Below are 72,089 nucleotides of genomic sequence, written 5' to 3'. Positions count from 1 at the left end.
GTGAAACCCTTGTTGCATGTTTGCTTCACTTAAAGTTCATAAGCCTCAGTAACGTCGGCCATACCTTGAGTGTACGCCTTTTCATCAACTTCTTTGATTTCGACGTCTTTGGTGGCCAGGGCCTCCTGAAGCTCCTTTTCGGCCTGGGCCATTTTCTCCTCGGCCTCTTTTCTCTAGGACTCAGCAACCTTCCTTATGGCCTCGGCAGAATCGGCCTTCTCTTCGGCCTCAATCTGGGCTTTGATAGCAGCCTCAGCCTGATCCTCCAACTTCTTCATTTTTGATTGAAGGTTTTTATTGGCCTTTTGAAGGGCAGAAAACTCCCTCTTCATGTCGACCAATTTCTCCCGATTTTCAAAGGCTTGCATGGAGAGAGAATGGGCATGTTGAATGGCCTGAAAAAACACAAGGCAAAAGTTATTTGAAAAATTTTACAAGTATGAAAAGGAGAAAGAAAGACAAGTTACCAAGTGAAGACACTTACTTGAACAGAACGTTCAAGCATGAAAGCATAGTTCTCATACTCGCTCATCTTGGCGTTCTTGTCAAGGTCACCTGGAAAAAGTAGAGCAGTACTGACGGCGACGCCGACATTGATGTCATCGGCGCTATCACTAGCCATAACAGGCTTATCTTCTAGAGTAATTTCAGGCGCCTAGGGGACATCTGGTATTTTGGACCCTGAGGTCGTTGCAGAGGATAACCTCAGCTTCTTTGATTTTTGAGATTCTGATGGCTGGGTTTCAGAGCGCCTCTTCCCAGTAGAGGGTTGAGATTTGTCACTCTCAGCCAGCTTGGAAATAGGTAAAGTATCCTCAGATTCAACCTGAGTTACTTTAGCCTTTGGCTGAGCCTTTTTAACTCTTTTCGGCTTCGGTGGGGGCATGGTTTGTGTTGGCTGAGTTTCAACATCAGAAGGGAGGCTGGCTAAGAGGTCTTTTGCAACTGGTTTTGGGCGGCCCATCTCGGCAGTAAGGACAAGTTGTCGCCGACGTTTTCGTTCTGATATTGGGACCAGGTATGGAGCCAAAGTTGATGGCTGATCAGCTGGATCAGATGTTGATCCTTGATTTGTTCGTGATGTGGATGCAGTCAATGGAGTTGTAGCAGAGGGTGGAGAAAGGCTTTTCTTCTTCCTTTTGGGAACGTCAGGCAAAGTTGACTTATATGTTGGAATAAAATTGAGAAATTCCCTTTTATGGACTAGCAAGTCCAGAAGTTTCTTCAAATCCTTGCTGGGAACAAAGGATTGGCGAAAATTTTTCGGTGGCTTACGAACAGCTGCAAGAAGAACAGACGTCAAAAACAGACAAAGTATTTAAGACTTTGAAAGAAAACAGGCAAAGCTGAATACTGGGCTCTTACCATTGCCCTCTAAAACTGATCGAGGAAGAGGGTAAAGAGGGATGTCCTCGTCTGGAGCAAACTCTCAATTTTCCGAGGTAGTGAAATAGTCATCTCCAGCCCCCTTGTTGGAGTTTGGGAGGTCAGCTACGATTTTGAATTTTGTAGACCTCGGCTTAAGGTAATAAATTTAGCCTTTTTCTTTCAAATTAAGGGCACACATGGTATAGCAGTACTGGATATCGACTAGGGTGATCCTAGCATTTTTCTATTTAGCTAAGGCTATGATGCCATTAATCACTCGGTAGGAATTGATTGCCAGTTGCATGGGGTTCAACTTATAATAATGAAGAATCTCACGAAAAAGGATGTTGAGTGGGAGCCGGAGTCCGCACTCAGTGAAAGCTACAATGGGAAAGGGCATCGAATCATCTGTGGGCATGATGGAGTCGTTATCTCCAGCCAGCCTCAGATGGACATCGGCATGGATAGAGAACTCTTGCCTAAAGTACTCAAGTTTGGTCGGGGTATCTACCCTATTTCTCTACATACCCATGATATCGGCTTGAATTAGAGGGGTTGGATTTCAGAGAAAAAATGTTTTGAGAGGGTTAATAAAACCTCGGCAAAAATCTAGGTAAAGTACTAGTTTCAGTTTTTTCCTAAATTATGGGTTCTACACAACAAATCCCAAACCTAGATCTATGAAAGCAAGGGTTGAAGGAACGGATCTGGAAGACAGAAAGGCAAAGACGTGCTTTAGAATCAAGAACAGGGATGGGCTATCAAGAGCATAAAGAATACGAGAAATAAAGGGTCAAGAACAGTAACAAGAGTGCAAGAAAGCGGTGAACAGTATGTATTCAAGATATGGGCAAGATCAAAACCATTTGATTAAATATGTTCAGATATGTGATTCGTAAGATTTGAAACAATAATGGCAACAAGTAATGAAGAATATCAACAGAATTGAAAACGAAAGGAACAGTGGCTTACCAGAAAAAAGTGAAGCCGGTATGAAGATTGCCGAAGTTAGACGACAGTTACAGATGTAACAAAAACGACGAAAGCTTCACAGGAAGGGAGAAATGAAGGTAGTTGCAGAGCTTGAGGATTGGAACAATGGCGTAGTCAGGAGCTAGAGAGAGAAAAAACGAAGAGAAATTGAATGCAAAAGTAAAAAATGAAGAAATGGGGAAAGGTTTTGTCAAAAATTTGAAACAGCGGCAAAACAGAGCATTGAATGCGCCTGGAACAACGCATACGTCAGATGGCGCACACAGACGCAAGATGGCTTGCAAGCGCGTCATAGGCACGGTCCAATGAGGTAAAGACGCGTGAATGAAACGGTTGAGTAAATGATGCGTGACAGCTCACACACGTGAAAGAGTTCACTAGAATTCTTGTTCTCTGAAGAGAACATATCGGCCTGAAATGAATGATCTCGACTGAGGAATTTTTGAGCTAATGTACAGGAAGAAATACCGATATAGGTTCCATCACCTCAGGATACCGAGGTAATAGAACCTAGGGGGCAGTTGTGGGGATATATTTTCTGAGCACCAACATGTGGCAAGGTGACGCCGATGTGTCAGCCGAGGTACCACGTGTCCTGGTCGTTATGCCGAGGTAATCTTGGTTAGACTGAGGTTTCCTCCGAAGATATCAGAATCCGAGATAAGCGGATAGGGGACAAGAGTCCAAGAATGAAGAGGAGACTTAGTCAAGATGAGGATAAAGCTCTTAGGGAGTTTATCTTTATCTCTTGAAGAGTCCAAGGTAAGTTCAGAATTGGAGTCCTTAGAAGTTAGGCTTCTAGTGGGACTAGGATTGAGTTAACTATAAAAAGAGAGGCACCCCCGTGGGTCTAAGGTACGCAATTGATGCTTTGAGCAGTGAGTTTAGCACTTGATTATCTTTGAGAGATATACTGACTTGATCGTCGGAGTGCCCCCGGGTGGTAGAACCACCGCCGGAGCCTTCTCTTTCTGTTACAGGTTAGCTGAAGCCATCTATTCTATCGGTGCTCTCTAGCTGATTACTAAACGGGCAGTGTGATCAGAAAATCACTCACACACCTAACATGTATTCTTATCCATTGGAATGAAATTCAATCCAACGACTCTCCTTATTTTGAAGCTATTCTTCTAAAAGGATATCATCATACTTAACTATTCTTCACGCGCCTAGATCTGTATCCAACTGTCTTTTTTGGGCTTAAGGAGTCAATTTGGGCCTTTCATTTCTTTGGGCTAATGTAAGTGGACTTGGATCTGGACTCATATATTTTTTTCCTCCACAATGTCCCATACCCCAACACAAAATTGTAGGTCTTATCCTCTCTATCAATCACAGCTCTTCTGGACACCACATGACTATGCCCCAAAAGCACTAGATAACTTCTCCTAACTTTTTACTTTTATTTTGTTGTTTTGAAAATAAAAAAAAAAATGTCATAACTTTTATTATAGACATTTATTTTTAATAAAATTTGTATTTCTAATGCCTACGCAATGAGATCTATCAAATAAGATTAATATTGAATATAAAATGTTATAAAAATAAAATATTATTTTTTTAGCTATACGAAATTTGACAATTTTTCAATTTGTGAAACTATCCAGTAAAACTGTGAAAATTTTCAATTATTTATTTATTTATTTATTTAAAGTTTTAAAACTGAGAACATTATTAATTTTTTTAGTTTTAAAGCTGTGTTTTTTTTTTCAGTTTTGCAACAAATAATTTTAGTTTTTTCAAAAATTTCAATTTTTTTTTAGTATTAAAATTTTGAAAATCAAAATAAATGTCACGTCATCATATTCCTTTATAGACAACTACAAGTGAAGAATAATCATTATTTGAAGGGTAATTTTGATTATTTAAAAATTTAATGAGAGTTGAAGGTTCAAAAAATCTTAGTTAGAATGTCAACTTTTTTTTTTATGTTACCGTTCATGATTTGTTAAATCTACTTGAAATTTGATTTCTATAAATAGATAAATAATATAAATTTTATGTATTTAGAAAAAAAAATTTTGAAAAGTGTTTAGAATTTGTGTGTATGATGTCAATTAAACTAAGGCTTATTTTAAAAAATAAAAAAATTACTAGAAAAAAATTAACCCTTTTTAATATTTTTTGCACATCTTTTCATAAAATATTAATTCTCAAAACAACCTTAGTGTGAGTTACACCCCAAATGAATTTGATTTATATATTTTATATTTTGGATACTTTTGTCTTTTTTTTTCCCCCTAGGTATATGCATTGTTGTAAAAATGCAATTGGCCTAAAAGATTAGTTTAAGCAAATTGCCTCTTGAAAGATGTTAAAAAATATATTAGCCTCGACAAGATCATTAGAACAAATTGTCATTGAATTTAATTAAATTGTAAACTCTAAACTAATTGATATGTTTGGAGATAAATTGTACTTTTGAATAATTTTCAAATAGTCAATTGTATTTTTAAATATCTTTCCAATAATATTTTGGTAAAAAAAAAAAAAATTAGAGGCCAATTGCACTTCTTCTTTTTTTTTTTCCTCTTAGAATTAATTTTCTCAAATTAAACTTTTAAAGGATTAAGGCTCTGTTTGGAAAAAGTTAAAAAAAAAAACCATATTTTTTCTCCAAACTATTTTATCTATGGTAAAATACAATTTAAATTTATGTCAAAAGTTTTTTTTTCTTTTTTCTTTTTTCTTTAGGTCCTAGTCTAGAAGGATCTAAAAATTATTTTTTTTTAAATTAAAAAAAAGGTATTATAAAAAAAATATGGTCCTTAGTGGACTATTTTTAATTTTAATTTTTTTTGAAAATTTTTAATCTAGTAGAACCTAAAACTTGTTTTTTTAGAAATTTTTTAAAAAGAATCTATCAAACGAGCCCTAACAATATTTTTTTTAATCATTTTTAAGGTAAATTCTCAAAATTCGTGACTAATTATAAAAAATAAATAAATAAATAAATTATTGACTAATCCTTCATTGAGAGAAATAAAAATACGTGTCCGTTACGAGTATTATCATATGCATGTGTGGTAGATCTACTTTAAAGGTTGTGATTAATTTATATTTTTTTACTTTTTTATTTACAAGTAAATACAAATTTACCTAACTGTCATTTAATTTTAGTATTTCTTTTTTCTTTCCCTAAATTTATTTGTAACTGCTATGCAATAAATATATACAAAACAAAAATAAGGTAGATGGAGATTACGTTTATTACAAAAGTTTGCAGAGCATTTAATATTATTATTATTATTATTATTATTATTATTATTATTATTATTATTCTGTGTACACTACAAAATTTTTAGTTTACATAAATTTTTCCGTTTCAATATTAATAATTGAACTAAAATCAATTGTTCAAATATCAACTAGTGAAGAAAACTCAATTCAATAGTTGATATCTAAACAAATTAATTTTAGTTTAATTGTTGATATTTAAATAATTGATTATTATTCGGTAGTTGATCTCCGAACACATAAAATGGTGTGAACTTAAAAACATGGTGGCGCCCAAACAGCAGCTCCCTAAATTTGACTAGGAATACTTGGGTCGTTTTAAAAAGCGGTTGCAGTTGCGGTTGCTGTCACGGTCACGGTCACGGTCACGGTCGTCGTAATGGTTGCGGTGACGTGGTTGCGTGTGCAAGGTGTGAAGGTCATAGCGTAACGGTTATGATAATCGAAACCGTGATTTTTTGTTAAATTTTTCGCACAATTTTAAAAACGCTTATCGATACACATTTTTTTTTTCAGAATCACATTTATTGAGATTTAAAATATATTTTAATCAATTTTTGTTAGTTTTTAAGTATGATCCAATATATGTCATATTTTTAAATCACTGTAAAATGAGATTTTTACATTTTATTTAATAGTTAATGACTTTAAAAATAATTGATTTTAAATGTCTACAAATTATTTTTGATCAATACTTGAACTAACTGAATAAAAATATTCACAATTATTAAATGAAATGATTATAAAAATTAAAATTAAAATTGTACCATAAACAAAATTTTATTTTTGAGGTATTTTTTTAGACAACACTTTACATGTAACGCCCGCAAATAACAACAACAAATAATCCCATAAAGTACGCTAGTTATGCTAAAACTAATAAGATTTCATTCCTTCATTAATTCACTTGATAGCATGACAAAAGGTTCCACATGCATTATGCATTCATAAACCTTAAATCCTCAATGTATAACATGTGACACAAAGTAATATATAGAAATACAAAGGAAATTCAGATAAGTTCATGCCTCAATATCTACATATTTTTAAGACGATACTTGGTTACAACAAAAGTAGGTCAAGGTCAAAACATGTAATGCCCCGAAATCATAACGAGAAACCATCTCATGATATTCAATAGAAATCATAGATATGCAAAATATTAACCTTTCGTTTATATTCATTTACCGTACAAAAGATGATATATGCGAGTTTACATTCGTAAATCATAGATTCTGAATTTATAGCAAATGTCGCATATGAGTGAACTAAAATGAAAGATAATACAGATAAGTTTATACCATAATGGCTACATTTTTCCAAGACATTTCTAGGTTACAACAAGATGGATCAAGTCCAAAATAATTAAAAGCCCGAGACTTATACAAAAGATAATTACAACAAAAGAAACAAAAATGAGCCTTCAACTCCACGATCTTCCCAAGTTAAGTCCTTGGTGGAGGCATATCATCAATACCTGAAAGTTATTTTTCACATAGGGTGATTTAAAGCTCAATAGAAATACTTTAACACTAAGTATGCAACTTAACAAAATTATAAGATGAATGTATATGCATGTCATTTACCATACATTATACTTTTCCATCTTAAAACAATGCAATGCCATCACTATTATATTTCAATTCATGAAAATACTCTTTTATATCAGAAAATAGGGCAATGGATACAAAACATTGAGAATCTCTAGGTACGTGTCTACCGGTAAGTTATACAAGCACTACCAAAACCATTTTACCGGTACTAATCGAAATGATCGGTACCTAACGACGCAGGTTTCTGAACTTTCACCGAGGACACATAAGCCAACAATATAAACCAGAACCACACCTGCTAACCAAATTCACCAAGGTATACACCCTTTTTTTCCTTCTCAAAATCAATATGTTTTTAATGTTCAATATGAAACGATACTCGATACAAGATGTATGAGAAATTAGTTTCAATTTAACCTAATCCTCATGCAATTTATACAACAATCAAAGCTATTATCCTACGATAGCCAAAAATAGATATTTCTAATTGCCAGATAATTTTCCAACTACATATAAAATCTCATAAATTTCAAATCGGAGCGATAATAAATATTTGACTCCGCTTTCATCATCAACAGATACATTCTCCATATCTTTTCAAAACCCAACATCTTTTCTTTTACTTCCATAAACCAAATATCAATGATTTTCAAACAAAATCTTCTTTGTTCTTTAAAATCTCATTTAAGGAAGAAGTTTCCAAAATTTCAACACAACCCACCAATATATACACTCCCGCAACCTTTCTCAAGAATTTATTTGAAAAACTCTTCTTTTATTTTTCAAAATCAAATTCTAAGTTTAACTAAAAACCTCCAAATCACTAAACCTTTTTCAAAAAACAAATAACTAAGCTAAGAATTATACTAAAGGTTGAAGAGATTCCTACCTCAAGAGAAAGAGAGTAAGAGTAAAACTTTGGTGGAGCCGAAAATGAAATCCTCTCTGATTAAAATGAAGCTTTCGACGAGCTTTACCTTTTTCTCCAATGAGTTATGGTGGAGAAATCAATGAATCAGGGAGTATTTGAGACTTTAAGGAAAGAACTAGAGAGAGAAAGTGAAGAAACTAAGGTTAGAGGTGTTTTAGGGAGAGAAAGAGAGAGAGAGGAATGAAAAAATGATTTAAAAATTCATTTCCCGAACTAATATACGCACAGATCGCTAAAGCGACCAAACCACCGCTCGAGCGTCAAACACAATACGTGACGTCATTCAAGCGGCCAAAACACTACTCGAGTTCACAATGACCCAGTTTTACAAACTGAAGAAGACTGCTCGAGTACAAGAAAGACAACTCAGGCAAATACACCCTACTCCTAGAAGTTTTGCAGACCTGCAAAAATACTAAGAGATCTCAAAGACCTAACTCGCGATTAGAACATCGCTCAAGCGAACAAGAAGAAATCTGGACAACAACCCTTTTGAAAAACTAACTCCCAACCTGTTTCAAACACAACCAACAACCCAACTCAACTACTAACAAGATGATAAAGGATGTGAATAACAAGTAAAGACATGGGACCCCAGATCTAAGAACATGCAATGGATCGAGTCTAAACCAGAACCACTATAAGAGGCTTGTACAAAAGATATTTACAATAAAAGAAAAACAAATAAGCATTCAGCTCCAAGATCTCCCCAAGCTAAGTCCTTGGCGGAGGTACACCATCAGCACCTAAAAGTTGGTTTCCACGTAGGGTGAGTTAAAGCCCAGTAGAGAATACCTTAACACACTATAAAATGCTTAACAAAGTCATGTGGTGAATGCACATGAATGCCATGTACCAAAACGTTACACTGTTCTTTTTCAAAACAATGCAAATGCCATGATTATAAATCAATTCGTAAAATAATACCTTTTAAATTATATTCAAAAAAAGATTATGGCAGTGGATATACAACACGAGAAATCTCTAGGTACGTGTCTGCCAGTAAACTATACAAGCCCTATCAAAGTCATTTTATCACTACTAACCAGAAAAATCAGCACATAACCGCACGGGTTTCTGGACTTTCACCAAGGACACACAGGCCAACATAAACAATACCACAACCACACCCTCTAACTAGATTCACCAAGGTATTTACCATTTTTTCTCAAAACGATATATTTTAAATGTAACTATGAAACAATGTTCAATGCAACCATCAAACTATCATCCACCGATTGGCCAAAACAGATATCTCTATGCAAAAGATAAATCTCCAAGCAACAGATATAATTGCATAATTTCAATATAGGAGTGATAATATATATTCGATTCCACTCTCCTCATCAACAGATATATTCATATTATTATTTCAAACGCTCAACATCTTTTCCCTTGTTCCTTAGTTCAAAATGATTTCCAAGATTTCTAACAAAACATTTATTCCATTTCAAAACACATTTGAAGGAGAGATTTTCAAGATTTCAACCCAACTTATCAATATAACCATCTCCATAACATTACTTATGAACCCATGTGAAAACCCCTCTTTTATACTCACAAAACCAATCCAATTCAAACCCTAAATCAAACCCATAACTCCCAAATCACCACTCTTTCAAGGAACACATAATAAGTCTAAGAGTTATACAAAGAGGTTACAGAAATCCCTACATCAAGATTAGAATGAGAGATGAACAAGGCCTAAAATTTGATAGAGCTAAAAACTAGAACTTTTTCGATTAAAATGTTCACCTCTATGAATTCCACACTTTTTCCCAAAGCACTACAGCGGCGAGACCAATGGATTTGAGTGTATAAGGGTGTTTAGACAAGAACTAAAGAGAGAGAAAAAGTGAAGAAATCTAATAAAGTAATCTTTTAGAGAGAGAGAAATCAAAAAGTGAAAGAAAAGATTTTTTTTTCCCGTACTAATATATGCACAGACTGCTCGAGCGACCAAAACATTGCTTAAGCGTCAGACACAAAGAATCACTCGGGCGACCAAATCATGGCTCGGGTAGCTCGGGCGCATAATAACCCCTTCCCAATAGTTCAGACCTACGAAGATACCGCTCGAGCATCAGACACAAAATACCGCTTAAGCAACCAATAGATGGTTCGAGCAAAAAAGACTGCAAACACAGATATTAAGAGGAACCAAAGACCGCTCGAGTGAACAAGACAAGAATCACTCTTTTGAAAACTAACTCCGAACCTGTTGTAAATAATCTCACAACCATAATATCAACTCTCCAAATAACAATACAAGATGGGCATAGACAACCACAATGAGCGCCAGATTCAGAATCAAAGAGTATAAAGGGTAGGGTCTTAACCCAGGCCGCTATATTATAGCTAACTAAATGAAATTATTTACAATTAAGTATTAAATGAAATGATTATAAAAATAAAAATTGTGCCATAAACAAAAAATATTTTCGAGCTACTAATTTTATTTATTTTTTTAAAGACATTTTTAAGACAACATATTACAGTAGCAAAATAAAAAATATTTATAATTAAATATTAAATAAAATAATTATAAAAATAAATACAACCACTGCTTATATTTTTTTTTATTTATTTTACATGCTAATGTAATGAGATAAAAAAATAAAAAATAAATTATAAATAAAAAAATTATATAATTTTTTTTTCTTTGGCTTGGATTACTTGAATATTTGTTCTTTTTTTATAAGTTTTCGTTTTTTTTTTTTTTTTTTTTTTTTTTGGAAAATGAAGTTATTCAGAATATTGTAAAAGTTTGTGACAAACCGTTACGGTCATTACATTACCATTGCCGTTACACATGTGAATTTCCGTCACATCGCTATAGCGGCCGTAACAGGTGGCGGTAACCATTACAAACGGCTATGGCCACTTTTTAAAACCTTGCTTGAGTCCTAAAATTTTATTTTCTATCTTAATGCACAATGTTGTGCAAATTTCAATTATGATTGCGAAATGTTGGTGACCCTTAGGAGTTGGGTATTTTCCAAAGCGAAAAGGTTGGTCGCTTACATCAATCTATCAAGTGATTTTTCTCAAATATCTTGACCGAAATAAGAGATTGCAAAAATTATGCAACAAATCTTGAACAACATAAAGCTATTCAACCTCCAATGCTATTACCAATTCATTAGAACACAATAGTTGATTCTATGAGGCAAAGACCATTTTAAGCTTTCTTTGCTTATGATTAAAGAAAGGGGTCGGACATGTAATTGTAACGACCCTGTCTTACATCGGAAGTTCGCATGAGTGATCTTGAGCATATAAAATACCACTAACATGCTACTAAATAACTTGGACTTAAACTTTTGGGTCATGTTAGTTGACCCACAAGTTACTCGCCCCAACAAGTAGTGGAGCATTACAAACGATATCAGAGTCGACCCATACACACAATCATGTGGGTCACTTATTCTGGGCTGGTCATGAGCTTGTAGTGATATTCTGATTGATCCACGAGTGGAGGAGTTTGTAATGACCCTGTCCCACATCAGAAGTTTGCATAGGTGATCTTGGGCATATAAAGCACTACTACTTGCTACTAAGTAATTTAGGATTAAACTTTTGAATCATGTTTGTCAACCCACAAGTTACTTGCGCCAGCAAGTAGTGGGCCATTACAAAAGTAAACATTTTAGAGACAGGAACCTTATGCCATTAAATTTCCAAAAATTCTTTACTTTTTTTTCTTTTTTTTTGTCAATCTATTGTAGAGTAATTACAGTATGAAAAATATTACATCGTCAAATAGACTATTAGCTGACAATAAGTAGAAAGTCAACAAAACCTATATAAGCCCAACAATCCCCATAATGGGAGAGAAATAAATACTACCACAACAGATAGGAAGCGGGGTCACTGCTGTGACCCCCACAGCTGTATTTCCTGTTGTGCCTAAAATGGCACAGTTTCAGCCTCCTTTTTCTTTTTTTCATGTTCTCTCTATGTTTAGGGTTTAGGATTTAGGCACAGCAGGGAACACAGCAGTGGGGGTCACAGCAGTGACCCCGTGTCCCAATGGATATCAAACTCCTCTCCGTAGAAATGAACCCAAAATCTTACACCATAAAGAGTATTATACAACTACTAAGCCAAATGTCCTGGTTAAATTTTCAAAAATTCATGTATGTTTAGTTGTCATGGAAAACTCTTTTCAATTTGAAGTAGCTAAATTTGTGGTAATAATAAGTTTTCTAATAAACATTTTGGAAAAAAAAGAAACACTTTATATCTCTACCCAACAGTTAACACTTCTTACTTAAATTGGAAAGTACAGTGAATGCATTCAAATTAAAACTTCCAAACATTATTGTAAATCTTATAAAAAAAAAAAATCAATGGCGTTACACTCACTAATTATTATGCTAATTAGTGTACTAATAAATGTTATAACAATACAATTTTAAAATTATGAACCCCACTTATTATATAAACTATAAAGCCTCAAAACTAATAAAATTATGTCATATCATTTATTAGTATACTAATTGGTTCATATAGCTTTATTCTAAAAGCATATGCAATATGAAGGAAAATAATAAAATCCTCTCCATTTCGTAGATTACAATTATTGAAGAGAATCCATTGCTGTCCCAGTTTTTCCTAGTACTACCAATTTTAAATAGGTTACTATATGTATATGTTTCTACATGTGACCTATAAAATCACTGACAATTGTATTTGATCTGGAAAATATACAATTTATTGTAAATTCAAAGTTAAAAATAAAAAAATAAAAAAATAAGAATATTGATATACTTGTTTTTCAATAATTAGACTTTTTTTGAATTTATTTAAGTTATTTTGTATAAAAAATTGTATGTGAAAATTGTACCAAATATTTTGACACAAATTATTTTTAAAAAAAAATTATAAATAACTTTCAATAAACTTCACAAAGTGGAACCGAGTAAAGAGTAATGTTAGAGATTCCAAAAGTTCTATCAAAAATTTTACCAAATATTTCACATGGGTATGAGATTCACACCATGTGGGTTCCATGTGAGTCCCACACCCATGTGAGACATTTGGTAAAAATTTCAGTAAAACTTTTGGAATATCTAGCATTTTTGCCGAGTAAATTGCTTATGTTTTATACCAATTAATGTTCAATCCTTTACCGAATCTATCAACAAAAGAATAATATTATATGCATTAATTAATGTACTAACTAAGATACTAACAGATGATGTGGCATAATTTTAAAGATTTTAGGTATTTAAAATTTGTATAATAGGTAGGGTCAATAATAATAGCATAACACTAGTTGATACATTAGTGCATATAACACGACCGGTCAACAAAATCATAATTTTACCCACATTAATTAAATAATTAAACATTGCTTTAATTGTCCAACTTATGGTGAATTCGAGAGGTAAGGCCTTCTTTGGCAATAATTAAACAATGCTTTCACAATTTTATCTATTTATTTTTTTATTTTATTTTTTTGAGTCTTCTTCATATACCTGCATTTACTCATAAATTATATGTATCAGTTTAGTGCAGAAGACGGTTAAAAAAAAATTTGATTTCATGACACTTATTTTATGGCTTACTCTAGAATTCGTCCCTTTATCGCTAACTATCTAGGATTCGGGGACGTGTTCCAGTGGGGGGTTTTTCTGAGTTTTTTTTCGATAATTGAAATTGTTCATATTGTAAAATTCATCAAGTATATCATTTATACAAAAAATCAAATTAATCCAAAATCCAAAACTCCATGATTAAATTCAAATTGTTTTATAAAAATTATCAAGATAATATTAACCGTTTATTTTTTAAAAAGCAAATGTGTTCTTGTTATAAAGTTATATATTTCCAATCAATTTAAATTTTTGTGTGGATGACCTATTCAATAAATTATATAATATAAACAGTTCAGATCATTGGAAAAAGCCTCCATTGAGGCATCACAAAACGCTAGTGTGACTGGATCACAGTAGCACCCCTTGGTCCAATTAGGATTAGGGGATCCTGATGTGACTAAAATTAATATGAATTATTAAGGCCTCATTTGACATGTATCTGTTTTAGCTTAAAAGTCAAAAAATAACTAAAAAAGCTAAAAAATTTATAACCTATACAAAAAAGTTGAATATTCAATTTTCTCTTTACTATTTGCAAATCTTTTCGTAAAAAATCAAAAACTCATTCCAAATATACTAATTTTTTTTTACCTCATATTTTAGTTAAAAAGTCACTAAAATAACCTATTCCCAAATGAGGCGTAAATAACATTTGAAACCCAAAACTCAATAGACTGACATCTTGTAGGGGCTAAAGTTCCCAAACCACTGCAAAAATTTCAGTGCAACGGCACAGTGCCGTCGCAAATACTCTTTATGTCGTCTCAAAAAAGTTTTAGCAATGACAAATTGGGGGTCATAGTAGAGGGCGTTACAAAAGACTTAGCAACGGCATGCCGTCGCTTCTTTTTAGCGACAACAATTGGTACTTTTTGCAACGACAATTTACTGTAGACTATAATATGTAAAAAAGTCAGACTTTTTGCGACGGCACCATTTTACCGTCGCTAAGGGTGTTATTTGAGATGGCAAGAAATGCTGTCACGAATGGTTCTGTTTTTTTGCGACGGCTTGCCCACTATCACCAATGGTCCTAATATTTTTTGCGACAGTATGGTGCCATCGCCAAAAAAAAAAAAAAAAAAAACTACAATATAATTATTAAAATTATCTATTTTTTGCGACAGTGTGGTGTCGTCGCAAAAAAAAAAAATAAATAAATAAATAACTAGAATAAAATTATTAAAAATATAAAAATTACCTGTATTAAATGAAAACAATTGAAAAATAAACTAATAATTGCATAATAATATAAAAATTCCTGTATAGAAAAAATAATTTCTCCATAATAAAAATATTCTTGCATTCCTAACTACGCATCAACAAAATTACCCCAGCACATAATGTTTCATAATACATATATAATGTTTAAATGCATCATGTTGTTCATAATTCAAAATACAATAAACCAAAATTACTAGTTTTGCTCATCGTTCTCTGTGGGTAACAAAAACAAAAATTAGTCGCATTCTTCACAAACATGCATTCCACAAGAAGCAAAACTCCTACTCAGGAAATATCTGAAAACAAAAAATAAATATAATTAATGACAATATAATTATGTGTTAATATGTTAATTACAAAAAAACATAAAAATGTAACTACTATACAATTACAAAGATAATTAAGTAAATAATTTTGCCTAAACTGAAATCCGGCTATAACTCCCAAGCCGGGAACCCGATTCAAGTCTCGTCTTCTCCGACAAGTCTCTCGTGTCTAGGTGGTCGTGTGTGCCAAGTTTTGTGCTACTCCAACGCCGTTTGGTGATTTTGGGTCATTAACACCTCAAATTCTAAGTTTCTTAATAAACTAGTTTGTTTCTTAAGAGTGAAATCCGGCTCTAACTCTCAAACCGAGAACCTGATTTGAGTCTCGACTTCTCCCACAAGTCTCTCGTGTCTAGGCGGTCATGTGTGCTAAGTTTCGTGCTACTTCGACGCCATTTGGTGATTTTGGGGCGTTAATACCTCGAATTCTAAGTTTCTTAAGAAACTAGTTTGCCTGAAGTGAAATCCGGCCCTAACTCCCAAACCGGGAACCCGATTTGAGTCCCGTCTTCTCCCACAAGTCTCTCGTGCCTAGGCGGTCGTGTGTGCCAAGTTTCATGCTACTCTGATGCCATTTGGTAATTTTGGGACATTAACACCTCAAATTCTAAGTTTCTTAAGAAACTAGTTTGTTTCTAAAGAGTGAAATCCAGCTCTAACTGCCAAACCGGGAATCCAATTCGAGTCCCATCTTCTCCCATAAGTCTCTCGTGCCTAGGCGTTCGTATGTGCCAAGTTTCGTGCTACTCCAACGCCGTTTGGTATTTTGAGACATTAACACCTCAAATTCTAAGTTTCTTAAGAAACTAGTTTGTTTCTTAAGAGCGAAATCCGACTCTAACTCCCAAACCGGGAATCTAATTCGAGTCCCGTCTTCTTCCACAAGTCTCCCGTGCCTAGGCGGTCGTGCGTGCCAAGTTTCGTGCTACTCTGATTCCATTTGATGATTTTGGAGGATTAACACATCAAATTCTATGTTTCTTAAGAAATTAGTTTGTTTCTTAAAAGTGAAATCCGACTCTAACTCCCAAATCGGGAATCCGATTCGAGTCTCGTCTTCTCCCACAAGTCTCTCGTGCCCAGGCAGTCGTGTATGCCAAGTTTCATGCTACTCCGACGCCGTTTGGTGATTTTGGGACGTTAGCACCTCGAATTCTAAGTTTCTTAAAAAATTAGTTTGCCTAGAGTGAAATTCGACCCTAACTCCCAAACCGGGAACCCGATTCGAGTCCTGTCTTCTCCCACAAGTCTCTTGTGCCTAGGCGGTCGTGTGTGCCAAGTTTCGTGCTACTCCGACATCGTTTGGTGATTTTGGGACATTAACGCCTCAAATTCTAAGTTTCTTAATAAACTAGTTTGTTTTTTAAGAATAAAATCTGGCTCTAACTCCCAAACTGGGAACCTGATTTGAGTCCCGTCTTCTCCCACAAGTATCTCGTGCCTAGGCGATCGTGTGTGCCAAGTTTCGTGCTACTCCGACACCATTTGGTGATTTTGGGGCGTTAACATCTCAAATTCTAAGTTTCTTAAGAAACTAGTTTGCTTAAAGTGAAATCTGGTCCTAACTCCCAAACCGGGAACCCGATTCGAGTCCCGTCTTCTCCCACAAATCTCTCGTGCCTAGGCAGTCATGTGTGCTAAGTTTCGTGCTACTCTAACGTCATTTGGTAATTTTGGGACATTAACACCTCAAATTCAAAGTTTCTTAAGAAACTAGTTTGTTTCTTAAGAGTGCAATCCAGCTCTAACTCCCAAACCGGGAATCCGATTTGAGTCCCATCTTCTTCCACAAGTCTCTCATGCCTAGGCGGTCGTGTGTGCCAAGTTTCGTGCTACTCCGATGCCATTTGATGATTTTGGGACATTAACACCTCAAATTTTAAGTTTTCTTAAGAAATTAGTTTGTTTCTTAAGAGCAAAATCCGACTCTAACTCCCAAACCGGGAATCTGATTTGAGTCTCGTCTTCTCCCACAAGTCTCCCATGTCTAAGCGGTCGTGTGTGCCAAGTTTCATGATACTCCGACGCCATTTGATGATTTTGGGGCATTAACACCTCAAATTCTATGTTTCTTAAGAAATTAATTTGTTTCTTAAGAGTGAAATCCGACTCTAACTCCCAAGCTGGGAATCCGATTCGATTCGAGTCTCGTCTTCTCTCACAAGTCTCTCGTGCCTAGGCGGTCATGTGTGCCAAGTTTCATGCTACGCCAACGCCGTTTGGTGATTTTGGGACATTAACACCTCAAATTCTAAGTTTCTTAAAAAACTAGTTTATTTCTTAAGAGTGAAACCTAGCTCTAACTCATAAACCAGGAATCCAATTCGAGTCCCGTCTTCTCCCAGAAGTCTCTCGTGCCTAGGCGGTCGCGTGTACCAAGTTTCGTGCTACTCCGACGTTGTTTGGTGATTTTGGGGCATTAACACCTCAAATTCTAAGTTTCTTAAGAAACTAGTTTGTTTCTTAAAAGTAAAATTCAACTCTAACTCCCAAACCGGGAATCCGATTCGTGTCTCGTCTTCTCCCACAAGTCTCTCGTGCCTAGGCGATCGTGTGTGCCAAGTTTCATGTTACTATGTTAGAACATATGAAACGTGAAAACTATTTTCTTTATTATAATTTACATGAAGTATAGCAACATTAGTAACAAAGAGCAAAGGTAAACTGCATTTTGCACACAAACTAGTTATTTAGCAATAGAATTATGAAACAAATACAAAATTTAAAGATCTAATAAAACAAGCAAAAGCATATGTCACATACCTATATTGCTAGTTTCAAACACAATAACCAATTTTGTTTAAAATGAAAAATCGACGATGGTGTTGGGGACATCATGTTTGGTGAAATGTGGGGGACATGGAGGGAAGGGAATGGCTTGTGGAATAAACATGAAATGTTTCCTATGTATACAACAAGTATGTCTGGTGAAGGAGGGTTGATGAGGGTACAAGGTGACTGGCCATTACCTACATGTTTATTCAGTCATTTATATACATAAACTGTACAATGCTTTAATTCTGGATTTTAGCATATATGCCCATACAATGTCTTTGTATGTGTGTACTCTATAAGGGGGTGGATTTGACTAACACCCATGTCACATACAATAATGATAAGTTTATCACATTTTTATTTTATTTTGTGCTTATTTCCATACAATACTAGTGTAATGTGTCTCACCATTCATGTATAATTTTAACGTAATGCCAACAATTACTAAATCGACACATCATATCATAGAAATAGATAATCATTGTAGCATTACTCTGTCACATATATACTATGTGACAAAACTTTGGAAAAAACTATAATAAAAAAGAGTACTTGGAACAAGAAAATAGATCATGTACACATTTCACATGTCCATTTTTAGTTACTAAATGTCTAATTTTTTTTGTATTTGAAGAATGTTTAATATGATGATAAGTTGTCGTGGCTTATCCAAAAAGATTTTCAATACAATTAGAAATATGTTTCAAATAGCATAGACATCTTAATGTGGTGGTTTTAAAAGAGACGATAGAACTATCAAAGTAGGGTAGGATTAGGATTTACATTATATAGTAGGATTACGATTCTCTTATATAGTAGGATTAGGATTCTCTTTCTTCTTCTTGCCTATATATATGGGCCTTCATTGTATTGTATCACATACACATAATATTATTCAATATGCTTTTCTATTTGTCTAATTGTGTTAACATTATTGATGAAAATATTAAAGTACAAAAAGGATAATGATAAACCAACAATGAGGAGAGACCGATAGCTCAATTGATAAGAAAGACATATGGTAATTTACAAGAGACAATTACAGGCAGCAACAACTTATGATCAGAGATGATGGTTGTTTAAAGAATCCATGGCGTGGCAATATAAAGTACACAAGCCAAATGTGCACAAAAGGGTAGATAGTCAAAAATGTTACCGAGTGACAATGATGGTGATATGTAGTCATATAATATCCCCCGCTCATCATAAAACGAATTGAGAAGACTAAATTACTTGATCTGGAAATTAAAGACATGATGATTAACACAATGTGGAGTGCAACTTGAGTATAAAATAATAATGAGAAGTTGTTTCTGAATGTAACAGCTTCTCCATTAGAGGTGTTGTAAGATTATGATTGTTATCAACGACTCTGCTTGGAAGGCTGAGTCCAAAAGTGGACGTGATGGTGAAAAAAGTTTTGGTTGCAGTTAGGAACACCCAGATTACTGTCAGTTTACGGATTGCAGACTTCGTCCCAATCTAGCAATCTAATGGATCCTTTAATGACAAACCACTTCGCACTCTAAAAATCGATCCATATATACTTCCAAAACACCATTACCCGACTTTAAAAAAAAGATGAACTTGAAATGTAGAAGAAACTTCAATGGATCAAACACCAAAAATCACCAGAGATGTGTAGTAACCGAGGGTAAAAGAAATCACCAGGAATCAAGGGTAACCGAAATCAATACGCACCTTCAGCATTACCAGAGACATATAGTAACCGAGAAATCACCAGAAAAAGGCAAAGATAAGACGAGGCCGAGATCGCAGAGATAGCTCGATCCATGAGAAGAAGCTAAAAACCCAGATTCCTTATCAACTCTCACGCTGTTGCTGCCGTCGCTCGACGCCGTCGTCTACTAGAGACATATAGTAACCGAGAAATCACCAGAAAAAGGCAAAGATAAGCCGAGGCCGAGATCGCAGAGATAGCTCGATCCATGAGAAGAAGCTAAAAACCTAGATTCCTCATCAACTCTCACGTTGTCGCTGCCGTCGCTCGACGCCGTCGTCTACCACTGCTCACCATCGCTCGACGCCGTCGTCTTTCCTGCTCACAGTCGCGAGAGAGAGAGAGAGAAAGAGATGGGGATTTTTGGTTCAAAAGATTAGGGATTTGAGATTTGGGGATTTTTGGTTGAGGGGGGAAGAACAAGTGGGAATGAGATTTTGGGTTTTTTTTTTGGAAAAAAATTAATTGAAAAAAAAAATTGATTGGAAAAAAATTAATTACAAAAATTTGTTAGTCAAATTTTAAAATTTTTGTTTAAAAACCAACGTAAACTCATTTTTTGAGTTTACAATTTTTCCTTAAATTTATAAATTGAGACAACCATTTATAAACCAAAAAAATTATCAAATAATTTTTTATGATAGTTTGTAAATTTTTGTAAATATAAACTGAAAATTGAAGATGATATGGTTACCAAATGAATCCATGGTCGTTGCCGTTAACCTATATTTGCAACGGGGGAAGGTTGCCATCGCCAAAAAAAATAATAATAATAAAAAATAAAAAAAAAAAACTCATTTTTTTGCCAAAAACCTCCGTGTCCAGTTTACTGCGCAATGAAAGCTAGGAAGAGAGAGAAACAGGAATGAGTGAGAAACAAAAGATGATCAGTGAGAGAGAGAGAGAAAAAAAAAAGAAGACATATGAGCAAGAGAGACAGAGAGAGATGAGAGAGATAGAGAAGAGAGATGAGTGAGAGAGATAGAGAAGAGAGATGAATGAGAGAGATAGAGAATAGAAATGAGTGAGAAAGATAGAGAATAGAGATAAGTGAAAGAGAGGGAGAAGAGAGATGAGCGAGAGACACACAGAGAGACCCATTTCATTTTTTGACTTTTTCCTCTATCAACAACAATGGACTTAGAGAAGAGATGAGTGTGATTGAGAGAAATGAACGATTGAAAGAGAAGAGAGACACACACAGAGAGAGAGAGAGAGAGAAAAAAAAAATAGAGAGAAACAAGATGAGCGAGAGATAGACAAAGAGAGAGAGCAGCAAAAAGAGATGAACAAGAGATATATATATATATATATATATATAGAGAGAGAGAGAAAGAAGAAAGATGAGCAAGAGAGATAGAGAGCGAAGAGAGATGAGAGAGCCAGAGAGAAGAGTGATGAGAGAGAAAGAGAGAAGAAGGATGAGCAAGAGATATAGAGAGCGAAGAGAGATGAGAGAGCCAGAGAGAAGAGTGATGAGTGTGAGAGAGAGAGAGAGAGGGAGAGAAGAGAGATAGGCGAGAGACAGAGAGAGAGAGGCCCATTTCATTTTTTGACTTTTTTCTCTTTCGACAAGTGATTAAGAGAAATGAGAGATGAGCGATTGAAAGAAGAGAGAAAAAGAAGAAAAAAAAAAGAGATCGATAAATCGAGAGAGAGATCGGTAAATCAAGAAGAGAGAAGGGAGAGAGTGAGCAATGCGAGCACAGTGTAGGAGAGAGAGAGAGAGAGACAGACATACAGACAAAGGGTAATGAGTGAGAGAGAGAGAAAGAGAAAGGGAAAAGAGATGAGTGAGATAAAGAGAGACAGAGAGACAAGAAGATGAAAAAATAGGTGAAACACTATGGGCTTGTTTGGTAATCATTTCGTTTTCAATTTTCAGTTTATATTTATAAAAATTTTAAAAACTGTCATAAAAACTTGTTTGATAAATTTTTTTGTTTATAAATGGTTGTCTCGGTTTATAAATTTGAGAAAAAAACGTAAACTCAAAAAATGAGTTTGCGTTGGTTTTTAAACAAAAATTTAAAAATTTGACTAACAATTTTTTTTTAATTAATTTTATTTCAAATAAATTTTTTTTTCAAATTTTTTGTTTTCAATTACTTTTTTTCTTCAAATAATTTTTTTCAATCAATTTTTTTTCAAATTACGTTTTTTCAGTTATTTTTTTTTCACGTAATTTTCTTTAAATTAATTTTTTTTCCAATTATAATGTGTATGATCCCATTATCATAAATAATAAAAATATATATATAAATATTTTAGGCCTGAACAAACATATTTTCTAGTTTATGTTTTTAAAAATTTTCAAACATTTTGTTAAAACTAAACGTGTTTGTAGTTTATGTTTTTCTCAAAATAAACGAAAACCAGTTAATAAAATTTTTGTAAACATAAATAAAAAACGTAAAAGTTACCAGATGGTACTTGCAAAAATTTCAATTTTTTGCGACGGTCGCTAATACTTCTAATGTCGTCTCATCAAAACAGTCTCGTTTTTTTTTTTTTTTTTGAGACGGTACCTATTATCGTCACAAAAAACAGCTTTATTTGTGACAGCATAGGTTACCGTTGCAAAAAATGCGCATTATTTGCGACGACAATTTTTTTTTTTTTTTTTGGTGAATAACGGCAATTGTTAACTTTTGCAAAAAGTTGCTTTTTTGTGACAGGAAGGGGTGCCGTCGCTAAAAACCTATTTATTGGAGACAGCAAGTGGTGTCGTCGCAAAAAATCACTTTTTGCAACAGTTAATGATGCCGTTGCAAATGCTTCATGTTATAAAGTCCCTTTTCCTGTAGTGAACCCACTTCCTTCTTCTTGAGTTAGGTGAGATTAAATTAATGATCTAAATTGCAATTTGTAGTCTAAAAAAATAATAATAAATTAATTAATAAAAGAAGCAGTTGGATATTTTGCCACCCTTAAACTGTATTTGAATCATAAATTTAGATAAGTATTTAAAAATGAAAATGAAAATGAAAAGGCACGAAAATGGAAGAAAAAATTTAACTTATGCTATTCTCTTCTTTTTTTTTAATAAATATTTATTTAAATTCATGATCCAAATACAACCTTAGAAATAGGATGACACTTTTTTTTAAAAAAAAAGCAACATTTACAAGAACAAATATTAATAAATAATTAGAACTATACGTATTAAATATTATATGACTATATATATACATATAAAATGTGTTTAATTGATATAATCAAACAACCATATGAAAAAATAGTTGCGAATACAAATCTTATCCCCCTTTTCGTTTTTATACCGGTATGAAAGAACCCTAGGGAGATGGGTGGGAATACAAGGTTAGGGTAGAAGGGGAAAATGTCATTTCCAAAGCAAATGAGAAAAAAACAAAAATGATTTTAAATCCGTAAATATCACTCTTTAAACTTTATTTTCAACGACGTAGATAGTTGTATGTAAGTTGTTAATTTGTTTAGAAATGATATTTTAAAAATCTCTCTCATTACTTGGGGGGGAGGGAATATATCTTTGTACTTTTTCGTATAGAAGCTATATATCTTTATGTTTTTTTTGTATCAAAACTAATCACAGAATATGATGATACAGTTTGTGATGGTAGAACGGGTCAGGCTGATCCACGCTCCTTAAGCCTATGTCCGAATGACCAAGCCCACCTGAAAACCTGCACAAGAGTTCAACGGGGAACGGGGAGTCCCCCAACGAACCCTTCGATGAGCAAGTTAGAGAGAGAAGTGGATTATAGAGATAGATTAGAGATAGAAAAGTTTAACCTTCTACATGTCTTCGACATCTGCTTATATCCTTTGGTAATCATTACGTTGTCTCTTCCGACCTGTCACCTTAGCCGAAAGTCTATATTGTAGCTTACCTTGTTCAGGGTAAGGGCGTGTTGTCCTGACGGAGAGGGGTTATCGCAATAAATGCTGTGAGGGGGCCTCATTAATGACGATGTGCAGTGGCAATAAGTTTGTTGATCTTTGTTTGCTGATATGGCTTGCCCTTGTCTTGCCATGTGCCTTGATGTCATTGGTTCTAATTGCTACATGGGGCTTCGACAGTGTTGGGCTTCAACATTTGAGATATGTGTTGGGCCCTAAATGGTGGGCTCTAATCTTTATGGGCTTACCCATGTCAGAATAGTTTATAAATAAGATATAAAGAGAGTAGATATTACTCATGGTAATATTATAAACTTATAAAATTTATCGAGAAAATTATTCAAAAAAAAAAAATCAATGATTTACAATTATTACTTCTAACATTAATTTTATACCAGACATTTAATTTATTAATTTTTATTTAATAAACAACTCTAATATCTCATCTCTCTAGATTTAGGCAATTTGGGTGCTTAAATTAGGTGGGTTACAAATTTTGCAATTGGGTCAAAACAGGTATGTTTTGGTCATAATATTATTATTATTATTATTATTATTATTATTATTATTATTATAATTTTTTTTTTGGGTGACATTTCACGTTTGTGTTTTCAAAAATAAAAGATGCGAAAAGTGTACTACCTATAAACTAAAGAAAAAATTACACTCCAATGATACTATCATAAATAGGATTGTAAATGAACTGAACTGTTAATGAACAAATTCAGCTTGGCTTGTTAAGGGCTTGACTCAGCTCAGTTGGTTTAGTAAACGAGTCGAGTTCGAGCTCGAATAAACTCAGCTCGTCAAGCTCGGCTCATTTATCTTTATTTAAATTATATAATAATATTTTTATTTAAATAATATAAATAATACTTAAAAAAAACTTATCAAGCTAAGCCGAGCCGAGCTGACCTCAAGTTTTATTAATATTAACGAGTCGAGTTGAGTTGAGCCGAGTCGAGCTTGAGCCCAGTTACTTATTGAGCCAAGCTCGAGCTCGATAAGCAAAGCTCGAGTTCAGCAAAACCAGATTCGGCTCAACTCATTTCTAGCCTTAATCACTAAATATTTATAAATTATTGGAAAAGTTTATGAGTTTTATTATTTAAGATTGTAAAATTTATCATCGAATTGATTTTTTTTTTTTTCTGAAAAGATACTAGATTATTTGGGGTTTGTTTTAATAGTGGCATTTTTGTTGATTTATTTTCATCTTTAGTGAACTTTTTTTAATTTTTTTTTCAAAGAGTTTTAGACTTTTAGATTTTACGTGACGAGACAAACCTAAAAAATAAATAAATTTTAAAAAAGTTCAAAAAAGATAAAAATAAGTATTAAAAAAAAATGGCTCGGCCCATAAATCTAAATTTGGACTTTGTTTGGCAAAAAATACAAGCACTAAAATACTTTATCCATAAGAATAAATTTAAACAAAATGATCAACGTCGGAGGGAGGTTCGAGGATCAAGTTGAAACCGAAGCTAGGGCTTTGAGGTTGAAAAAGCGATGATAGAGAAGAGTATGGGAGATCATCATCAGTGGCGATCTCAACGAAGGGTACGATGATGGGTGGCACAGCATATCAAAATCCAACACTGTTACACCTTCCAAGAACTTCTGTTACTTCTCCTCCTCTCCTCCTTCACCTTCGCCCTTGATGACAACCCCTACTTTTTCCGGCTTTGTTATTAGGGCTCTCTCTCTCTTCTAACCACTATATATGTACATAACTCTCTTTATATCTATCTATCTATCCATCTCTATCTGTCTCTAACTCAAATCCAAATTGTTAACATTTTTTTAATAGATAAAAATAAGAGAAAGATAAATGGGATTTTCGCAATAATTTGGGGTTTCTAGGGAGTTTACAGTGGTTGGTTGGCTCCTTGGAATGCTCTCCATTGATTTTTTTGGAGGTTTCTAAACTATCTGTTTATGATCTTTTCTGATTTTATTTTGACTAGATTCAAATTACATTGAACAAATCTACAATAGCATTGAACAAATCTGTAATGGCTCAGATCTAAACAAATTTGTTGTTGAACACGTCTGTAATAACATTAAAGAGATCTATTCAAAATTTGAACAGATAGTTGTTTGGTGTATTTTAGCCTTTGTTTGGCATGTGGGTTTGAGAGGTGTTTTAGCTATTTTAGCCATAATAAGACAAATAGGCTAAAAAGTTAATAAGGCAAAATGTCACATTTAAACCATAATCATTTCATTTTTTTTCTCATAAAAGTCAAAAAAGCTAAAAAGTCCATCTCAAACAAGGATTTTTAGCCCTAGGCTAAAATAGTTAAAAAGTCAACTTACATCCCAAACGATAATTTGAACAGATAAAAAATCAACAAATAAAGTTCAAGGAAAAAATTGAATAGATAATAATATTTGGATAGATAGATTTAGACAAATAAATGAAAAAATTGAATAGATAATAAAATTTGGACATATATTGAATAAGGGAAAATAGTTGAACAGATAGTCAAAAAATTAAACATATAAAAAAATATTTGAACAGATAGTTAAAGAAATTAAATTGATAGATAATGGATAAAATTGGGAATAAAATACCTTTCAAAATAACAATAGGACTTCTCACCAAACTATTTCACAAATGTTGAACCTCTTACCAACAAAAAATAAGGTAAACTACCAATAGATCTTAATAATTAAATTTAATTCTCATCAAGTCCTATTGAAAATAAGTCCTAGTAAAATCGTCGTTAAAAATAATTTTTGTGACTATTTTTTTCACATATCGCTAAAAATTGACAATTAGTGTTTTTTTTTTTGTCACGATTTTTATAAATTGTTGTTAAAATTTATAATTAATGACGTTTTATGCGATGAATTTTTTAAATTATCGCCGAAAATTAAAAATTAGTGATTTTTTTGTAATGATTTTCTTTTAAACTGTCGCTAAAACTTATAATTAATGACATTTTTTGTAACAAGTTTTAAACTGTTGCTAAAAATTAACAATTAGTGATATTTTTTAACAGTGTTTGATGAAAAATACAATTTGACATAGGTGGGCCCGTAGGGGCTTTTGACCCACCACTCAAAGCCCAATGCATGATTCAAATACTAAAGCCCAATATCCTTGGAACCCAACGTTGCACCAAGAACCAATGACATCTAGACACTTGTCAAGAGAAGAACCAGCCACATAAGCAGACAAAGATTCTGCAGAGTTATTGCACCACACATCTGCCATTAATGAGATTCCCAGCAGCATTTATTACGATAATCCCTTCACGTCGAAACAGAACAACCTCACCATGAACAAGGCAAGCTAGAACATAAACTTTCGGCCAACATGACAGGTCGGAATGGACAAGGAAATGATGAACAAAGGATATAAGCAGATTTCTAAGACAAATAGAAGATTAAATTCTTTATCTCCATCCTATCTCTAGATCCCATTGGTCTCTCTCTGTAACTTGATTGTCGAAGGTTTCGCTGAGGGACTCCCGTTGGACTCTTGTGCAGGTTTCTCTGTGGGCCCAGTGATCGAACAACGATGTGAGAGACATGGATCAACTAGACCCATTCCTCAGGGATTGGTAATACCATCAATTGGCGCCGTCTATGGAAAGTTTTCACTCCATGTGACAATTGTGCTCACTGTTGCCAGAGACCCATTCCCAATAATCCCTACCTGCCACCCACCGAGGTGGATGGTCACAACTAGATCCATGGCTTCTCAACACAACGTTGTCGACCCCCAAGCCGACCCTCCTAACCCGAACACCACACCTCGGTATTTCATAAAACTCACCAACAGCATCAACCACTTAGCCGAACAAAACCAAGCCCTGATCAATGCTTTGCTTCAACGAGACCTCCCTGTGCCTCCTCTACCACCACAAGATATCCCACCCAACCGAGAACGAACCCCGAGCCATCCCTTCTAACAAGCCTATCCCTCCAACGTGGAGGGCTGGCGACCCCCTCCCCAAGACATGAACCCGCCATCTCAGGGTCTACATCCATCAGCCCAAGCACCTACTCCAGAGGGAGAGGCCAGTAGTGTTTAGCCTCCATTCCATTCTGGTGGTGACTACATTCCTATTTGGGATGCGGAACTCCGAGTCATGAAACTCCAGCTTCAAGGAGTCATGTAGAACATGCAGAATAAACCCTCCACAATGGCCAATCCACTATTTGTTGCCTCCATCAAGGACAAATCCCTACCTACTAAGTTCAAAATGCCCTCGATTGACTCTTTTGACGGCACAACAGACCCAGTGGACCACTTGGAGACTTACAGGACCCTAATGGCCTTCCATGCATTCCCTGATGAGATCATGTGTCGGGCTTTCCCCGTAACACTTAAGGGGTTAGCCCGACTGTGGTTTAGTCAGCTGCCGACGGACTCCGTCTCTACTTTCCAGCACCTAAGTGACTCCTTTCTTAGCCACTTCATTAGTGCCCAGAGCTAACGGTGTCCAGCAACCCAGCTCCGCAACATCCGTCAGACGGAGGGGGATACGTAGCTTCGTCACCCGTTTCAATACCAAAGCCTTGCAGATGGCGAAAAACGACAACAAGGTCATTCTCACGGCTTTCATGGCTGATTTACGATCATCTGATTTCCTTTTCTCCCTCTCCAAAAACCCTCCAACCTCCATGGCCACTCTCCTTTCCAAAGCCCAACAATACATGAATGTCGAAGATTCTCTGGCCGCCCACCAAGACTTCACGACCAAAAACCCAACCCTCAGAGAGAAGAGAAAGGACTCTGAAACCAGAACCACCCAATACACACTGCAAACACCTTAGTATACCGACCGAATCGCTCGAGCTGACCGATCGGCACTTACCCGACTGCTCGGTCGGTTCGAACGGTACACACCCCTAAACTCCCCCACGGAACAAGTCTAAAACCAGATCCAATGAGATTACAACTTGAAATGGCCACAATCCTCACGGTTTTCTTTCCAACCGGCGAGACCAATCAAAATACTTTCGTTTCCATCAGGACCACGGCCACAACACCGAGGAATGTGTCAACCTTAAAGACCAGGTAGAGAGTTTGATACGCCAGGGACTCCTTAGTCAGTTCACGGCAACCCGTCCCCAGCAACGACCAAGGATCGAACCTACTAGGGGCAACCGCCGACACATCCCTCCTTGACAACTCGCACAACCTACCCAAGGCAATGATCGACCCCCACCACAACCCCGAGCACAAGGCAACCCTGCTCCCCCGGTCGGAGAAATCAGAGTCATTACTGGCAGGCTTGCTTGCAGTGGACCATCCCGCTCGGCCCAGCGCGCCGATCTCCGAAAAATCAGGCAGGGCTCCGACAAAGAAGTCGCGACATTGGATCGTCCCTTCAAACACCCCAAACAGTGGATGAAACCCATCACCTTTACGGAGGCCAATTGCACAGGCATCTGTTACGCTCATGACGACCCCCTCGTCATCTCTGCTCTCCTGTCCAACTACAAAGTCAGACGGGTGCTTGTCGACAACGACAACTCTTCAGATAGTATCTTCCTGAACGCCTATCGCCAGCTCAAGGTCGGGGAAAAAAGATTGTCCCCTCTCTAAACCCCACTGATCGGCTTCACAGGGGATCGGGTAACCTCCATAGGCTCCATCTATCTCCCCATCACCATCAGAGAATATCCAAGGCAGATCACCAAGTTACTCACTTTCTTTATCGTCGATTGTCCCTCTGCTTATAACATCATCCTCGGTCGCACAGCCCTTAATGCTTTTCAAGCTGTCACATCCACATGCCATCTGGCCCTAAAATTCCCTACCGACCTCGGGGTTGGCACCGTGAGGGGAGAGCAAACGGTGGCCAGAGAATGCTACGTCGCTTTACTCAAAGTGGTCAAACTGAAGGAGGCAATGATCATCGAAGGACTCGATGTCAGAGATGAAGACGAGCTAGTCAGAGGGGAACCAGTGGAAGAACTCGTTGAGGTTCCAACCGACCTCGCCAACCCAACAAAAACAGCTAAGATCTGCAGCCAACTATCCTCCCAAGCCAAGGCCGACCTTATAGCCCTCCTAACCGAGCACAATGATGTCTTTGCCTAGACCCATTCCGACATGCCAGGTATCGATCCTTCCTTCATCACTCATCGTCTCAGCATCGAGCCCCACTTCCGACCCTTCCGCCAGAAGCAGCGTATCTTTTGCCCGAAACCCAACGCCCTTATAGCTTCTGAGGTAGACAAACTACTGGAGGCACGGTTCGTCAAAAACGTAGATTACCCCAGATGGCTGTCAAATGTGGTCCTGGTCCGTAAAAACAACGGTAAATGGCGACTCTGCGTCGACTACTCCAACTTTAATCGAGCTTGCCCCAAATTTAGTTATCTTATCCCCCGTATAGATTTGCTTGTCGACGCCACCGCTGGACATCAGATGCTCAGTTTCATGGACGCCTTCTCCGGCTATAATCAAATTCTGATGCACCCGGCAGACTAGGAATACACCTCCTTCATCACAGACAGAGGAACTTACCACTATCGTGTTATGCCATTCGAATTGAAAAATACCGGAGCAACTTACCAACGGTTAGTCAATGCCATCTTTCACCATCAGATAGGTCAAAACATGGAAGTCTATGTCGATGCATGCTTGTCAAAAGTAAACTCTTCTCCGATCATCTGACAGACCTACGAAAGACCTTCAAAACCCTACGCAAGTATCAAATGAAGCTGAATCCGAAGAAGTGCGCCTTCGGCGTAGGATCTGGGAAATTCTTGGGTTTTATGGTCAGTCAGCAAGGCATCGAGGCCAACCCTGAAAAGATCAAGGCCTTGATAGAAATGCAGTCTCCCAAGATGGTCAAAGAGGTTCAACGGCTTACTAGAAGAGTCGCCGCCCTCAATCATTTTTTTTCCGTGCAACGGACAAGTGCCTTCCCTTTTTCAAAGTCCTTCGACAGGCCTTTGAGTGGACCACTAAATCTGAAGAGGCCTTTCAACAATTGAAGCAATGCATGGCCAACCCCCCATACTCCATCAGGCGCTCTCAGGCGAGACCCTCTTTCTCTACTTAGCCCTGTCAAACACCGCAGTCAGTGTCGCCCTCATCAGAGAGGACAGCTCAGTCCAGCGTCCGGTTTATTACATTAGCCGAGCTCTCAGGGGGGTAGAACAGAACTACCCTCTGTTGGAAAAAATGGCCCTTGCTTTGGTCATAGCCTCAAGATGACTCCGACCTTATTTCCAAGCTCATTCCATAGTGGTCCTCACTGATCAACCTTTGAATAAGGTAATGCAACAACCAGAACTGTCTAGCAGACTTATACAATGGTCTGTCGAGCTCAGCCAATTTGAAATCTCTTATCGACTTCGAACAGCGATCAAAGGACAGGTATTGCTGATTTTATCTTGGAATTCACCAATCTCATTCCAGTCACGCCCCCTCCGCCAAGGCAATTCAACACTGAGGCAGAAGACCCCCACTCCTGGATCCTCAATGTCGATGGATCATCCCGTAAAGAAGGCAGTGGGACCGGTCTCATCCTCACCACTCCCGAGGGCAGTTACTTTAAATGTGCCCTCTGTTTCCTGTTCGACGCCAACAATAATGAAGCCGAGTATGAGGCCTTGATAGAAGGTCTTCGCCTGGCCAAAGATATTAGCGTAAGCCATATCCAAGTGTTCAGTGATTCCCAATTGATCGTTGGGCAAATTACCGGGGAATTCGACGCAAAAGAAGACACGATGCGAGCCTACAGGGATACTGCACTCTCCCTTATTCGCCTTTTCAATACTTTCCATATCAAACACATCCCTCGGTCAGAAAACTCCAAGGCAGATGAAATGGCTGAATTAGCCTTGACCGATCAGTCAGACCTCAGCCATGGCGTCCGTCTTGAATAGCTGACCCACCCGGCTACTTCACCAACCCAGTAGGAGGTTCACTTCTTCCAAAACGAACCTATTACATGGGCTATGGACATCCTTTTATTCTTGACAAGTGGGGAGTTACCCGACGACAAACAGCAGGCCACCAAAGTCAGAGCCCAATCGTCCAATTACATCCTCATCAATGGCCTACTGTACAAACGTGGATTCTCACGCCCATACCTCAGGTGTCCCAGTCCTACTTAAGCAACCTACATGATGAGGGAAGTCCACGAGGGTGTATGTGGTAATCATTCGGGCGCTAGGTCACTAGCCCATAAAATCCTTCGCACCGGCTACTTCTGGCCTACTCTCAACCAAGGTGCCACCGAATTTGTACTTAAGTGTGATAAATGTCAGCGCTTTGCCAGCATCCCCCATGCTCCATCGACAGAACTGATTACACTTTGCAGTCCTTACCCATTCGCCAAGTGGGGCATCGACTTAGTTGGTCCATTGCCAACCGGTAGGGGCCAAACCAAGTTCGTTGTAGTTGACATTGATTACTTCACCAAATAGGTGGAAGCGGAACCCCTCACCAAAATTGCTGAACGGAATACAACCAGATTCATCTGGCAGTCGATCGTATGCCGATTTGGAATCCCCCAAGCCATCATCTCAGACAACGGCAAACAATTCGACAACCCCAAGTTCAGGAAATTTTGTGCTGTGCTCCACATTAAGCCATGCTTCTCCTCCCCAGGTCATCCCCAAGCCAATGGGCAAGTCGAAGTCACCAATCGCTCTCTCCTCAAGATCATCAAAACTAATTTGGAAGCCGCTAAGGGATTCTGGGCTGAGGAAACACCAAACGTACTCTGGACTTATCGAACTACAGCCCAAACCCCTACTGGGGAGACCCCCTTTCGCTTAACATACAGTGCTGAGGCGGTCATCCCAGTGGAAATTGGCCTGCCGACCCCAAAGGTTCTACACCCGGATCCAAAATTAACCGAAGAATTGCGTCGGGCTGACCTGGACCTAATTGAAGAACTCCGAGAGACAACTGCTGTCAGACGGGCCTCATATCAGCAGAAAATGAGGACACACTACAACCGCAAAGTCCAGCCAAGAGAGTTTGCAATGGGGGACCTAGTCTTGCGCGAAGCAACTCTTGCCACCAAAAATTCCGCCGAGGGCAAGCTAGTCGCCAAATGGGAAGGACCTTACGTTGTTAAGGCCAGACCTCGCCCAGGCACTTACCGACTCCAGGACATAGAAGGCAGAGACCTCCCCCATCCATGGAACGCCGAGCACTTGAAGCGTTATTTCCAGTAAAATGGCATCTCCTATTTTTGTATTGACCAATTATTGTATGTTCTTTTTGATTATCTGCACACTTGTTCATTTTTTTCCTTTCATACATGGTGTAAACTTGTGATCAATAGGCTACGCCTTAAATGACAATGACTTTATATCTCCATTATCTGCGTTGTGTTTCAATAACGACTTGTTAAGAAGAGCTCAGCCAGACTGAGTTAATTAAAGCCTCAGCTAGATTGAGCATGAAGAGCTCAACCAGACTGAGTTAACTCAAGCCTCAGCTAGACTGAGCACGAAGAGCTCAGTCAGACTAAGTTAATTAAAGCCTCAGCCAGACTGAGCACGAAGAGCCCAGCCAAACTAAGTTAATGAAAGCCTTAGCCAAACTGAGCACGAAGAGCTCAGCCAGACTAAGTTAATTAAAGCCTCAGCCAGATTGAGCACGAAGAGCCCAACCAGACTGAGTTAATTAAAGCCTCAGCCAGACTGAGCACGAAGAGCCCAGCCAGACTGAGTTAATTCAAGCCTCAGCTAGACTGAGCACGAAGAGCTCAGTCAAACTGAGTTAATTAAAGCTTCAGCATAGTAGAGCCCTCTCAATCTTAGTCGGAACTAGTATAAAGAATTCCTCCGGTCTGAATCAAAGTTGTTCTCAGCTATTGCTATACTTGGTTAAAATCCAAGTCTATGCCCATTCATTTTCACTAATCATACAAGTTAGCCTGTTCGCCCATTTTAAAACTTTTTTACTTTACAATTTACTTACAAGTCTCACAATTCACACACAAGTCTCATTTTTACACCCTTTTTTTTTATTGAATTCAGCTTAGCCATTTTCATTATTCCAAATTTACAACTCAGAAGCATAACGACAACCCCCTCATCTAGGGGGGTCTGGGTGACGTCGTCTTCTCCTACCTTCACGAGGCTGAAGTGGACGTCCGGGAACAGCTCTTGCGCCTTATATTTGAAAGTCATCTAACCCCTGTCCCAGAACTCGCTCATCTCGTGCTTGTAGAAGTCAGACCGCTGGAAGCTTTGGATCACTTCCTCCTCACTCCTAACTCCAGCGGCCGCTCCCAACGGCCCAACCCCCTCTCCCCCTCATTCGCCAAGCTACAAGCGACAGCGGCATCAATGGCCATCTGGAATTCGACAGGCTCCTTGAACTGCTCCACGGCCGCCATGCATAAGTCGGGGTATGCCGCACTCTTAAATGCTAACCTGGCCTTTTCTTCCACCAAAGCCTTCTCCAACTCTGCGATCCGTCGATCCGCCTCTTCTTTGTCTTTAATCGATTGATTACACAGATCGTCGTTGTTGGCAAGGGCCTCTTCCCACCTCTTATTGGCTATGGTGCAGGCCTGTTGGACCAACTCCCGCTGCGTCTTCTCGCTCGCCAGCTCGAACTCTAACGATACCGCCTTACGGCGTTCCGCTTCCAACTTCGCTCTGGTCGCGAGGAGCTCAGCACCAGCACGCTCTGCTGAGTAGTTCTGCACCACCGCCAAGGCCTCCATCTTCTTCGCTCTTTGAGCACACTCTAGCCCCTTCACGCACGCACTCCGAGCGGCCTTCTTCCAACCCGTTCTCTCCACCGTTAGTTTCTACAGCTGCCCCTTCACCCCTTCCAGCTGGGCCTTCAATGGCTCTACATCCATCTTCGTGCACGCCGCTTTATTCATCAGGGCAGCCACCAAGGTTGCTGCCTCCATCTGGGCCGAGCACAACCCTCTCAGGAGGTCGGTCTCCCCCAGCCATGCCATCAACCGCACGACAGTGTCCTCTAGCACTCTAACTAGGCAGTCGGCTGTGACCTTGGCTTTCCCCACTTCTTCTGTCGAGTGACCTGCCAGCGTGCGCACATGGAATAACACGTTCGCCAGCACGACGCCCGTCTCTAGTTTGCTCATCCCCGTCTTCTCTTCACTAGGACTGGGGGCTACTTCTACCACAGGCCCCACCGCCGCCTCTGCTTGAACACTTGGACCTATGTCTTCTTTCAACACTTGGGCGCTTGGACCCATGTCTTCTTTTGTAACTTGGGCTCTTGGGCTCATGCCTTCCTCTGCCACTTGGGCCATTTCCCTCCTAGGCGCCTCCTCCGCACCCTCTCCCTCATCTTCTTTAAAATAGGGGCATCTTTACTACCCTCTGCCACCGTCCTCTTTTTCTTCCCTTTCTTAAACACTGCCGCCACCTCCTGTTTGCCCCTCTTCTTTAGCGAGTCTACTGGGGGCGACAGTGGGGCAAATTCGGTCAGGTTTTTGCCTCCCAACGGCTTCAGGCGAGGTCGGACTCTCTCCTTCATCACCAAATTTGGAGCAAGCCCCAGCTGAGACTCCTTATATTTTTCTGCCTTGGACAAGGTCCTCCTCTCCTCCACCTTCCGCCTCGCTTCTAACTCCTCCAGGGTGAGATCCTCTTCCATCGGCTATGGTCCTGAGCCTAAGGCATACAATGCTGAAGGACGAACAAGATCGTCCTACCTCACACCCTCCTTCTCTCTCCACTCTTTCACCCTTTTCACCCTACCTTCTGCCTCCGTCCCCAACTTCAGCTCCACCACTTCGTGGGGACTTTCCATGTCGTGCGCACTGCTCCCGCACCATTTGCTGACACATAGAACCACCTCGGCCTTCACCCCTTCACTGACGAGGGTAACCTGGTTACTAACTCCCTGCCCGCCATCGCCTGCAAAGTCACCCACGTCCCTTGTTAACCAGACGCTTTATAGCAAGAAAAGAATTCTTCTACTGTCATCGCCGCCCTATCGGTCGCCCGTGGCCATGCGATCACGCAGGCCATTATGATTTTCTATGCGTTAGGCATCAGCTGCCCCGGCGCTGCCTCCAATCGGTTCAATACATCTACCACCACTTGGGAGATCGGCAACCTTAGGCCTCCTCACAATGCTTCCTCGTACAAGGTGAATTCTGCCAGCCGTGCATCCGACGCCCTCTCCTGAGATGTGGGCAACCTCAGCTCTATCTCCACAGGAATTTGGTACTTCCTCCGTACCTCCTCCAACTCCTCCGCCGTAAACGTAGATTTTTCGGCCTTGGTGTGCCAGTGGTCCGGCTCCACTTGGCTAATTGGACTAGCGGTTGCGATCAACGTCATCAGACTAGCCCGCGCCCCTTGCCCAGCTCCCCTCTCCTCCCTCCGCTGCGCTTGATACTGTTCTGCCAACTCCACTGCGTCGTCATCTCTCAATGAGTCAAGCGTTGCGGCTAGCACTTTATCTCGAGCCATTTCTCTTACGTATCTACGTATCTCTTCAGACGCTACCACAAGGAGGTTCGCAAAGTGTTGCAGAGGCGTGTCACACAAAACAAACGAGTTCACTTCTGGGAGATGTTGGTTTTTTGCGATAAGATAGGTAAGGCGAATAACTCCAAATGCCCACGGTTTGCCTATATTCCAAGGGTCAAGATTAAATTTTGCCAGTTTGAAAATTTTCAAAAATTTCCGCCCCCGCCTCTTCAACGCCCCATATTAGCCTATCCCTTCATTTTCTGCTAACTCACCACCTCCATTTTTACGGGATTGGGCCACGTGTACGACCACGATCCACTACTCTCTTCCCCTTCCCCGTCTATTCCACTTCACATCATCACGCACCATGCCGTGCCTTAAGCCCCGCACGCCACCATTTCCCCTTCTCACTCGGTCACCCCTCGCGGTCGGCCTTCCTCGCAGTTGGCCTTCTCACTCGGTCACCCTCCGCGGTCGGCCCTCCTCTCAGTCGACCTTCCCACTCGATCACCCTTCGAAGTCGACCCTCCTAGCGGTCAGCCTTCCAACCTGGTCATCCTTCGCGATCGACTCTTCTCCCAATCGGTCTTCCCTCACTCGACCACTCACAACCCCCGCCTTCTTCCTTATTCTCTTTGTTGAACTGAAGCTGCACTTGGGAATGGGGGCTATTGACATAGGTGGGCTCGTAGGGGCTTTTGACCCAACACTCAAAGCCCAATGCATGATTCAAATACTAAAGCCCAATATCCTTAGAACCCAACGTTGCACCAAGAACCAATGACATCTACACACTTGTCAAGAGAAGAACCAGCCACATAAACAGACAAAGATCCTGCAGAGTTATTGCACCACACATCGGAACAGAACAGCTTCACCATGAACAAGGTAAGCTAGAACATAGACTTTCGACCAACATGACAGGTCGGAGTGGACAAGGAAATGATGAACAAAGGATATAAGCAGGTTTCTAAGACAAAGAGAAGGTTAAATTCTTTATCTCCATCCTATCTCTAGATCCCATTGGTCTCTCTCTCTAACTTGATCGTTGGAAGGTTCGCTGGGGGACTCCCGTTCCCCGTTGGACTCTTGTGCAGGTTTCTCTGTGGGCCCAGCGATTGAACAACGGTGTAAGAGGCATGGATCAACCAGACCCGTTCTTCAGGGGCTGGTAGTACCATCAGTTGGCGCCGTCTGTGGGAAGCTTTCACTCCGTGTGACAATTGTGCCCATTGTTGCCAGAGACCCATTCCCGATAATCCCTATCTGCCACCCACCAAAATGGATGGTCACAACTAGATCCATGGCTTCTTAACACAACGTTGCCGACTCCCAAGCCGACTGTCCTAACCCGAACAACCCACTTCGGTATTTCACAGAACTCACCAATTAGTGATATTTAACAATTAACAATTAGTGATATTTTTTAATAGTGTTTGATGAAAAATACAATTAATTATTATAGGACATATTAGACAATAAATTCACTTATTAGAATCTATATGTAAATCCCATAAAAAAATATCTACTGGACCTAACACCTTACGCAATTGTTAGATTAAACTTTTCAACAATTTTCTCTAAAAAATAATGGACTTTTTTCACCTATTAAATATTTTTTTTGAATTTTCAAAAAAGTTACTTTTTAAATACACAAGACATACCAAAAAAGAAAAAAAAAATTGACATAATTTTGAAAAAAATAACAATCACTAAAAGCAAAAAGGTTTTAAAAAATATATATGACTTTCCTCTTTAGATTATCCCAAATTTTCTAACTTTTTTTTTTTACCTTTAACAATTTGTTCAAAATTATGTCAGAATTTTTTATTTTTCTGATCCATTTTGAGTAGACCAATCTAAAAGGTTTTTTTTTTTTTTTTTTTGAAAAGTTCAAAAAAAAATTAAAAAGCTAAAATAAGCTTAAAAAATTTACTATTTTTTGCTTATTGTCTTTTCTGAACTTTTTTTGAAATTTTTAAATTTTTTTTGATTCGTCTTATCGAGTAAAATCTAGAAATCTAAAAAATTTTGAATTTTTTTAAAAAAAATCATTAAAAACAAAAATAAGCCACCAAAAAAAAACAAATTTCAAACATCCATATTTTTATATTATTTTCATTTTCATTCTAACATAATTTTAAATTTCATAAAATAACTTTAAAGTGTTTTTCCATTCAATAATTCTAGAGATACAAATGGATGGTGACAGTGAAGTGAACAAATAAGTAACAATTAATATATAGGTAACACATGTACAAATGTATAACATTTGGACATATGATTGAATATATAGATAACACGCGTACATATAAGTGATATTTAGACAAATAGACCGATACGAGTAAGTTTTGAGTAAATCAATATCCTTGTGGCCCAAAAGATTTAAGTTTGGGTTTATTCGCCCAAATGTTTCAAAAAATGAACCTCTAGCCTAAGTACTCTTTACTAAAAGCTTGCAAGTTTTTTGTAAAAATGATAATATCTAAAAAAATACACACAAATAAAATAAAATAAAGGAAATTTAGGCAACTTAAAAAAAAGGGTGTTTATATTCAACTTCCTAAATAACATTTTGTATTAATTTAAGAATAATTAAAATATATTTATTAATTTAAGGTCATTAACTTTTGTCTAAACAAAACTATTCGTAGTCCACCTGCAAAGCCCTGAGTTGGTGGAGAACTAGGCAAAATTAAAAAATGAAACACTTAACATATAATCACAAAAAAAAAAAAAAAAAAAAAAAAAAAAAATTGGAGCAATAAAATGATGAAATACTTTTAATTTTTTTTATTTGTTAATACTCATGCAAGTTCTACTTATAAATATATAATCAATAAAATTATATAAATATAATAAAAATGATGATTAACCAGATAAGTTTTGTTAATTTCTTTCAATCATTACATCCTATTTTCTGAGCCTAAACCATTCCTTCATAATCCTCTAACTCTTAACAAACCTAAAACATCTATAAAATAAAATAAAAACCCACTATTCTTGTGTACTTTCAAAGCACCCAAATTTGCCCCAACAATTAGTTCATGTCCTATTTAAATAAACCATAACCCTAAACCCTTTGGACCACAGATTTGGATAAGAATTTGAAATGAGAAAGAAAAAATAAAAATAAAAAATGAGATTTTGGTGAAAGGCCCCTTAATTTAAATTTTTCCAACAAAAATGACAAGCTGAAATATTTTTATCATTAAGTATAAAACAAAAATACTCCATGTTTTACTAGTCTCATCCAATATCATCTCAGACAACCACCACCTTACACCACTACCACTATCACCACCACCAGCTACTGGCTAGAACTCTGACAATCGCCAGAGACTGCTTTTCGATCGTTGTTCATTGACCATCAATTTTCTAATGAAAATATTCTAACCTGAATCTCCAACGACCATTTTTCAACCACCACCACCACACTAACACCACCATTAGCAAATAACAAAAAGATTTATTCAAAATTCACTATTTTATAGACAATAAAATTTTACAAACAATAAAATTTTACTCTATGTATGATTGTAAAAATTTTTTTGTATGAATTTAACATTTAAAATATAAATTTTCACCATTATTATCACCATCACCACAGTTACTCTGATTTTAACATTGCTAGTAGAAATATTAAACAAAAAAAATATCAAAACATTGAATAAATAATATTATCAGAGTAAAATTATACTTTGTGTTGATAGTAAAAATTTTATGTTCGCTACAGAGATTGAATGGATAACTTTAGTGACTTTTTTCTAACAGATCTAAAGCCGTTAGTCTCAAATATGAAGTTGTTAAGTCTCACATCTGAGTTTGTCAATAGCAAATCTGAGATCGTGAAGGTTGACGGTGAAGATGATGGTCACCGATGGTAGATTTGAGACGACTACTATTTGTGGATGCGATGATGAGTGGCACCGACGAACATTGAAGATGGTAGTTGCTGACGGTAGATTTGAGATGGCAATGGATGTGGATGGCAATGAGCAACCCCGGCCGACAGTGGAGGTGATGAAAGACGATCGGCAGAGATGGTGACAATTTGTGCAAGATAGATAAAACTGTAGAAAAATATAATAGTGAGATTGGTTCTTAAAATGAAGGACAAAACTGTCCATTAATTTAATGCATTATATTTTTGTCCTTTATATCTACAAAAATTCAATCAAGAGCTTTTCCTAATACAATTAATTAGTGTCCTTTTTCCCTCATAAGTGAGTAATGAAATGAGAGTGTTTTGACCAAATATCTCCCAAATATCCCACCCAAAAAATGTTATATTTCTTTTACATTTGCCTCATCTTTCCTTTTTTCATTTTCAAATTCATACTCAAATTCTTAATCCAAACACAACCTTAAAAAGGGATACAAAGCCTACAAAATTCAGCTTCAAAATCTCCGCTGTCCTATTTAAACCTTCAGCTAAACCTACACTGACCAATACACTACAAGAAAACATAGTAAAAAACACAGAAGAATTAGCAACGGCGCAAATAAAGCCTTTAGCGACGGCACTGTCCCGTCGATAATAAAACTAGCGGAGGGGTCGGAAATGCGGAAGTATTAGCGACGGTTTTTTGTCCCGTCGCAAAAAACAACTTTTTTTGAGACAGCATATGTTTGCTGTCGCAAACAGTGGCCCATTTGCGACGGCAAAATTCCGTCGCAAAAAAAGATTATTGAAACAGCACCGTTTTACGAACTACTGACTTCCATTTGCGACGGTCTAAAACATACCGTCGCAAAAAGAAAAAATAAAAATTCCCCCGCTCTTCCCTTTCATCTTGCCGCTCGATCCTTTCCTCCAATCCCTAACTTCATCCAAATCCAAATCCCTAACTTCATCCCCCAAATTTCTCAAACGAGCTACAAGTAGCGGTGGTGCGGCGAGCAAGCCAGCGGTGGTGCGGCGGCGACGGCGACAGGTAGCGGTGCTCCGGCGACGACTCTCTCTCTTTCTGCGTATGCTCTCTCTCTCTCTCTCTATATATATATATATATAGATGAATGTCTATTGATTAATAAATCTGTATATATATATATATATATATGCAATTTTTTTTTTTATAAATCTGTATATATATATATATATATATATATATAAATGTGTATAATTTGAGGATGAAGTTATAATCTGTATATAAATCTGTATGGAATTAATAAATCTGTATATATATATGCAAATAAATGTGTATAATTTATATATATATATACATAAATCTGTAGATAACTCCCTGTAGATAAATCTGTATATAATTTGCAAATAAATCTGTAGATAAATCTGTAGATGAATTTTTTATCTACAGAATTTTTTTTTATCAAAAAAAATAATAAAAATCTGTAGATAATTTTTTTATAGAGACCTAAAAAGTAAACGACAAATAAATAAACTCGAATAAATAAATGTGTTTGAAAATTTGAAAGCAATTTTTTGGAGGTTTTCTTAGAAAGTGGTTTGTTAACAGAAATTTATTTTAAAAACAGTTCATTAAACAAGTTTTGTATTTTTCAAAAAATGAAAACAGAAAATGATAAGAACTTCCATGGCAAATTTGATATACATATATAAAAGGGTAAGCTTTTTAGTCATTGATCAATTCAAAAACTAATTTGTATAGTTGTATGCTATGCTATGCTCCACGCTGTTTGTTTTAGTGGAAATGTTTTTGCTATTTTCTACATTTGGTATGATTGGAAAAAAAAGTTCGATTTGTTGTTAATAGAAATTAAGTTAATTTGAATATAAAATATTTTTACGCCAATTTTTCACTTTAAAGGTGAAAATCAAGTTTTTAAAAAAAAAATTTAAAATCGTACAAATATTTCTACGCATAAGAAATATTTTGTGTTCCTTCATTTCCATCACCAATATTGACTAGATTGGCAAATTCTTCTGTATACTTCATTCGCCATTGTGTCCATATAAGTTTCTCGGTTTCACCAAGCATATTTTCAATGAACATAATTTTATCTCTTGCATCTGTGAATCCTTGCATAGAGACATGCGCCTTTAAAGCCAAACAAATTGTAAATGTAAGCGATTAATTAAAATTTTAGTTATGAAGATGTGGTTAGACTTTGAAAATATTTTCACTTATTTATTCTGTTTATTAAGTTTTTTTTTTTTTTTTTTTTTTTTGTATTTTTTGACGTTTAAATGACAATTTATTTATTTGCGGAGAGGAATGATATCATTTACTTGGTTTGCGTAGGTATTATATTTAGAGTTACTTTGGTGAGATATTTTTGTGGATGTGTACAGATGATGGATAAGAGTTTGATTGATTTGCCAAATAGGATGTTGAGTGAATACATTAATGGGATTGATGAATTCCTTGTGTTTGCCTACACCAATAGGGTTGAAGGTTCGATGATCAGTTGTCCGTATAGGAAGTGTGAGAATCGATACTATTTTGTACGAGAGGGTGTACGGGAGCCTCTGATTTTGAATGGTTTTTTTAAAAAATACAAACATTGGATTAATCATGGGGAATCTTACATATCTCTGCATGGTAATCGAGAGAATGAAACATTAGCTAATTTAAACATTGGGGATGATATGATTGGAATGATACAAGGGGCTATGAGAAATCCACATGCCGGTACACGTGTTGAGGGTGATGAACCACAGGGGCCTGATCCCCATGCATCTGAACCCCAGCTCGGTCCAATTGCAGAGACTGCAAAGTATTTCAAACTTCTTCAAGATGCACAAAGTGATATGTATCCGGGTTGTCAGAAGTTCACATCTTTGTCATTCATTGTTCGACTTCTACATTTGAAGGTGCTTAATCAGTGGACAGACAAGTCTGTTGACATGTTGCTTGAGTTATTGAATGAGGCGTTCCCGTTGGGTGTGAAACTCCCGGACTCATATTATAAAGCTCAAAAGGTCACAACAGATTTGGGCTTAACGTATGAGACGTGAGATGCATGTCCCAACAGTTGCATGTTGTTTCGAAACGAGGACGCCAACCTTGATAAATGTGTCATATGCAACAGTTCTAGATGGAAATCAAATGGTGATGGTGGTTCAAATGGTCCTAACACATGTGGCAAACAAATAGCGGCAAAACAGATGAGGTATTTTCCTTTAAAGTCAAGGTTGCAGAGGTTGTTTATGTTATTCAAGACGGCCAAGTTAATGAGATGGCATGCAGAGGAACGAACTGATGATGGTGTCTTCAGGCATCCTGCTGACTCCCTTGCATGGAAAGATTTTGACCGTCGGAATATTGACTTTAGTAATGATTGCCGAAGTGTAAGGCTTGGCTTAGCATCTGATGGTTTTAACCCATTCAAAACGATGAACATAGTTCATAGCACTTGGCCTGTTGTGCTCATTCCATACAACTTGCCACCATGGATGTGCATGAAGCAACCATTTCTAATTTTATCTGTGCTTATTGACGGCTCGAAAGGACCTGGTGACAAGATTGATGTGTATATGCAACTGTTGATTGAGGAGTTGAAAGAACTATGGAATGAGGGTGTGTCAACATTTGATGCATCAACAAATCAAATGTTTCAAATGCATGCAGCTTTACTGTGGACAATTAGTGATTTTCCTGCATACGCAAACTTGTTAGGATGGAGCACTAAAGGCGAATATGCATGTCCTTGTTGTAATAAGGAAACTACATCGTGTTGGTTGAAACATAGTAGGAAACAATCATACTTGGGTCATCGCAGATTTTTACCTACTGGCCATAAATTCCGGAAGGATAAAGTATCATTTGATGGTAGTCGGGAAGTCAGACTCAAACCAAAATTGTTGTCTGGAACTGAGATGTTGCTACAATTAGAATCTGAGGGTATTTTAACCCAATACAAGAGGGATGACCTTAAGGAGAGGCATAAGAGACGGGTAGAGAAGAAGAGAGTTGGACATCGCACCCATAGTTGGAAGAAAAAGAGTATCTTTTATGAATTGCCATATTGGGAGCACAATCTAATAAGACACAACCTCGATGTGATGCATATAGAGAAGAATGTTTGTGACAATGTGTTGTGGACAATATTAGGGGTTGCAGGAAAATCGAAGGATGGTGTTAATGCTCGGCGTGATTTACAAGATATGAATATTAGAAAACCCCTACATTTGCAGCTAAGAGGGTCGAATAAAGCCTATTTACCACCAGCACAATTCACGATGACCAAGGATGAGAAAGATTTGTTCTTGAAAGTGTTGAAGGAAGTAAGAGTTCCCGACGGGTATTCATCCAATATATCACGTCGTGTACGCTCACATGATAGAAGTATTGGGGGTCTTAAAAGCCACGATAGTCATATTCTGATGTAACAACTTATTCCATTGGCTATTCGAAGATCGTTACCGAAGAATGTAATTGAACCCTTGATTGAATTGAGCAATTTCTTTAGACAATTGTGTTCAAAAGTTAATCGTGCGACGGATTTGCAATATATTCAAGATCGTATCGCTATAACACTTTGTCATCTAGAGAAAATATTTCCTCCGAGTTTTTTCGATATAATGGAGCACTTGCCTATGTATCTAGCTGATGAAGCCTTATTGGGTGGAGTGATTCAGTTTCGCTGGATGTATCCAATTTAGAGGTATCTTTTTACTTTGAAGCAATACGTGCGTAATAGAACTCATCCTGAAGGATCAATTGCTAAAGGATATCTTATGGAAGAATGCGTGAATTTTTGTGCACAATATCTCAATGATGTGGAAACCAAATCTAGTCGACTCGTGAGGAACTATAGTGGTGCTGATAATTTGGGTCATGCTATTGGTGAAAATACAAGTTTTTATCTTGATAATACTTCTTGGGTACAAGCTCATCGGTACATCTTATTCAATACAAGCGCGGTTCAACCATTCATAAAGTAGGTTAAGTCACTCACTCAATATTTTATTATGTTTTATTGAATTTTCAACAAAATTTTTTGTATTGCTAAAATTTCAATCTACACAGCAAACACCTTGAAGTACTTAAGCTCAAAATGCCTCGTGTGGACGATCATCAACTTCGACGTGAACATTTTGAAACTTTTCACATTTGGTTCAAGGAACATGTATGTATTTAACTCTATAGATTCTAGTTACTTAAGTCGAACTACATTTTAAATTTTACATTTTCGTGTTAAATAGGTCCAAACTTTGCGAAGGACTACTGATGTCATATTTTCTGAAGAGATTATTCTATTGGCAAATGGTCCTCATAACCTGGCAAGGAGGTTCAACGGGTATCTACTAAATGGGTTTCGGTATCGAGTAAAGGCCATGGATGATTGTCGAGCCACACAAAATTGTGGTGTAGCTTTGAAGGCAGATACCATAAGTTATGCTAGTCGAAAAGACAAGAATCCTCGTGTGGGGTCTGTGTACTATTATGGACAATTGACAGATATTGTTGAGATCCGATATTCCAATGAGAAGAAACATGTGTTGTTTAAGTGTGATTGGATTGACAACATTCACGGAAAGAAAGAAGATGTCTTCAATTTCACGTTGGTGAACTTCAATCATTTGTTGTACCGAGATAATCGAATTACCAATGAACCTTTCATCTTGGCGTCCCAAGCACAGCAAGTTTGGTATGTTGCAGACTCGTTACAACCAGACTGGCAAGTCGTGGTGAAGATGTCTCAAAGAGGTTTATTTGATATGGGTTCGACTGATCCACAAATCGAGCCATACATGAGCCAACAATTGGAAGAAAATATAATGCTTCGTGATGAAGAAGTTGGTTGGGTGAGGGAAGCCGCAGAAGGGGAAACGGTTGATGTTCAAATAGGCTGATATTTAATCAACATTAGTAATTCAATTAAGGCCAAGGTTGTAGTTAATAATCAATTTCTTACTTTACTTTGTCTTTGTAATTGTAATAGTTCAATTAATGTCATATTATAGTTGATGACAAACCATTGTCTATGTTTCTAATGTCAATTAATGTTATATTGCTTGCAGATTATTATGGGAAGGAAGAGGAAGCCTGATCATCCCCGGCGCATGATGTCTGATGTGCTACATAACAGGACATCAGTAGCACCACCATCAGAGGAGGCATCACATCAGCCACCATCGGAGGGGCCATTAGTGCCACCACCATTTGAGGGGCCATTAGTACCACCTCATCGACCACCATCAGTGGCACCACAGCGGCTACCATGTACTCAGCCTCCACGCCTACCATCGGTGCGTCCACCATCAGTGGCACCACAGCAGCTATCATCATTAGCTTATGAGCCATCCGCAGGTATATAAATTTGCTTTGATTTGTATGAAAATTATTTAAACATACATTTATTTATGCTCATTATATATAATTTGTTTATTCTCATTGTATTTTGCAGACCCTTCGACTTCTTCACAGCCCACCTCAGGTTTATTTGATATGATTTGTATTCACATTATTTAAATTTGCATTTGTTTATTACCATTGCATATTGTTTATTGTTATTGTATCTCGCAGGTCATGTTAGTTCTTCATCAACCTCGACTAGGCGTGGTAGAGGATGTGCCAAGGGCATTAAAGAGTGGGGTACTGGTAAAAAGCTGGATATACAATTTGATGCAAATTACTGCCCAATAGGGGATAACGTGGCCAAGTTAACTACTCAACTTGGCATTATTGTGCGGAATGGTAATATTGTTCCTCTTACTTTTCTTGACTGGAACAATGTGCCTAATGATATTGTTGATGCTATCTGGAAGGATGTGAAGGTAAAAGTATATTTTTGTCCACAAATTCGAATTCTAAATTTGTGTTATACTTGGCCTTAAACTTTGAAATTGTGTTTTATAGGACAATTTGAATATATGTCCAGAGGAGTACAAGCCAATTTGTATGAAAAACTGCAACAGCATATGGAAGGATCACAAGAACAAGATTAAGGCTAAGTATTTCAAGCCTAGAAGTTCTGATCCTAATCTGAAGGATGATGTTCCTGTGCACATTGTGCCACGCCAGTGGGAACAACTTGTGGAGTATTGGCGTACTTCCGATGTTGAGGTATACAAATAAGTTATATTTATGATATGTAAGCATACAAATCATATTTACATACTTACATTTGTTGAACCTGTTATAGAAAATTGCAAGTAGGAATGCTAAAAATCGGCGAGCTCACGGTATAGCTCATACCACAGGGCGTACTACTTTCTCTCAGATACGGCATGAGGTTTACATTTTATTGTTTTATTTTTGTATATAAATAAACATTGTATATTTACAAATTATTTGGATTCTAATTTTCATATTTCTAAAAAAATGTAGATGACCAGTAAGAGGGAGTCTACTGATAAGATGAATGTTTGGCTTATGACACGTAGAGTAGATGACCCAGAGGTTATCCAGACCTTGGTAGTTTCCAAACACCTTTGATTGTATTAAAAGTTTATTTTTTGTGTGTCAACTATCTTAATTTGGCATATACTTGTATGTCTTATTCAATACAGGATGAGTTTAATCGTCAACTCTCTATGCTACCTGAGGATGGTCGGACTTTGGAGGCTAGGAATGCCATTTTCCATGAGTTGATAGGTCATGATGGACATAGATATTGTCGCGCATACGGGAGAATTGTGCCTCGGAGAGCGGTGTATAAAGATGGTGCTGGGCCATCACAGTCAACACCCCAGCCATCGACTATTGATCAGATCACGCAGCAGGTTCGTGCAGAGCTAAGGGATGAGTTGAGGGAGGAGCTGCGAGCAGAGTTCTCTACACATTTACAGCAGATGAGAGCTGAGATGATGGCCCTTGTGTCACAGGGGGCGAGTGTGGATCCCAACAGACCGGTTCCATATAAATTAAATTGTTTGATAGTTCAATTTTCACTGAAGATTATGTATAAAATTCAAATATGATTAAGACATTATGCATTGACTAACATAGGTTCCTGATGCATCGAGTGGCCACCGGGCATTTAGGGAATCTGCAGAAGACGAGAATCCATATACACCACCACCAGAAGATCAAGTATAAAATGTATCTTTGCATTCTAAGCTAAAATGTATCTTTGCATTCTACGTTAAGAGACTTGTGGGAGAAGACGGGACTAGTTAAAGCCGGATTTAGCACGAAACTTGGCACACACGACCGCCTAGGCACGAGAGACTTGTGGGAGAAGACGGGGCTCGAATTGGGTTCCCGGTTTGGGAGTTAGAGCCGGATTTCACTTTAGGCAAACTAGTTCCTTAAAAAACTTGAATTCGAGGAGTTAACACCCCAAATCACCAAACGGCGTTGGTTTAGCACGAAACTTGGCACACACGACCGCCTAGGCATGAGAGACTTATGAGAGAAAACGGGGCTCGAATCGGGTTCCCGGTTTGGGAGTTAAGAGTCGGATTTCACTTTAGGCAAACTAGTTCCTTAACAAACTTGAATTCGAGGAGTTAACGCCCCAAAATCACCAAACGGCGTCGGTTTAGCACGAAACTTGGCACACACGTCCGCCTAGGCACGAGAGACTTGTGGGAGAAGACAGGGCTCGAATTGGGTTCCCGATTTGGGAGTTAGAGCCGGATTTCACTTTAGGCAAACTAGTTCCTTAAAAAACTTGAATTCGAGGAGTTAACGCCCCAAAATCACCAAACCACGTCGGTTTAGCACGAAACTTGGCACACACGACCGCCTAGGCACGAGAGACTTGTGGGAGAAGACGGGGCTCGATTCGGGTTCCTGGTTTAGGAGTTAGAGCCGGATTTCACTTTAGGCAAACTAGTTCCTTAAAAAACTTGAATTCGAGGAGTTAACGCCCCAAATTCACCAAATCGCGTCGGTTTAGCACGAAACTTGGCACACACGTCCGCCTAGGCACGAGAGACTTGTGGGAGAAGACGGGGCTCGAATCGGGTTCCCGGTTTGGGAGTTAGAGTTGGATTTCACTTTAGGCAAACTAGTTCCTTAAAAAACTTGAATTCGAGGAGTTAACGCCCCAAAATCACCAAACCGCGTCGGTTTAGCACGAAACTTGGCACACACGTCCGCCTAGGCACAAGAGACTTGTGGGAGAAGACAGGGCTCGAATCGGGTTCCCGATTTGCGAGTTAGAGCCAGATTTCACTTTAGGCAAACTAGTTCCTTAAAAAACTTGAATTTGAGGAGTTAACGCCCCAAAATCACCAAACGGCGTCGGTTTAGCACGAAACTTGGCACACACGTCCGCCTAGGCACGAGAGACTTGTGGGAGAAGACGGGGCTCGAATCGGGTTCCCGGTTTGGGAGTTAGAGCCGGATTTCACTTTAGGCAAACTAGTTCCTCAAGAAACTTAAATTCGAGGAGTTAACGCCCCAAAATCACCAAACCGCGTCGGTTTAGCACGAAACTTGGCACACACGTCCGCCTAGGCACGAGAGACTTGTGGGAGAAGACGGGGCTCGAATCGGGTTTCCGGTTTGGGAGTTAGAGCCGGATTTCACTTTAGGCAAACTAGTTCCTTAAAAAACTTGAATTCGAGGTGTTAATGCCCCAAAATCACCAAACGGCGTCGGTTTAGCACGAAACTTGGCACACACGACCGCCTAGGCACGAGAGACTTGTGGGAGAAGACGGGGCTGGAATCAGGTTCCCGGTTTGGGAGTTAGAGTCGGATTTCGGTCTAGCCAAAATTATTTACTAAACTATCTTTCTAATTATATAGTAGTTAATTTTTTTATATTTTTCTGTAATTAAAATATTAGCACCATTATATTGTTATTAATTATTTTTATTTTGTTTTTTTCGGATATTTCCTGAGTAGCAGTTTGCTTCTTGTGGAGTGCGGGCGTGTAAAGATTATGACGAACTTCTGTTTTTGTAACCCACGAAAGAATCAAGACGAAAACTTTTGGTTTTGATTTTGATTTATGTTATTTAAATTTGTGAACAACATTATGTATGTATTATGTGACATTATGTAGTCGCATAATTTTTATTGTTATGAATTTTTATTTATGTATTGTTATGAATGGAACAACATTATGAATTTTCATCATTTGTCAACTTTTGTTTATGTATTTATTTATATTATTATGTAATTTTTGGATTTTTTTTTAGTTATTTTTCATTTAATACAGGCGATTTTTATATTTTTAATAATTTGTAAACAGGGGTTTTTTTTTTTTTAATTTTTTTGAGACGGCAGAATACCCCGTCGCAAAAAAAAAAAAAAAAAAAAAAAAAAAAAAAAATACCAGGCTTTTTGCGACGGCACCCATACTGTCGCAAAAGGTACGGAATTTAATAAAAAAAGGCTTTAGCGACGGTATAATTCCCGTCGAGAATAGTCATTAGCGACGGCTCATGTTGCCGTCGACTATAGCCAAAAGCGACGACACTTTTTAGCGACGGGATTTTTGGCGTCGCAAAAACCTCTTTTACCGACGGCAAGACTGTGCCGTCGCAAAAAAATCCAGATTTCTATCCATTATTGGCGACAGAAATTTGCCGTCGCAAAAGAGAAATTTTCCTGTCGCTAAAACAATGGCGACGGCACTTTCCGTCGCTAAAGGCCTTTTGCAACCCCCTGTGTTGCGACCCCCACTTGCCGTCGCAAAAAGAGATTTTACCGTCGCAAAAGGCTTTAGAGACGGCGTGCGGGAGTATTTGCGACGGCGTTTTACCGTCACAAAAAACATTTTTTTTTGTAGTGATATCTGCTTAAGTGTTAAAGCTTCAGAGCAATTTATGAAACACCTTGCTCATAGGATAAACTTTCCACATACTTCAAAATCTTTTTCAAATATTAATAATATAATACCGTCAATCTCTAACTCTGGGAAGGAAAGAAAAAATAAATAAAAATAAAGGAAATAGCAAAGTATTGTGCATGAGAGGGAGAGAGAGAGAGAGAGTTACCAACAGAAATAGCTCCACATTTTTATCATTTGTTTAGGTTCATCCAAACAACATCAATTCCTGCAACCAACCAGCCTTTTAACAGTCGGAAAACATTTGTCTATGAGGAAGACCAAAGACATCAGAAAAATTACCGACAAGATTATTAGCAGTTAGTTCAATCTCAAAAAGGTGCTCTTAACAAGTTTGAATTGCCTGAAATTTGGCTTGCCAGTCGTCCAGCCGGTCATTTGGCAAAAAGACGGCAACCGCAGTCGACAAGGAAGACAAGTGTTGCACCGGTCATTCAAGTGGTTATCCAGGCAGTTGACCCGCAAATACAAATTTCAGGCAAACTCAAATTCAAGCTACCAAACAAAATATAAAAAGTAACTTAGGTGAAGAGTCGGAAGATATTCAAATAATACAACAAAAATACAATAATAAAAATAATCATAATTCTTATTTCACAATATGAAGATTTAATTTCGCACCAGATGTCCAATGCAATCTCCATTCCTAACTTGATGCAGTTTAGAACAATAGTTGGAGTGCTGAATCACTTTGGCAACAAGGCAACAGTGCAATATGAAATCGTACTGTGAATCTTCTTAAGCAACTGACTTAATGTTGTCGCAGCTTTTGTCATATATATACATGTTTCACACAGCTAAAAAGAATTAATGTAATTCAATTATTATATGAGTCATTGTAGGTGCTTAGAAGAGCTTTAAACCTGTTTAGGCATTGCATATGACAATGGAAGAGAGCAGAGGATCGGCAGCTCCACTAATGACAGCACCCTTGCTTCTAACCAGCATTAGATAATTCAACGCATTTTCGGTGATAACCTCCCCAGGGATTAATACTGGAATGCCTGGTGGATATGGACATATAAGCTCCCCACATACTTCCCCAATGCTCTCCCTAACACTCACTTTTCTTTTGCTTGCAAAGAAGGCCTCTCTTGGGCTTAAATTCAAACTCAAGCTAATATCATTAAAGGGTGGATGAGCATACCCAAAGCAAATGTCATCAAACCTCCCTTCCACACCTTGAATTGGTAAGAAAGTGGTTGATAGATGTCTCAGTCCCGACACAAGCCTTTGGACATGCTCTCTACAAGTTCCTAAGTTAATAGCTAATGTAATAGCTCGGGTCCCAGTTAGTTCAGAAACAACCCCGTAGTCCCTATACAAGACCTCGTCAGCTTCAAAACCAGAAAGGCCAAGCAGCCATACACCAATATTAAGCCGCAGGGGATCAAAGGCGGGGAAGTTGGAGAAGCTTGGGAAATCAAGGACTGAAATACCAGGAATTTTATTGATCATATTTTTTGTTTCAACAGCCAATTCCACTGCTTCATTGAAAACTGTTTCTGGGTTTTCACTTAGTTGAGCCCTAGCAGCGTCTAATGATGCTAAAAGCAGATAACTTGGGCTACTACTTTGAAGGGTTTGAAGGCATCTACAGATTCTCTCTCTATCTACAATATTTCCTGACATATGTAACATTGATGACTGTGTAAGCGAGCACAAGACTTTGTGAGTTGATTGTACAGCAAGATCAGCCCCTTGACGGAGGGCTGGATAAGGCATATCGGGATGAAATCCTAAATGAGCCCCGTGAGCCTCATCAACAATCAAAGGAATTTTATGTAAATGACACAGCTTCGAAATCTCACTCAAATTGCTGCATATACCGTGGTAAGTTGGGGACGTGACAAAAACTGCAGCAATTTTTCTACCTTCCATGTCCAATTCCTCAATCGCTTTCTCTACCTGCAATAACAAACATATAAGTCACATGTATAGATGCAATGCCAGAAATGTATTGCACTAATACTGTTATCATGAATGCTATTCCAATTCTTTATGGTTAAAAGAAATCATTGTTATGCTTAAATGACTATGTCAAAAAGTAAGAAAGCTGAGAAATGTTATACATCATAAGTGACTGATGGATGAATTGCCAGTTTTAAACTTGAACTGTGAATGTAGTTAGTGCAGACTTGCCTGTGATGGAGTGACCCCACCAGCAATGTCCCAGGAAGAATCATGCTCAGGAATGATGTACTTTGGTATTGCACCAGACAACACCATTGCAGATATGGCAGATATATGGGAATTTCGAGGGAGAATAAGGGAGTCTCCAGGGGAACAAGTAGCCATAATTGCTGCTTGAATTCCACAAGTTGTGCCCCCAACAAGGAACCATGTCTCAGATGCTCCAAACAGTTTTGCTGCCTGTTTCTGTGCTTCTAAAATGGGCCCCTCAGGAGAAAAGAGGTAGTCAAGCTCTGGAAGCTCAGGTAAGTCATGAAGGAATGGCTTTGTACCAATAAGCTGACTCAATGATGATGGTGCAGCCTTCCCTCTGTTATGCCCGGGGAAGTGAAAACTGGCAGCATTTTGTTCTGCTGAAGCTTTTAATGCACTCACAAGTGGGGGGAGACCATCTACCTGTGTTTTCTGGGAATTGGGACTGACACTAGTATCCTTTGTGCTGGTCCTGATGTTTTCAATGATGCTCTTCTTGTCTTGCTTCTTCCCCAAATCTATGATGCTTTTTTCCTGCAAGATATTTTCTCAACAAATTAGCATATGTACAAAAGTAGACATGCCTCATGAATAAGAACCAACATGCCTTGTATACAATGAATTTCAACAAAGAGACTTCCAATAAATAAGCAGCCAATGTGCCTCATATATAATTTATTTTCTGAACCCGAGTTGTCACCAAAATTTTCACAACTACATCAATTCAAGTAACTAACAGATTAAGTAGGGGCATAAAAATAATACCTAGCCCAAGTTACAATCATCCACCAACCAATACAAAGAAAAAATTAAAAAATAAATAAATAAAAAGAAAAGAGTGAATCCTTAATAAATGCAAATCAAATTAAACATGAGACAGATTCATTGCTACATTAAACTGGTCCATGACCAAGGACTTACTACTAGTGCCTCCAACTTTATAATTTTCAAATGCCATTGTCTCAAACTCATAGTTTGAACTTAAAACAATAAATAATCAAAGTACTATACATGTGACACTCTAAATGGGTCCATTCGCAAGGAATCACTACCCAATCTGCTAAACATTGTAACCGTAATGAAATAAGCCCAATTAGTCTTATCCTAGAAGTTATCACTTCTAATGCAGAATATAAGAAGCTCAAGGAAGGCTAAATTCAGAGAAGTGATGATATTTGGACGTTGGCATGATTTCATAGAGAAATTGATAGAAATCTCCTATAATTATGTTTCTAGTATTATTAGAGTCTTATTTTATTATTATGTTTAATTTCTAGGATTTTTTTAAGGTTAGGAGTAATTTGGTAATTTTACATTTGCTAACATGGGTCGCCCATGGGAGCTTCTATTTGCACACACCTATTCCTCTTTGTCCACATCCTTCTTAGTTCACACACCTAAAAATATATATATATATATATATATATATATTTACTCATTGCACACGCTTTTATTCCAGTTATATCCCCATACACAACTTTCCAACACTCCCAATCCACACACCTTCCACACCAGCAAGCAACATTCAAACCTTTCACTTCCAGTTGCCATCCCCACCCCTTCCTCCACCGACCGGCAACACTACCGCGACCCCCACCTCATCCCCTCTCTCTCTCTCTCTCTCTCCTCTCAATCGCGAAAAGGGAGGCGATGACGACGGCAGTAGTTCGCAGACGAAAGGGGGTTTCAGATGTTGATGGTCGAACCAATGTGTTTTGTTTGGATGTTGATGGTCAAACCAAATTCATTGGTTCGATGGTTGATTTCCGAATGGAGGCAATTCTTTCGATACTGGTAGTCCGAATGGTAAGAAAATGAGTCTTCTTCCCAGATCTAGGTTCCACGATGCCTCTCTCTCTCTCTCTGCTGTTGCGGCAACGGTGGTGTTGCATCATGAAGTGGGGGGTTACGGGGATGGTGGGAAGGGTGAGTGAGCGACGAGTGATGGGGTGGGGAGGGGCTTCGATTCGAGAAGAGGGAGGCTGGGGGGAGGCGACGGAGAGAGGGACTTTGTTGAGAAAGGGGACGATTGGAGGGGGTGGCGGCTAGCAGTGGGGATAGTTAGGGTTAAGGTTAAGGTTAAGGTTTTGGTTAAAGAAGAAAGGGATATTTTGATAATTTTATTTTAGGATAAAAATGTAATAAAAAAAAATATCAATAAGTGTGGAAAGAGAGGAATAGGTGTGTTCAAATAGAAGCTCCCGTCGCCCATGGTTTGTCTTGTGGGTCAGGTTATTTAATTAGTCTATTTTTTATTTCTTATTTAAGTCTTAAATTAGTTTTTGAAATCAAATATATTTTAGTAATTTCCTTTTTTGGTTGTAGTTGGTTTAGGAAGTCTCCTAATCCTTTATAAAGTCATGTAATGCTTACAATTGACAGAGTTAATATTTTACAAAAAGTTGATAGCTTTGAAACTTCTTTATGGGTTGAGTGTAGGTGTGATGCCTAAGGAATTGTAAGAGTGATTCCTTGATCTATCTTCTTTTTCTCCTCGCCCCTCCCCCCCCCCCCCCCCCTTTTTAAATTTCAGCACTTTCACAGCCCCAGAACAGCCCTTGCAGCTCTATCCCTATTCATCCTACATCAGTTTGGTATCAGAGCAAAAGATCCTACTGTTTTGTGGAAGTTCAAAAACATGTCTACTCATCCTAGAAGATCTATCGTAAGGGGAATATTTTCTGAAAACCAAAGAGACCAAATTCTTTTTAAAATTATGTGGAGCAGTTAGATAGTTTTCAAGTTCGGCTTAATTCTTTCGAACGAAGAGCAGCCCAACAAAAAGTCGTAAACAGACAGATTATAAGGCGAAACAAATAATCTTATTGATGATTCAAAAGCACCCCAAGGAAATCTAATTGTTACTTGAGAAGAGGATGAGGTCCAAACAGAAGACTCGGATGTCACACAAGCTGTAAGGAGTGAAGAATTAATGCATCTTGCTACTGTTCCAGAACTTATTATGCCTTTAACGGTCATGATATTGCAACCCGAGATCTCCGATGTAGTGCCTACAAAGTCACCTAGTGAATTTGCTCCAATCATAACCAATGAAGTGGCCAATGGTGAATCAAAAGATGACCTTGTGCTAGGAAAAGGGGCTAAAAAGAAAAGAATTGAAATTGTTGGGAATATTGAAGAAAGCCTTATGAAAATTAATTTGGATGAATTTAAATATTTGATTCCTAATGGTTTGGGTTTGTCCCGGCTCCAAGGAGCTTTTTTCTGTATCGTCCTACTATGGTGCGCTTGCTCATGTTGATGCGGTTTCGTTTCCTTGGAAATGTGTCTGAGTGTTGGGCACGCCTTCCAAGGTAGCTTTTTTTGTGTGGACGGCAGCCTTAGGACGTATTCTGACGACTGATAATCTGATGTGCCGTGGGTATATTCTGGTAAATTAGTGTTGTTTGTGTTGTGGTGATGCTGAATTGGTGGACCATTTGCTTGTTTATTGTCCAGTTATATATCGGCTTTGGATGCTTATTGTGGCGACTTTTGGTTTGGTTTGGTTTGGTTTGGGTGCAGCCAGGTTCGGTGTTGAGTCTTGCAAAGTTGGGCTGGGGGTAGAGTTGGGAGGAGACGCCGGAAGGCGTGGATGATTGCCTCTTATTATTTAATGTGGCTTCTCTGGTTGGAGCATAATAGGCATGTATTCCAAGGGGTGTCTCATTCGATTTCTTGGTTGTAGAGGCGGGTGTTTATGGTGTTATATAATTCGGTTACGGGGTTGGTTGATCCAGATGTTTTAGCTTATGTCGATTTTGTAAAAGATTTGATAGCTTAGCATTTTTTCCTTGGGGGTTTGGATTTGTATTCTTTGCATCATCTTGATACTTTTCTAATAAATTTATTTATTTATCAAAAAAAAATATTTGATTTCTATACCAATTGACTTTGTTATTCCAAAAAAAATTAGTGACATGATTGAAAAGATCAATCTCTCATTATTTCTTTTGCAATATCCAACGAAGAAAAGACGGCGTCAACTTGCACATTTTAATGTGAAGCCATGGATGCAATTTCAAAACTTGAGAATTTTTACACTTCAACACTTCAAAACTCAAGGTTGAGTTTTTTCCAACCAAGGGAGAATGAAGCAGAATATAAGAAGCTCAAGGAAAGCTAAATTCAGAGAAGTGATGATACTTGGACATTGGCACGATTTCATAGAGAAACTTATAGAAATCTTCTATAATTATGTTTTTAGTATTATTAGTCTTATTTTATTATTATGTTTATATTTTCTAGGATTTTTTTAAGGTTAGGAGTATTTTGGTAATTTTATATTTGCTGACATGAGTCGTATGGGTTGCCCATGGGTTGTCTTTTTTTTTTTTTTTCTTTTTTTTAATAAATAATTGCCCATGGGTCATCTTGCAAGTCAAGTTATTTAATTAGTCTTTGTTTTTGTTTCTTATTTGGTCTTAAATTAGTTTTAGAAATCAAAGATATTTTAGAAATTTCCTTTTTTGGTTGTAGTTGGTTTAGGAAGTCTCCTAACCCTATATAAAGCCATGTAATGCATACAATTGATAAAGTTGATATTTTATAAAAAGTTAAGAGCTTTGAAACTTCTTTACAGGTTGTGTGATGCAATCAAACCCTAGGTGTGATGTCTAAGGAATTCTAGGAGTGATTCCTAGATCTATCTTCTTCTTCTCCTTTCTTTTTTTTCTTTTTTTTTTCCCTCAAATTGCAGCACTTTCACAGCCTCATAACAGTCCTTACAGCACTGTCCCTATTCATGCTACATCAACTTTCCTCCCAAGCATTTGAGTTAAAGACTACATTATGCACTTCTTAGAAATGGCAACAATCTCACAACATAGTTCAGATATGATGACACCAAAACCCAAGGTTTTCACTTTTAAAATTGGTCACAACTATTTATGGAACAGTTTTGGTAGTCATCATCACCGTTACAGTCGCTATAGCTTCTACTTGGAGGGATGACTCAAGAGGTTAGAAAGGCATTGGTTTCTCTAAAATTCAGAAAATTATAAAATTAAACTATAAAATATCAAAGATGAGGGGGAGAGAGAAGAGATGAGTGCGTGCAGAAGTTGTAGTATTTGGTTAGAGAGAAATTGGAGGAAAATGGAAGGAGAAAAGCTCAACGTTTCTACTCCAAACTTAAAACTAAGGTAAGATTTGTTAATTGTAATCTCCTCCCACTTCTCTCATCTCAAAATAACATGATTAAAGTGAATTCAAAATGATTAATTGAAGGAATCTAAATATAAGAACCATGACGTTCTCCTCTCTTTATGACTTTTAGGTATTATATTTCATGTTCTTGGATACCATAGAGGACTCTAGAATAAATTTTTAGACCTTTAATGATAGCCTAAAGTGGCCGTTATGTGAGAATGATCAAAACCCCAAAGATTTGGAAATTGCAATCTAACCACCTTACACTCTTTTGATTGTTTGTCTCCCCACTGCAGTAGGGCGCATGGGTGCTCAAGTGGCCCTCTACTTACCAGACCTATATTTAACCCCTAAAACATAATCTAAGTTTTATGTAAGACTGTAAATAAAATTTTTGGACCTCGGCTTACCTAGATGACTTAGTTTTGGGGGTAAGGTTTTTAACAGAGTGAATGGCCCTAATTTTGCTATGTTTGAATCATGTATCAATATGCATTGTATTTTATGCTTTTGTAGTTTGATTATCTTCTGGAACTAATATACTTTTGTGGGGTTGAGGTGAATGGTGATATATCTTGATTTTATTTTCGATACAACCCTGTGGGACTGAAATTTACATTATGTTCTTTAATAATGAAATGGTTTACAATTCATATGTTCATTTATGCTTCAAACTATATAGATGCTATCCACTGCTAGTCCCAGCCACTAAGGAGACAGTGAGCTTGCTAGTAGCTATGAATGTATTGGGAAACAAAGTACTTAATGGAACTAAGTGCCATACTGCATTATGAAAAACAATGGGAGCCACCTCTAGAATCTATACAAGCCAACTCTAGAATCCCATATATGGATACAATTGAGATCTCTTTGATCACTTAATTTTAATTTTGACCTAGACAGAGTCCACCCGGTTATGTTTAGTTCCGTTTGGGTGGACATTATCATTAGACTTGGACATTATCACTCTAGCTCATTATCTCATACTCTGTATTCAATACCTCACCAATTCACCCTCTCTCTCTCTCTCTGTATTCAATTCTTCACCAATTCTTCTATCCTATCTATCTTAAAATCCCTAACACGTCATGACCTCTAAACTCCAAAACCCTAAAAATTCTCTCAGCTGCCTATGTCTCTCAACCTCTCACGAACAGAAGTTTCAGTTCTAATTTGCATTTATGGCTACTCAGCTCAAGCAAAGATAACATTGTTGCAAGAAGGGATGGCGGCAGTCATTGCAAAGACAGTGGGAGTATGGCATCCGTTGTATGTAAATGTGTAAATATTACAGATCACAGATCTGTTACAAGTCTTTATCAAATTATCATTCATTTTTTTATTTTTTCTCTACTCTCCTCACAGATCTGTGTATATGTATGAGAGGGTAATTTATGTGAAAATTGGGCCGAGCTGGGTAATGGGCCGTTATGAGCCGCAGTACAAAGGGCCGAGTAAAATGGCCATGTAAGTTAGTCCGGTCCTAAGGCCGTGAAGCTAGTCCGGTCCGACGGAAGATCGAAGTTAGATCGGTCTAACGGTACTTTGGAGTTAGACCGGTCTTGGAGTTACACCGGTCATGACATGTTAGTTCGGTCTAACCACGCCATGGGTTGTGCACGAGAAGCCAACGTAAAAGCAGTAAAAGGAAGAGCTAGTTCGGCTTATTCTGCGGCTATGCATAGTCATGTTTACTTCGGTCATATTGGAGTTCGGCCGTGATAAAATCATCTCACTTGGTTTAAGCAGTGAGGGGGTGTTGAAGGATAAGCATTATCTTTCAGGAGTATGAATCCTAGGAGGACTCTACATAGAGAAGTAAAAGTCCTACTAGGATTGTGCCACACGGAACCTATAAAAGCTCACAACATCACCTTTGGAGAGGTAACACACAACTTTGCTTTCTGAATACACAGAGCTTTTGTCTATTTGTCAAGCTTGCTGACTTAGGCATCGGAGAGGTTTCCGCTACACACCTGCCGGCTAGCTCATGTTTGTGTTTTCAGGTGATAAAGCGACGACGTACAGAGGAGCGCAGACTTGATCAACAGGATTATACGAGAAGGTTTATTTCTTTCCCGTACAATGTATATACTAAGGTAGAAGGGGAAAACGAAAACCAACCATTTGAAACCATCCAAAACCCGTTTGCTAACCAAAGGAGAGTGATGGTCAGCTTCAAACAGAACTTCCTTCGACAGCAGTTCATGGAATCTACAATCCGAAAGAGTCGGTTCAAGTTGCAGCCCTACATAAAAATAATATGTGAGGCCCAACACTAAGGTGCCACTGTTTTATTAAATAACTACCAAATTAATTCAAACTAGCAATCCTAGGCAAAATAATAAAAAAAGTAACGCTAATTCAAATCATGATCAATGTGTTATCTAGACTGAAGAAATCTATGTGATGCCAATAAATCCATAATTGTTGTACACCATCTGAATATCACTGTGCAAACCTCACATGAGAGAATACAAATAAACTCATCACATTCTAATATCATTAATTTATATCTCTTCAATAACTCTGTATTCTATTTAAAATGTTGTGGCTGTAGAAAGAGCTAAAAAAGAAATACCAATGTGTCTTTAATTTAATGAAAAAACTTCTAGTCCAAAAGTACTAACCATCAGGTGCAGTAGAGCAGGTATTTGAAATCAAATAAAAGTATTTCTTTTAACCAATGCTTCACAGAATAAATAAAAGTATTTTACCTTCCTTCGTAATGGTTGATAATTTGCTAAAGCAGTGATCATGAGGTTGATGAATAAAACTGGATAGCAAAAAACAAAGGAATGTAGATGAATAAGAAACGCATGTGACCAGCCACACAGGACAAAAATCCAGCACCATATAGATACACCAGCAAGAAGTAAAAGTATGACAAAAACAATGCAACTTGAGAGAGGTCAAAACAAAACCCATAGGTCGGTGAATTCATAGCTCCCTCCAGATATATCAAGGGAATAAGACGACAAAATATTTTACTCCGCATTATTTTATGCAGTACATTATGCTATGACAAAAAAAAAGCTACTTGTTAATTGCCAATTTCACAAACAAAATAACAATAATGGAAGGAGTTCCATGTCTTTAAGCATTACCTATGTGGAAGCGACAATGATGTTATTGATAGGGATGAACAGATGAATATAAGCTTCACTGAAAAACCAACAAACCAAGTCACGACAAAGCCAATTGCTACATGAAACGGTTCTTTCAAAATTCTATACAAAATCATGCTCTAATCAGAAGTTCGAATTTCAATCAGCACATACATCAGCCCTTAATCCTTATGCTTATTTTAACTACAAACAGCAGCGAGACAGATAGGGGAATGGCAGAAATGATGAAGAAGAAATGCCTTCAAATTTTGGTAGTCTATATTATCAAACATTGTCACACCGTTTTCAAGCAATTGGACTAAAAAAAAAAAGTTTTATATTACAATCAGACTGCAACCTAATCACAATTTGCACATTCAACAATGAAATAGTAGAGATCCTCACATAAAAAACGAAAATTCTATAGAAGTCTATAATCTTATAAACAATGACGCAAACACTGTTGAATACAATACATGATGGAACAACTTTTATAATAGTCTAGGGTTGCCCTAACAAAAATAAGATATCAGCCCTTTTTTTAAACCTAATCTAAGGGTACTATTCTATCCAGAAAAATAAAAGACAAATAAACCTTCCCCTAAGCAGCCACATGACTTGCTCAAAAATCACATGACATTTTAAAGGAGTAAGTTGTTAAGATAATTCTGAGTAATGGATGATTGATGTCACTTTATATCCTGAAATGCATGAATTGTCTATTTAATTTGAGAATTTGTTACACCAAAATCAATCATGTAAAACAAAAACTCAATGCACTTTTCATTACTTGAGCTACTGATGAGCAATGGCTGACTAATTTAAATAATCAAATTCTTGTCAGATCTCAAATCATATTTTGCCTTTCTATTTTCTTTTCTCATGTTTCTCCTCACATAAACAATAAAATTAAGTAGTGCCAGAGGTAAGCATATTGGTTGGTAAAGTTAGGTTTCCAGCCCAAAAACCTAGCACATATTGGAATGTGCATCCACATTGCAAACCACTAGGGTATCACATTTTTTGGACACCTAGGTGCAGACAACATTGTGACAAAAAAAATATTACTCATCTTTCTTTAGGCAGTATGAGAATGGAAGATAGCACAAACCTAAAAGGCACTTACTACACCATAGATGTTATCCAATAGCATGATTGACAAAAAAAAGATCCAACCCTTCACCAATTTTTTCATCAAATTTGATTCCAAATATGAGTAAAAAGCATAATTTTATATGAACTACTCCAATCCTCTCTTATCCCAAATTTTCCTTTCCATCAATTTTGATGAAAAAAAAAATCATCTCCAATGTTTTATCTTTCTAAATTTTCATCCAATTCAAATTTGATGAAAGAATTGATGGACTCTCAATTTGATGAAAAAAATGACTCCCTTGACTTGATGAAATGATTGGAGCTGATTTTTGATACTTTTTCATCAAATTTAAATTTGATGAAAGAAAATATTAAGGTTGGAGATGCTTAGAGCGTCTCCAACGCTTCATCAAATTTGTCATCAAATTCAAATTTGATGAAAAATGCCTAAAACGTGAGCTCCAAAACCCTTTCATCAAACTGATATCAAATAGAGGGAGAGCTACTTTTTTCATCACATCAAGGGAGCTTTATCCTTTCATCAAATTTGTAGGTGACAGATGGACCAGACGTCCTCCCGAACATCTTTCTGGACAACCTCTTCCTTGCAACATTGCCATAAAAGTGTTGGTCAATTTACACAAACCAGTTGACTAGCCGGACATCCACCCGGTTGTCCTCCCGGTGCAAATTGTCCATTCGAATGCTCCATATCAGGGTTGGAGATACTCAGGTAGTTGAATATAGGTTAATGCCAATTAGAGAGGCTACCCATCAATCCAGCAGAAATTGTGATAGCTGAATATATGTTTATGATTGGGTCAAACCACATCCTCATTCCCAGCCCCAACCCCTCCTCCTCCTACCCCAGACCGTCCCCCTCCTCCCCCAAACCCATCATAGCCCAGGACACCTCCTGTTACAAACCTAGTACACCCTCACCTCCCAGCTCACTCCCAGCCCACCTGCACACCCCCACTTCTCATTCATGCATTTATTCAAACACCTTTCAAGCACCTTTCATTCATGCATTTTTTATTTTCCCCACTCCAAAACGAGCCAGCACAACCCTACTCCCCAAACCCGAAACAGTTGCTAAAGATAAAATTTGACTGAGAGTGATGAAAAAGGAAAGATTTACGAGAGAAAATAAAATGGAAGAAAAACAGAGGAAAAAAAAAACAAAAATTACCTGAGAGTTGAGTGTGGCGGAAAGAGAGAAATGCAAGAGTGAGAGTAACCGGTGAGGGGTGAGGGAAGAGCTGACAGATGAGCTTCAGACTGAGAGTGACGGGTGAGGGAAGAGCTGACAGATGAGGGTGAGGAGGAAGAAGAAGCGTGGCGTGGTTCAGAAACGACTGTTTGGTTTACTTTTTCAAATCTGTTTTTAAAATGTTTTTTAAAAAATTAAAAATTCATATGGTGTGGAAAAAAAAAGAAAAAAAAAAAGAAGGTGGTGCACTAATAAATTTTAAGATGATAACTTATGAACTATTTAGGATTGTTTGAGAAATGTTAGATTAATATACTTTTTAATTTTTTACAAAAAAACGTAAAATATTAGTTAAATTTGAAATGATGTGATAGAGAGATCATAAGAGCCAAATTAGATCATTGTGACCCAAATAGAATAATGTGTTAAAATAGCATGTGCTATTTTAGCACATGCTAAACAAGCACTTAGGCCTATTTTGGGAAGATGGTAAAAAGTAACTTTTTCACTTTTAACCAAGTTTTTTATTTTTTTAGACAAATGATTTGGAAAGTTGGTAAAAAGTAACTTTTGGCTTTTTTGATTAATATTTGTTTATAATGTCAAATCATAATAAATGACCAAATTACCCCCATTTAGTTTAAAATATTTACAACTTCACTCAGTAACACATTTTGACCCATGAGGGGTAGAATTGTAATTTCACTATTAACTAACCAAAAAAAGTAGCTAAAAGACAACTTCTCAAAACAAGCCTTAGTCTTGTGTTTTTTTTTTAGACCAAGAAGTCCTATTGTAGTATGATTGACAGAAAAGGACATTAATAAGTATGGGGAGGTGCAGTGTTAAAGGGTAAATATGGTAATTTGCGCATGGAGAAATTACAAATTTGGGACTTCTTTTATGCGTTGTGATTTGAATTTCAGGTTTCATATATGGAAAGATTCTGTAGATTGGTGTAAGATTGATCAACACCGGCTTGGGTTTAGGTGCAATGTAAATGGGAATCATAGATTATCCGGATTTGATTTGGCAACTCCATATTACACACATTTGTGAATCAAAAACCTTACATTGACCAAACCCTACGAACATTTGTCAAATGTAACATTGATTCATACTGACGCACAAATTGGGATGAACAACAATCTGCAACGTCAAAAGCTGAGTCTATTAACATCGGATTCAGCCGTGAAAAGGTCAGGCAATCGTGAAGTTGGTGTTAAGGACGAATGACAATGAGAAATGAAGGTTGTGTTTGGTTGTGTTCTGAAATCATGATTCTGCACCTTGATTCAAGTATGGTGTTTGGTAGGAGTTTTGGAATCACGTTTCCAAAACTTTGCAGAGAGCTTTGTCTCAGCCGCGCTTTTCAGAATTTTTTTTTTTTGAAAATTTTGCCTGACCGGTCGTCCGACCGATTAACTGGAATAGTGATTTTTTTTTTTTTTTTGCAATTTATATGTTAATTTTTATATAATCGAAAAAAACATTTTCTGAAATTTTTAAAATTTTTTATGTGCTTTAAAATAATTTTGAGTTGTATGTTTAGTTATGAGTTGTAAATTTTTGTATCAAATATCAAATGTCACATCAATAATTTCCCACTCAAATCAAAACTCTTTTCAAAACTCTTTACCAAACAAATTTTCTACACTCAAATCATAATTCCAAACCCCACAAACTCAAAATACAACTCATACTCTCAAATCATAATTACAAAACTCTACCAAACGCAACCGAAGGTATGTATTACCGTGGTTGCGTATACATTGAAATGTAATTTGGGGTTTGTGTTCATTGGTGATGTTTGATGTGTAATTTGTGCTTGTTTTTTATGTTTTTTTGTTGGTGTTTGTGTCGGGACTCTGTTTGTGGGTCTATTATGTCTATGTTGGCAATGTGTACATCACACGATGTTTGTGGGTCATATGTTGGAGTGTGAAGTGTGGGTTTTTTGGAGTAGGTTTTGTCAATGTTTAGAGACCATAATGGGGGATTTTTGTGGGCTAACAATGGTGTAGATTATGGTTGTCGGTTTGGTAGTTTGGGAATGGTGTCGATGTAATGTCATGTTTGGGTTAATGTTAACATGAGGCTGGGAGTTGTTGGTTTCAGTTATGTGTGTGTACATTGCTCTGTTGTTGTTGGTAATGTGTATGTTAATGGGATGTGTTTACGATGATGTTGTTGGCATGGGCTTTTTGTTTTTGGGGCACATCATCTATTGTGTTCATGGTATATACTGAATGGGGTGTCAATGATGCCTAACGTAGGCGTTGAAGCACCTAATAATGTGGTGTTTACAAATTTGTAGTCAATGTAATGATGCATGTGTGATTTGGTTATTCCGTATTAATAGTTTATGATATGGAAGCAGGACATATTTTGATCGTGAACATGAGAACCCAACACGGGATTGGTGGAGTTCGACAATGTTGAAGAGTATGTTTTGTTCTGTGGGTGTTTGAATTACATGTTTGAAGTGTGGCATATGTGACATTTACAAATTGGAAGCATGTGTCTGCCCAGGTGTTATTGTGTGAGCTGATGATGTTTGCTTTTGGGAGGGGTTCGATTATTGTGTTTTTGTGACATTATGTCTGGATCGTTAATTTTTATGGACAGTGTGTTTGACAATTTGCGGATGTTGTTGCAGGTAGCGAGTGGAGGCAATCACCATAGAAAAAAGCCGCTACCGTAGAATGTGGTGCGATGGGTGTTGATTTTTTGTCTACAAAATTGGCAGTTAAGAGACAAACGAAGATACCATTTAAGAACAAAAAGGGTACTGTTCCGATGGTTAAAAAATCGGTGGTTGAGGCAGGAAGACTGATGTATCGCTCGAACATAATCGAGATCATTAAAACTGTTAGTGAGGTTGAATTGGGTGAAGGACACATACGGCACTTGAAGAGAACACCTTTTTGGATGATGATTGACATGGTTCGTAACATCAATTTAGAGCCAAACTCAATCAAAAAGTGCGATGACACAGTGTCCCGCATTATACAAACACAGAACCGTTCGGACGAGAAGTTCTACATTGGTGGGGAAAGTGTGCCACTTAGAAATAGCGATATACGTCTTGTTTTTGGTATTGAATGTGGCACAGACCAACTAGATTTGGTGCATGGGTCGAGACCCCCTTCTGATTTCATTTAACAACGTTGCAGTATCGTTGGCCGATTTTCTTACAAGAAAATAAAAGAACTGATGGAGGAAGCGTTGCAAGGCAATAGCAAACGGGACGAAGAATATAATAAGGATAAAATTGAAGGCCGAAATTACAACAGACGACCGACACGTTACAACCCAACCCATTACGATAACGACACCCATATCCGGATCCCAATTGGAAGTATAATAACAACACTGCCAAACGCAATACGACAACACTATCATATCCGGGATCAATTCAAAATAACATAGCAACACCCATTGTTCGATTTCAATGTTACATGAAAATATAATCAAGATAAAATTGAAAGCCAAAATTAGAACACACCAGCAACATGATACATCACCCTTAAAAAAAAAAGGTTGAAACTATCCTACCCAACCCATTGCGATAACGACAGCATATCTGGATCCCAATTGAAAAATAAAATAATAGTACCCATATTTCGTTTCTGATGTTACGTATCATATAATCTGAAAAAAATTGAACGGACCACTAGTTTGATACTAGCACTCTATATATAATGGTCATCTCACCATATCATGATAATATCGGCGGTGGCATTACAACCACACACAAAATAGACACCAACAACACAACACCTCAAACAACCCAGTTACCATGACCCATAACATTTGCAACAAAAACAAACCCACACAAACAAACTTAGACAAATGTTACGGACAACAACCAAACAATGTATGACGCACTTGTTACAGAATTGATCAGAACAACACTCCAAACAAATCACCCCACCGGAGAGAAAAGATCACACCACTCAAGAACAATACCTTACCACTCCCTGCCCACAAAACATCCAATGTTATTTGACCCAATAACTGTGAAACACATCAATGTTCCATATTCATCCCAACCCAATTCAAAAAAAAAAAAAAAGGAATACTGAATCACAAAATTGATCATAAAAGGATATTTATGTAAACTCAAATGGCACTAATATCACTCAAATGTAACTTTCCAAAAAAAAACAAGACTAATTGGCCTATAAGAAAACTTCTAGGACTAAATGGATCAACTTTCCATAATATGGGATTTATAAGTAAAATTTTTTTTATAAAAAAAAAACAGAAAAATAAAAAGTATTTATTATTTTCATATAATTTTATTCTTTTGAGTGAGAAAAAAATTAATTTAAAAATATAATTTTTATGCTTATTTTTGTCACAACCCATCCCAGTGACCAGGGCTGGATTGCAACTAGCTAATTCTAAAATCCCTCAGAGTAATTCCAAGTAATTAAATAATGCAGCGGAATAAAATAAAAGAGGTAAATAAATATCCGAAGCGTACATAGAAATTATTATTTATGTAATGATATAACATTAGTCAGATAATGATTACAAGAGGAAAAAAACACATGATATTCATGTCAAATTTTGGTTTTGATCCATGGGGCAAAACCACCATTCTTTACATTTCTTCACCTGAAAGGGGTTTTAACAGCTATAAGCACATTGCAAAGTGAGGAATATATACTAAGAGTATACGGGTATAAAAATTACCATGGATAATTATTTAGGCTAAACAATGATAGTTTGGTTCGAATAAATTATTTTTAATAATAGATATAACACAAAAAATCATATAACAGAATAATTATAACCACGGTACAGAACAGAATAGAGAGTTAATGGATCCATGACAGACAAAGGGTCACGAAGTGACTAATTAGAGGGTCAAAGGTTATTTAAGTCCCCCAAGGCATGAGATTGTCAGAGAGTCACTAAAGTGACAATTCAAAGGGCCAATGATTATTTAAGTCCCCAAGACATGGGACCTCCGTGGTGGTACTTATTCAAAACTAATGTTTACAAAATTATTGTCAAATATTTTTTAAAATTTAAACAAACATATCCATAGATTTCAATTTAAGCAAATAGAGTTCAGAAAATAATTTACATAATTGAAACATTAACATAACCATAAAATATAAATTATATAAAATAATTTGTGGTAACTCAAAATATTAGTAAAATATGTTATAGTGACTCAAGATATAATATTACTCACTCAAATAGCCACTCCTAATTGTACTCCCATTCACCGTGAGCTGACTCCCTTTTGTTTTTTGTTTTTTTTTTCTTTTTGTTTTGTTTCCTTGTTCTCCTATTCACAGCACCCCTCCCCCTTTTATACTAACTATCATACTTGCTTAGCACGGTTTGGGGGACATGTAGCCCACACGCATAGGCTGTGTTTGGTTGTGTTCTCAAAACATGATTCTACACCTTGATTCAAGTATGATGTTTGGTAGGAGTTTTGGAATCACGTTTCCAAAACTCTGTAGAGAGCTCTGTCTTAGCCGTGCTTTTCAAAAAAAATTTTTGAAAATTTTGCCTAACCGGTCGTCCGGCCAGTTAGCCGTTGACCAAAATAGTGATTTTTTTTTTTTTTCAATTGATATGTTAATTTTTATATAATCGAAAAAAATATTTTCTGAAATTTTTAAAATTTTTTATGTACTTTAAAATAATTTTGAGTTGTATGTTTAGTTATGAGTTGTAAATTTTTGTATCAAATATCAAATGTCACATCAACAATTCCCCACTCAAATCAAAACTCTTTTCAAAACTATTTTCAAAACTCTTTACCAAACAAATTTTCTACACTCAAATCATAATTCCAAACCCCACAAACTCAAAATACAACTCATACTCTCAAATCATAATTACAAAACTCTACCAAACGCAACTATGATGCTCTAGTTGTGAAACTTATCCCTCAAATGGATAAGTTTAGAGATTGATTTATCCTTGGATCAAAATTTTAACATAATTAAACTATCTTGTTTAGATTACATTTTATCTTTTGGTAAAACTAATGTCTCTGAATTAGATTATATTTTAGCACATGTCATTTGAATATATTATTATGTCTATATTTATTATTCTTAGTATTTTATTTATTTATTTATTATTATTATTATTATTTTATTCATTTATGTATGGTGTTAAATTAAACATTTGGGGTGTCACAATTTTTAAATTTCAAAAACAATTTTTTTAAATCAACTTTATTTGATTTTAGAGTTTTTAAAAATAATTTTTAAATTCTCAATCTGTATTTTTTTTTTTTTGGTTTTTGGTAAACCTTTTTAATAATTTAATCATTATCGCCACCCTCTTTCTTCACTTTCCACCGCTCGCCGTCATTCCTCTGCCACTCTTGAAATCTCCCCATCACCACATCTCCCTATTGCTCACTATTATTTCCTAATATATTTCATCTCCCTTTGCTATCTCTCGAAATCCTTGAAAATGTCCCTTTCAAAACTCTATCATCCCTATCGTTAAAATTCTAAATTTGGAAGGATAAGGAGGAAAAAAATTAGAGAAGATGATGGTGAATAGGACTGAGTAAGGAATCCGTGAAATCCGTAATCTGACCCAGTCCAATCCATTTTGGTAGGTTTGGATTGATTTTTTTAATCCATGGTTCGGTTCCAGATTGAAAAATTAAAAATCAGTAGTCCACGGATTGGTTCCGGATTGAACCCATCGGTTCCAGATTGGAACCAATCCGGACCGTATACAAATAGTCTATATTTTTATTATACATCCTCATCATAATATCTTCTCTTATTCCATATAAAACTCAAACCTAAACCCGCATAATATCTTCGTTTATTACTTTTGTTTGTTAGTTTTTAGTTTTAATTTATAATGGTCTAAATACTTATGGTGAAACCAATTTCCTTATGGTTGTTTAAATTCTATAACAGTATGTCGCTATTATAGAAAGACATGTTGCTATTGTGAAACTAATATAGCGCTATGTTTATGTTTTTATGAAATTAAAGTGTTATATATATATATATATATTTTGGTTATTTAATTATGTGAATCCGTGGTCCTAAATCGTTCCAATATGTATTTAAATGGATTGGTTCGGATTGGTTCCATGACTTAAACAGATTGGATTGGTTCCAATTTTTCAGGAACCGTAGATAATGGATTGGTCCTTGTTTTACCCTAATCTGGTCCAATCCGAACCATGCTCACCCATAATGGTGAATGCATACAGAATGTGGGAAAAGAAAAAAAATTAAACCTATAAATAGATGTAATGCGATAAAAATGAGATAAATAGAAGTATGAAATGCCATTATTTTGTTTTCCAATGTTACCCTTCACGGTTTATTGAATTTACTTGAATTTTATTTCAATAAAATAGATAAATAATAGAACTTTTATGTACTTAGAAAAAAAAAATTAGAAATGTGTTCAAAATTTGTCTGTACAATAAACTAGATATGGTGTGGGTCATGTCCAAAATTAATTTTATATATTTTAGATTTTTGATATTTTTGTCATTTTTTTTCTAGGTATGTACGTTGTTGTAAAACTTAAAGGATTAATTTACAGTGCTGCTATTAGCACCTCATTAATTATTTTGGACCTCCCATTTTGTTGCCCCCTACTTATAAATTCTAAAACCCTTAAAATTTATTTCTTCTCCCAAATAATACTAAAATTATCTTTGTAAAAGCATTACACCCATTCAAATGCACACTCTCATACCTCAAAAAGCCTCTTTCCCAAAGCTCTAACAAAATCCACAATAGTAGAACCTCCCAAAACCAATGAAAAAAATTTGTGGTTATTAAGAAGTTTGTTCTCTACTTCATTACGAGGTTTGTCAGTCTGTTTGATTTTTTATTTATTTATTTATTACCTCTTTTCATAGACACAACACAATCCACTTCCACGTTTCTTTGGTTAGTTTTTTGTGATTCATTCATGGTTTCACTGTACTTGTATGCTCTCTGTGTGAGCAAAACTAAGCAAGATTTCACCCTCTAGTCAACTACCCAAGGGTGGTCTGACCTCCTTTGTTTACCTATTTCTACTGCTGCTTCGATTATTTGTTCCCGAACAAATAAGAAATATTTGGTTACCTGTTCCTAAAAAAATAAACAATGTTCAAACCTGTGTTCTCGAATTTCGGTCATATGCTCGCGACTTTAGTCTCAAAAAAATGATGAACAGTTTTTATTATTTTTGCCATTTTTTAAAGAAACTTACCCTTACAAGGTCAATCTCATCTGAGCTAAGAACACTATCAAAGTTATGAACTTCTTCTGAGCTTTTATTGTTGTACTCCTCCTATCTCATGGAGTTGTGGTTGCCGGAAAAAACTTTCACTCATTGTTATTGCCAGAGAAGCTTATATAATCAAATAGTTGCCGCTGGAGTATTGCCACGAAAGGGTTTTTAAGGTTTTGAGGGTGACTAAGTTTTAAAGGTGGGATTTGGGAATAATGGATAGGTGGTGATGGAGGTGGGTGGTCTCATAAATCCTAACTCATGATGTGGTATGTATATGAGTTTAATTGTGAGATGGGGTGTCCCAAAATTTTTGATTTCTTTTTTAGTAATTTCATTGGACATTATTATTGTAATAAAAAAAATTTAAAAAATGGGAAGTCCTGTAGAG

At 37.1% G+C, this 72,089-nt stretch overlaps 1 protein-coding gene and 1 long non-coding RNA gene across 12 annotated transcripts; both read right to left on the bottom strand.

The window, feature by feature from the left end:
* Window positions 1–14,963: 14,963 nt before the first annotated feature.
* LOC114273676 (uncharacterized) lies at window positions 14,964–20,186 on the bottom strand. The gene is made up of 2 exons (XR_003633176.2): window positions 19,712–20,186; window positions 14,964–15,205 (listed from the first exon to the last, which is right to left on the bottom strand). It is a non-coding gene; the product is annotated as an uncharacterized LOC114273676 (long non-coding RNA).
* A 19,497-nt stretch (window positions 20,187–39,683) lies between these two features.
* Window positions 39,684–63,627, bottom strand: LOC114273686 (uncharacterized). 11 transcript variants are annotated; one of them, XM_082869437.1, is made up of 9 exons: window positions 63,431–63,627; window positions 61,144–61,201; window positions 60,754–60,812; window positions 52,858–53,419; window positions 51,583–52,623; window positions 51,341–51,485; window positions 51,002–51,214; window positions 50,868–50,927; window positions 39,684–40,114 (listed from the first exon to the last, which is right to left on the bottom strand). In XM_082869437.1, exons 3-5 carry the CDS (start codon window positions 60,793–60,795, stop codon window positions 51,587–51,589), a joined length of 1,641 nt encoding a protein of 546 aa, XP_082725563.1. In that variant the 5' UTR covers window positions 60,796–60,812; window positions 61,144–61,201; window positions 63,431–63,627; the 3' UTR covers window positions 39,684–40,114; window positions 50,868–50,927; window positions 51,002–51,214; window positions 51,341–51,485; window positions 51,583–51,586. The 11 variants fall into 11 exon arrangements, with proteins under 11 accessions (XP_082725563.1, XP_082725560.1, XP_082725561.1 ...); XM_082869434.1 differs by lacking the exon at window positions 51,002–51,214 and having other exon boundaries at window positions 50,868–50,967; XM_082869435.1 differs by lacking the exon at window positions 51,002–51,214.
* Between the last annotated feature and the right edge of the window lie 8,462 nt (window positions 63,628–72,089).

Source organism: Camellia sinensis, chromosome 5 (genome assembly GCF_055761805.1).
Source record: "Camellia sinensis isolate YWXY chromosome 5, ASM5576180v1, whole genome shotgun sequence".
Lineage (NCBI taxonomy): Eukaryota > Viridiplantae > Streptophyta > Magnoliopsida > Ericales > Theaceae > Camellia > Camellia sinensis.
Note: the sequence above shows the minus strand (reverse complement) of the source record. Positions and strands in the feature narration are given on the sequence as shown.

Bases quoted from the DNA above. Each gene is read 5' to 3' on its own strand.
- LOC114273686 (XM_082869433.1), bottom strand. From the start codon at position 60,795: ATGATCACTGCTTTAGCAAATTATCAACCATTACGAAGGAAG. The intron at 53,420-60,753 runs GTAAAATACTTT...AATATCTTGCAG, and splicing joins ATCAACCATTACGAAGGAAG to GAAAAAAGCATCATAGATTT. The intron at 52,624-52,857 runs GTCTGCACTAAC...TATTGCAGGTAG, and splicing joins GGTCACTCCATCACAGGCAA to AGAAAGCGATTGAGGAATTG.